The sequence below is a fragment of the Nicotiana sylvestris genome, chromosome 4, assembly GCF_000393655.2.
Source record: "Nicotiana sylvestris chromosome 4, ASM39365v2, whole genome shotgun sequence".
Classification (NCBI taxonomy): domain Eukaryota; kingdom Viridiplantae; phylum Streptophyta; class Magnoliopsida; order Solanales; family Solanaceae; genus Nicotiana; species Nicotiana sylvestris.
In genome coordinates this window covers 159,747,962-159,820,050 of record NC_091060.1, presented here as the reverse complement: position 1 = coordinate 159,820,050, position 72,089 = coordinate 159,747,962, and the positions used below count along the sequence as shown (strand labels likewise).

The following is a 72,089-nucleotide window of genomic DNA, read 5'->3' as shown; positions in this document are numbered from 1 at the left end:
CTTTCCGGGAACCAAAAGGCCAGCCGGCTTAGAAACTTTCCGAGCCTCTTTTATTTAGGGTATGACACTAACAGAATAGGGAGTCTCAACCAGTAAGCACATCCCCGGAGGTAAGAAGAGAAAGGTTTCGGCACAGTTTATATACAGTTCAAATAATATCAAAGCGGTAAAAGCATCATTTGGCACATTAGGCTCAAACATGTAAAAATCAGATAAAACCAAATATAACAACTTATCTAAGCTCGAATTTCTAACCCTGAACTAGTGGTTCTGGGTCATCTTCCCCAGCAGAGTCGCCAGAGCTGTCACACCTCCTTTTTACGCACCCGCGAGGGCGCAGGGGAGTTTTTCCAATTTAAGGACAATCAAAACGGGATTTGTTTATTTATTTCAGAGTCGCCACTTGGGAGATTTAGGGTGTCCCAAGTCACCTATTTTAATCCCGAATCGAGGAAAAGAATGACTCTATATTACAGTCTGCGTACCAGAAATCCGGATAAGGAATTCTGTTAACCCGGGAGAAGGTGTTAGGCATTCCCGAGTTCAGTGGTTCTAGCACGGTCGCTCAACTGTTATATTTGGCTTGATTATCTGATTTTGTACATGTTAAACCTATGTGCAAGTTTTAAACTCTTGACCGTTTTTATTATTATTTTTTACGAGAATTGCAACGTCGTGAAAATATATCTCGAACCACGTTACATCAATGCACCCGTGGTTATTGACATATCTCGACTCCGTTGAGATTTAGATTTGGGTCACATAAATGTGCACCCGAATTAAGAAAAATAAATTATTAAGACGCGCCTAAAGCAACTAACGCATTGTTATTTTGGGAAAGGCCGTAAAATTTGCTAAACGGCATGTCCCGGATTCTAAGTATTTTTAATATATATACATTTAGAGGGCCCCGCAGCTTCTACATTTTTGTTTGTCGAGGCTCGTCTCATTTATTATTAAAAGGAATTTACAACGTCATGGAAATGCATCTCGGGCCACGCCATAATCAATATACCCGTGATTAGAGACACATTTCGATTCCGTTGAGATTTAGATTTGGGTCACATAAATGTGCACCCGAGTTTAGGAAAATTAAATTATTAAAGGCGCGCCTGAAGCAACTAGCGCATTATTATTTTGGGGTAGGGCCGTGAAATTCGCTGAACGGCCCGACCCGGAATCTAAGTATTTAATGCATATATTTTTGTGAGGGCTCCGCAATCTGTACATTTTTTATGTGGCGAGGCTCGTCTCATTTTTATTTATTTATTTATTTTTTCTTTTTTTTCTTTTAGAAATAGGACAAGGCTAAAATAACTATGTTTTGTGCTACTTCGCGAGATCATAGGTTATAAATTGAACTTATTTGATGAAGCGAGTATTTTCCCGCGGAATTAAAATTGCTACTATAATTTCAACATTACTACCACATGTATAAACAATTATTAAGACAAACTAAATAATTAACACCTTTCAGAATATGTGCAAACCCCTATTATGACAAATATTTGGATAACAACAGTTTAACACGAAGAAACAAAATGGCAAATAGCTACTTAAAATAACGAAACAACGGAAAAGAACTAGGATACCATACGGAGTTAATTATCAAAAATAGCAATTCGCAATCATCATGTATATATGTCTCGCGCAATTTCGCGTACTATCCGCATGAACTAGGATTGTATTTCAACAAAACACATGTACATATTACTAAACAACAAATATGAAGGACACGGACAGAGATGACCTACTTGATATTATCGTCCGATGCGTTGGACCTGCGACGAAATCTCGGACAACAAACTTGACGTACCGGACCTCGACGAACCAAAGGCGATAACCTGGGCTGGTTGGTTGTCGCGTTTGGACAGTACAGCTGGAGCAGTGGTGTTTGGACGGTGTTAAGTGGTCGTTTGATCCACTGCTGGGCGTGAGGAAACGACGGGGAGACTGGTGGTGGCGTGAAGTCGAGCTGGAGGTTTGGTGGTGTACACCGGTGGTCGACGAGGCTGGGTAGCAGGTGGTCGTGGGCTGCTGTTTGACGGATGTGCTGAAAACGAACAGCAGCAACAATGGCTGCTGCTCGACCGACGCAGCAATGGGGTCGACGATGAACCTAGGAGGATGAGGAATGGTCGTGAGCTGGTGGTTTTTGACAGTAGGGTCGAGGGTTATGGAGGAGGCAGAAGCTGCGGTGGTGGTGTTTGGGTGGTAGGTTGACGATGGCGGAACTGGGGAGTTGCGACGAGGGGGTGGTGGTGGTTGCGGATGGTGTTTGGACGTGGGGTTTGGGTAGGGTTTTCTCTGGTTTTGCCAAGGAGAGGAAGAAGACGACGCACAGTGTCCTCTTTCAATTTTTCAAAATCCTCCCCTGTTCAAAATGTTTTTGTCCGTGTTTTGTAATGGGTTTGCCCAAAAAAATGAGCCCCACGCGTGGTGAGGTTCGAGACTTATGTTCCCCACGCGTGGTGGGGTTCCCCATGTGTCATGGACTCGGTTTATTATGGGTTAGACCCGAAAATTAGGCTTAAAACCGGGTAGTTTGAACCCGAATATTATTCTTTTACCCGGATCCGAGAATAAGAACACGACGTTGCTTACTAATCCTATGTAAGCAAAATAACTACAAAAATAAGACTAATATTTAAAACAAAACTATATCTTTTTTTTTAATATCTTTCAAGATTTAAAATAGCTACAAAATATTAATAATACTATTTTTTGTAATTTTCGTTTTTTTTAATAAAGACAAAATGTAAAGTAATATCTTTGTATTTTTTCCAAAATTAAAATGACTACAAAACATTAATAGAATTATATTTTTTTGTAATTTTCGAATTTATATAAAATACCAAAATAAAGTACAATTTTTGTATTTTTTTCAAATTTATGATAAATACATAAACTAAAATTTATATATGTATTTTTGTGATTTTTTTTTTGCAACGAAATAAAGTAAAAATAGTTAAAATGGCTATATTAGACCCAATTACATATTTATGCTAAAAAAGTGTGAAAATCCTTGGGGAGGGTCAAAAATCACGTGCTTACAATCATAATCGATCTCTTGTATAATTAAGTCGAGGTCAGATTGATTTATTAGACTAGGTCGAAGATCCGTTGTGCATGCCATGTCATTAGAACCAGTAAAAAGAGAACTGTTCAGAAAGAGAAAAGAACAAAACAAAATTAAAATGAGACAAGAAAAGAGAATTTTATTAAAAATGCGGGATAACAGGGTTCACACTTTACAAAATAAAATGAGATTTGGATTACACCCTGGAATAATCCGAAAAACAAGAAAGAAAAATCAAAGCCTACTACCAGGACTCCCCCGGGTAGGAAGAGGAGTAACCGTCCAATTGTTGGTATTGGCCTTAGGCCCCACAAACTGTATGTCTGCTCTGCTGGAACCCTCTCCAACTTCTATTACATGGACATCAGCGAATAGCCTTTCGAAGCTCTAATTCAAATCCCCGTCCATCCCAATCAATGGTCCGAGAATTTTCGGGACAGGTGATCCCTTGGCACTTGCTCTAACAAAGGACCTGGAGAGACGCGGAATTGGTTTGGGAAGAACCCAAACTCTCTTCTTCATTTTCCGCGCTCGTTTTACATCTGCCGCAGTAGGTTTGAACCTCAATCCAAAGGTCTCTGAATTCTTGGGCAAGGAGACAGGTTGAACAATCCCCTGAAGCTCAGGCCCCCGGCCTTTTCCTGGCACAAACCCATTACCCAGCATTTCTGAAACCATCATGACGTTTGCGGAAGCTACCCTGGGGTGTGGAATGCTTTCCCCCTCGGGAATCTTGTTTGCAGACACTGCATCGAGAATCTGGTAAACCCAGGGACCTTTGTCATCATTGGTTTCTATGAAGGGCACAATGGCGCCTCCCATGGTGCACGCAGTGTCTTCCCCATGCAGCACGACATCTTGTCTGTCCCATTCGAACTTGACCATTTGATGCAAGGTGGATGGCACCGCTTTGGCCGCGTGGATCCACGGTCGTCCCAACAAAAGGTTATAAGATACCGCTGCATCCAATACCTGGAACTCCATGGTAAACTAGACCGGGCCGATGGTCAACTCAAGTATAATATCCCCCACGATGGCCGTTCCACTTCCGTCAAATCCTCGGACGCAAATGTTGTTCTTGCGGATTCTACCATGGTCAATCTTCAACTGGTTCAGGGTGGATAATGGACAAATATTGGCACTGGAGCCGTTATCCACCAATGCTCGAGTAACTGCCGAATCTTCACATTTAACAGTCAAGTAGAGAGCTTTATTATGTTCTGTGCCCTCCACTGGCAGATCATCATCAGAGAACGTTACCATGTTTATCTCAAAATTTTTGTTGGCAATCGTTTCAAGGTGGTTTACTGAAATTTCATTGGGCACATGAACTTCATTCAGTATCTTCATCAGGGCCCGGCGATGTTCATCCGAATGGATCAGTAGTGATAACAACGAGATTTGGGCCGGTGTTTTCTTCAATTGTTCGACTACGGAGTAATCCTGCACTTTTATCTTTTTCAAGAACTCCTCCGGCGCTTCTTCTGACACGGGTTTCTTTGTTACTGCTAGGTTGGACCTTCTCAACTCCAGGGGAGCGAAACACCGTCCCGACCGAGTTAGTCCCTGCGCCTCACAACTATCCTCCTCCACTTGCTTTCCTTTGTACATTACCACTGCCTTTTCGTACTTCCAAGGCACGGCTTTGCTATCAATCACTAGCAAATGGACTACCGGCTTTATGGTGACCAATTCCCTGCAGACCCCTTTCACAACAACTACGGGTGTGGATGATGTCCCCAATACTACCAATTTGGCTGGCTCTGGTTTCTTTGTTGCGGTGGACGGATTCTTCCCTAATATCACCACTGGCTTGACATCTTCCCCCTTCAACTGTACCCCTGGTCTCCCACCGATTGATTCTTCTTTCGAAGCGGCATGGATCATCATCACCGTCGATGAGGGTTTCCTCGGCTCTCCTCCCTTGTACACCAGCTCGATCATGTGAGCTTCGTGGTGCACTGGCAATGGGTTCTGGTTGATGTTGGGTGCATCCGGCGTCTGGACCTCGATCTTGTTGGCATCAATAAGATCTTGTATTGCATGCCTTAACCTCCAACATTTTTCGGTATCATGCCCAAGCATTCCTGAGCAGTACTCGCAGCTTATCGATCGGTCCAAATTTTGGGGTGGGGGGTTTGTCCCTCTAGGCTCGACAGGACTCACCAAACCTAGCTGCCTCAATTTGTGGAACACGGCGGTATAGGTCTCTCCCAACTCAGTAAAAGCTCTATGTCTCTGTAGCCTGTCATTTCTAGCAGCTTGACTTCCTCGAAATCCTGCCCCAAGAGGGTTCCTGTATGCCCTTGGTGGAGGGTAGGCGTTTTGGGGTGGAAGGTATGTGCTCTGTGGAGGTGGATATGCATTTTGGGGAGCCGGCGCACGCCATTGTGGGCGAACCAGAGGCTGAGTGTATGTTTGGGCTTGGTGCACGGAGAAGTGTGGTTCTTGAGGGGGATAGTAGTGTTGTGGCGGGCTGTATGGATAATTTGGCCTGTGGGGTCTGGGTTGGTTGTAGTAGGGTTTGCCGGACCTGGACCAACCGCCTGTCTCAACCGTGGCGACTTCTTCTTTCTTCTTCCTTCCCATCGTACCTCCCGTACCGCTCTGAATAGCCTGGGTCGTTGCCTTGAGCGCTGAGTAATTCAGGATTTTATCGGACCACTATCTTTACCACTTCATTGAAGGATTTTCCAACCGTCGTCACCAAGTGACCAAAGTAAGTTGGATCCAGCGTTTGCAAGAAGTAGTCCACCATTTCTCCCTCTCTCATGGGAGGATCAACCCTGGCTGACTGTTCTCTCCAGCGGAAACCAAACTCGCGAAATCTTTCCCCAGGCTTCTTTCCGGTCCTCAGTAATGTGAGACGGTCAGGGACTATCTCGAGGTTGTATTGAAAGTGACCTGCGAAAGCCTGCGCTAGATCATCCCAAGTGTACCATCTGCTGGGATCTTGCCTGGTATACCATTCCAATGCCGATCCACTCAAGCTTTGACCAAAATAAGCTATCAGTAGCTCATCTTTGCCGCCTGCTACTCTCATTTTGCTACAAAAGCCCCGCAAATGTGCCATAGGATCACTGTGCCCTTCATATAAGTCAAACTTAGGCATCTTGAATCCTGCCGGGAGTTGGACGTCCGGGAAAGGGCATAGATCCTTGTAGGCCACGCTGACCTGGTTGCCCAATCCATGCATGCTCCTGAAGGATTGCTCCAGGCTTTTGAACTTCCTCATTACCTCATCTTGCTCTGGGACCTTAACCGGCTTTTCTATCTCCGTCGGGACCTCCAAGTGTGGATTATAGGTATGGGGTTCTGGTGCATTGAATGTGGGTTCAGGGGGATAGTACTGCGCATCGTGAGCCTGAAACAACGGCTCACTGGTTGATCTTTGCAGTGTGGCTGGTGTGGGTCCCATAAAAGTTGGAACATGTGGTGTTGGGAGATATTGATGGGATGATGGAGCTTGGGAATCATAGGGGCTTCTCTCCTGATAATAACGGTGATTCGGGAGGCTTGTTGAAGGGCCAGAGTGAGGGTATTCCGGCATATGCCCTAGTGGCTCAGGGCTCTTTTGTACTTTAGCCAGTGCTAACTGCATCGCATTCATCTCCAATCCCATCCTCTCTATCTTCTCCATTGACTCTTTCAGCAACTGGCTTACTGGCCTTTCTTCCTCGGCACTGTTTTCTGAAGTAGTCATGATTATTGGTACAGGTCCCTTGGATCTGGTTTGATAAGGATGTGTTGCCAGAACGTTTTAACAACTAACTGTCTGATATTTGGGAAAACAACAAACTTGTTAGCATTAGAGTTTAACAGATTTGGTAATAGCACGTTGGGGATGCAATGCTCCTAAGCAGTTAGCCATTTCTAACATGTTTTTGCTTCAACCGCATGCGTCATCCCGACTTGCTTTATTTGTGCATTTAAAGTGTTTTTGGAACCCCCCGTTTTCTCTCTATTATTTTTTCTTTTTTCTTCTCTCTTTTTCCCTTTTTCTTTCTTTCTCTTCTTTTTTTTCTTTCCTTTTAGTGGCGGTCGAATCTTATGTGGATTGCCTACGTATCACGTCCCCACATGAATCAGACCGGGCGTAGTTCTGCCACAAAGTAAAGACACAAAATTCTTTTGGAATCATTTCAATCATCACCAAAATTTGCTATTACAAACAACTTATTTTAAACAAAGAACAGCAATAGTACAGATTCCAAAATTCTTAACCTGACTCGATAAAAAGAAAAAAACAACATATGGGAAGATAACGGACCCATAAAATCAACAAACAAGACTCGAACTAGGGATACATTAAGGATTTCAACTTAGGTGCTTGCGAGGCATCGTTCGGCCTTTCCGCGGGCTTTGGTGTGAGACCTCTTTGTAAGATTTTCAACTCATTCATGATCCGGTGAACATAGCCCATGACGGAGGCGAGTAGGGCATCACGAGGCATCTGCTCGCATTCCAAGCATCTCATGTAAATGTAGTGCCCAATCTCGTCAATCCTACCTCGGATGTTGTCCCTTTCCCTGAATAATTTCTCTATTCACCGGTTTTTCAGCCCCAGTGCTTGAGCATTGTCGGCGAGTCGATCCTGGAATCTCTCCATTTGTTTTTCCATTCTGGCCATCATGCCATAACAACATCTTCTGTCAGTTTAGGCATCTCGGGCTTGTTTAAAGATCCGCTCCTGAAGAGTGGAGTTCGTTTCTCTTAATAGTCCGATGCTTATTTCAGAATCCCTTATGACTTGTTGCAGATGCTTTCTCCGGGCCATTGTACCTTTTGCCCATCTGACCCGCATTCTCGCTATGCAAGCTTCAGATCTTTCCAAGTCCTCTCGGCTTTTGCTAATCTGGCTCCTCAGCTCTGCTATCAATCTCTCATTAGACCGATTTTTCTGTTGGTCACCGGCATTCTTTCTGTCTTGGCGGATTCGGGCTCTCAGGGCCTTGTTTTCTTGGGCCAACTTGTTCTTTTTCCCTTTGTCGGCAGCAACTTGCACATCATTTTCAAATTCCAGGTCCCTAATCTGTTGCTTCAGCTTGCCTATTTCTGCCCTGCAGTTTTCTTCTTTTGCAAGCCAGCCCCATTGTTCTTGCGATGACTCAACAAAATCTTGGAGGTGAGGTCTTTTGGTTGGCCGTTCTGGTTCGTCTCTCGCAGTGCTCTTCTTTTTATGCCAAGCAAGATAAGCAGGTGAGACTTCACCTCTGGATAGGTCACACACTCGGGTATTCGCCGGCAAATACTGGCATTCGCTCCATATATAATGAACTGTCTTTTCATGAAATTGGCCGTCATTGCTGACCTCGACTGCATAAATACTGAGATCTTCGTCTGGGTGTACCACCTGACATCTTCCCAATTGTCTCATCACCCGGTAAGGTGCATAAGGCTGAACACCTCTGAGTCCCATTAAGAGGAAGTAAGGACCAGTGGCGGGCATATACACAATTTCTTCAACAGGAAGTCAACCCAATGTCCAATCTATTTGTACTGCGGTGATGGCACGGAGATAGGATACCCAGTCTTCAAACCCTTCCGGTAATCTGAGCCCTGAAACCCTCAGGTTATATCCTTCGATACAGCCTTCGCTCGTAGATATATAACGCATGTACTGAGGATGATGACATAAGTGCTCGATCATCCACATCTGCAATAACAAATTGCATCCTTCGAAGAAATCTGCCCCGGCTTTACAGGCTGTGAGAGCTCGGTATATCTCGGACACTATCATAGGAGCAAGCGTGCTTTTGTCGTTGGTAATCAGGACCTTGATGATTCCAGCCACCTTCAAATCAATATTTCTATCTTTCCAAGGAAACACCACAATGCCCAAGAATGCTACCATGAAGGCGAACCGCCTATGTTCATCCCACTTTGTTCGATTCCCTCCGCTGCAAACACCGCTTTCCGGATCATCGAACCCACCTATATGCCCATACCTCTGGTATGTGAATTGCAGAGTAGAAAAACCCCTATCCAATTCAGAGTAAGGGACTCCCTTGCTTATCTTCACTAGATCCATGAACTTGTGCGAATTTACGGCTCTCGGAGCGATCAGATATTTGTGCCTTAACCCCTCAGTAACGTCCATGTAGCCTGCTACCTCTTCTAAGGTTGGGGTGAGTTCAAAATCCGAGAAGTGGAATACATTGTGGGCCGGGTCCCAAAATGTAACCAAAGCCTTTATGATGTCACATCTGGGCTTGACATTCAACAAACTGGTCAGACCTCCCAGATGCAGTTTGATCTTGTCTTGCTCTGACTTTTCCAAATCCTCCCACCATAAGCGCAACTCCAAAGGGATCTTGGTCCTAACTGTTACAGGCAAACTTGGACTTGTGCTCATTCTGCATGTTGGTTTGGGGTGATTAGGACTCGTGGGACTCAAAAGAAAAAATAAACCAAAATTGACGCACATTTAAATAAAACTTGGGACTTGTCAATATGGCCTTTCAGCACCTCGAAGCAGATTTAAAGGTTGTGTTTTACCAACCGGACGAAACCCTTGAGAAAAATGAGCAAGAACGGTGTTCTTGCAAAAACAGCCTTCCGCCGTCTTTCTAGGGACATTCGGCCATTTTTCAAGAATGGAGTCGCCTGACTTCTTTATGACGAAAAATTGAGGTTTTGACATTTTTTGGACTATTTTTTGCAAAAGGGAAAGTTGGACCCGATGGGGGTTGCCTACGTATCTCACACCCTGCGAGAATCAAACTGGCGTAGTTCGGGCAGAGACTATTTTTTTTTTTGTAACAAACAAGGACCAACCTATTTTCCAAACCAAAAATAAAAGACTTTTTTTCTATTTATTTTTTTTGCTTTTTTTTTTTAGTGAGACAAACTATATAAAAAGAATATTTTCTTTTATATTATTTTTTTTCAAAAATTTCGACAGAATTTCGACAGTATTTGGGCATTGATTTTTCTAAAATAGGCAATTAACTCTCTACATTGTTACTTCACTCTTTTTTTCACAATTTTCCAATATTCCAGATTTTCGAAACCGGTCGCCATGCAAGTCTGAAGCAAATAAATGCATAAAGCAAACAGGATGTAGCAGGATGGTCTTTTCATTTCAGGTTGCTAGTCCTAGACGGACTCAACCCCTGTGTTGAGTCCCCTAAGTCAAATGCACATGATGCAAATAAGCGTTCCTACTAGGGATCCGGCATGAGGCTTCGTTATACTAAGTTTAAAAACCTAGGTGTTTGTTCTAGACCTGGCTTACCCGAGCGGACAACTCGAGCCAAGGATGGGAGCTGTGTACCGGTAACCAAAGGGCCATCCGGTTTTGCAACTCCTCTGAATCCTCGTTCTATTTTTGGTATATGACACTAACAGAAAGAAGTCACGACCAGCATGCACTCCTCAAGAGAGAGAATATAGGTGTTTCGGCACAGCTTATATATACAGTCCAAGTAATATCAAAGCGGTAAGAGCAACATTTTGCACATTTAGGCTAAAACATGTAATAAAATCAGATAATAAATAAAGCCAAATAATAACAATTATTCTAAGCTCGAATTCTTAACCCTGAACCAGTGTTTCCAATTAAAGGACAATCGAAACGGGATTTGTTTGTTTATTTCAGAGTCGCCACTTGGGAGATTTAGGGTGTCCCAAGTCACCAATTTAATCCCGAATCGAGGAAAAGAATGACTCTGTATTACAGTCCGCGAACCAGAAATCCGGATAAGGAATTCTGTTAACCCGGGAGAAGGTGTTAGGCATTCCCGAGTTCCGTGGTTCTAGCACGGTCGCTCAACTGTCATATTCGGCTTGTTTATCTGATTTTATACAATTATGAGCTCATGTGCAAATTTTAACTCTTTACCGCTTTCATTATTATTATTATTATTTTACAGGGAATTACAACGTTGTGAAAATGTATCTCGAACCGCGTCACAATCAAGGTACCCGTGGTCGTCGACACACTTTGACTCCGTTGAGATTTGGATTTGGGTCACATAAATGTGCACCCGAGTTTAAGAAAATTAAATTATTAAAGGCGCGCCTAAAGCGACTAGCGTATCATCTACTTTGGGTGGGGCCGTGAAATTTTGCTAAACGGTCCATCCCGAAGTCTAAGCAATTTTAAAGCAAATATTTACTGAGGGCCCCGCGATTTTGTATTTTTATTCGGCGAGGCTCATCTCATTCTTATATTTTTTTTTTTAAAAGGAATTTGCAACGTCATGGACACGCATCTCAAACCACGTCACAATCAACGTACCCGTGATTAAAGACACATTTCGACTCCGTTGAGATTTGGATTTGGGTCACATAAATGTGCACCCGAGTTTAAAAAGGTAAGATTTATTAAAATGCGCACCTAAAGCGATTAGCGTATTATTATTTTGGGTAAAGTCGTGGAGTTCGCTAAACGACTTACCCCGAGTTCTAAGGAATCAACACATACATTTTGTGAGGGCCCCGCAATCTATGCGTTTTATTTGGCGAGGCTCGTCTCATTTTTATTTAGAAGTTCGTCCTATAGTGGCTATGTTTTCTATTGAGTTTGTCTCTAATAATGAAAGAAGAAGAACGATTCAACTTTATTTACATGCTTACAAGTTAGTTATAGTCGGGTTCCGAATATGATTTGCAAAATCCGAACATGAACGCGTATATGGGCAGTCGTTTAGATATTACGGGCCCAGGCCCAATGTGCATAACGTGAAACTCGGCCTGGGCCACCCTCATGCCAATTGGGCCTATTCAACTTATTCTATATATGTTTGACATTTATAAAAAGGGGGGGCTGAAATGCAATGTACTGCTTGTCTTAATCAAGCCATATTCCTACCAACTTAAAATAGGCCATTTGTTTAAGGAAGTAACTATTAGGTACCTAACATGCTTCTTGACAAAACAATAATGAACTAATAGAACATGTCTACTACAACATTAATCCCTTTTAATTATAAGCAACACATGGAGTTTTCCAACTAAATGATATGTATATTAAGGTTCAGTTACATCACAGTTAACTACATAGTTCTATTAGAGAAAGTAAATTATCATGCAGATAACCAATTTTCAGTACATTTCTAAAGCTAATTCGAAATAACTTCAACTCTTCCAATTTTCTTTGTATTCATGCTTCAAATTTCAGCTTACATTGACAGTGTATCAGTCGTGTACCTGGTATAGGAAAGCAAAAGAAGAAGACGAATGATCAGTGGAAGCAGTAGCATACACAACAACAGCAGCAACAGAAAAACAGCAACATAACCCCAGCAGTCAGATTTTTGTTACTAACAGCAGGCCCAGCAAAGCAAAATCCAATAATACCCAGTAGGAGAAACCAACAGCAGATTTAAACCAAACAGAAGTCCGGTGAACTTCCAGAAAACCCCAAAACACTCAACTGAAACAGTGTTGAACCAGCAGAGAAACAAGGAAAAACTAAGCTGAAACCCAGCAGTGTCCCAACAAATACAGGCTAAACAGAGAAGGAAACATATGCAGAAAACAATAGCCTCTGAAAAAAATCCAGCACACTCTTAACTCTCTATTACTCTAAATTTAGGCTGACCTATTCAAGGTTTGAAAGTCCAGCCTTGTTTTTGCTTTTTTTCTTTTTATCTCTCAACACTCAAAACTGTCCAGCCCTCAACTTAACTGTCCAACCCTTAACTCTAAAAATCAGCCTATTTATAAGCCAGAAATGGCAAGCCCCCAGGCTGCCTTGATCCCTTCAGCCTTTTTCTGCCCATACCCTTTAATTCCCCATGCCTAAATGTCTTTTCTTGATCCCCACTATATTGTTCCCCATGCTTGTCCTATTTGTTTTAATCAAGAGTCATGGGTGTATTATAATATTCACTTAATTCCATGCTTGTTGTTTTGTTCCCTCTTGTCATTAAAATAAGTTTAACAAATGACCCCTAGGCAGTCCCCAGCTTTACAGCCTGTTAACATGTTACTAAACTCCCAAAATTACCCCTTAACCCTTTGCATATTACTGTGTTACCCTAACCCTTAATAGTCAGTATATAAACCCCTCTAAATTCAATTAATCACTGACTACTAGCTAATCAGCTTAAGCCTAACACTGATTCCTGTTAGGTTTCTACAGCTATATCCAATTCCTAAACTAAGTTCAACTCAAAAATCAGATCACAAACAGGGGTGCTAATCAAATGGTATGAGTTGGTCATATTGGGAGCCAATCCTGACAAACTCAGAGCCAACAAATGCAAAAGACAACAGCCAACAGGCTAAGCTCGAAGCAGTGATGAATAATGAACAGGCTTCTATGAAAATCATGATGTTACTGAATGAATGAGTAGTCTAATTCACAGACAAAACTGAACATATTCCAAAGGTTCATTATAAGTTAGCATATAGATTTTGATGAATTACTGTCCTGGAAAACATACATGGAGGGTATTAATGAGCTACTGTCTTGTTTTCCTCTAATTTCAAACAAATTAATTGACGACACTTATTTAAACGACTATACAAGCTATAATATATAGCAGGCAATCAATAAAACACCAAAACAAACTAAACACTTTCTCAGGGTTCACAGAATTGACAGAAAATCAGAAACAAACCAAACTAAACATGAAAAACAGATAGAATTTATAGGAGAACAAAAGAAAGGACAAAAAATTACCTCAGGGATTTGAAATAAAAACTGACCCAAGCTCGAACTCAGACTCGGCCATATTTGGGGTCGAATAGACTTTAATCGAAGTGTTCTCAACTGAGAACACCTCGGTTAAAGTCTATTAGACCCCGATCCTTTTGTTGATTTGGACAGACCCCCTAGATTTGAGTTCTAGGGTTCTAGGGGCTCGAATTAAGGGTTCGAGCCTTTCTGGTTAGATTCGAATGGAACCAAGGTCATTCAGGGTGTGAGGAAGGTCAGGAGGTGTTGTGGTATGAGTTTGGGGTCGGTGGGTGTAGATCTGGTTTTTGCTCGAATCTTCGATTGAAGATTCGAGAAGCTGCAGGGTGATTCGAGGTAAATGGTTAACGGATTCGTGTTCAGGGTGGTTGGGTGCATCAGGGGTGTTATTTTGGTAGTCATCAGAGCCGTGGTTGCCAGGTTTACGGTGGGGGAATCCTAAGGCGGCTAGGGTTCGAGAGGGGGGGGTTCTGGGACGAAGGTGAACAGTGGGCGGGGGGTTTGGTTTGGGGCGTGGGGTGATGGATTGGGCCTTATATACGGTGTGTGTGGTTTAATCCTGGCCGCTGGATCACTCAAGATCGATGGCCAGGATTAGGGGAGTTAAACGATACGGCGTCGTTTGGTTAAGTAGGGGGGTCGGCTCGAACCAGGCAACGGGTCGGGTTCAGGGAATGGGTAAGGAAGATGAGACCCTGGCCGTTGGATTGATTTAATCCAACGGCTCCGATAAAAAGGAACCAAAATGACGCCGTTTGAGGCGTCAGGAAGCTTGACCAAATTAGACCGGGTGTGGGGTTGCTTTGGGCCCGGATTTGGGTCCACCTAGGGTGGCCCAATCCCGATTTCCTTCATTTTTCACCCATTTTCCTTCTTTTCTTTTAATTATCAAAATTAAACAAAAAATCCTAAATAAATTATAAAATCAAAAATAAAATTACACATATATTATTTAACACCTATAATGATTAACACACAATATTAAAAAAAATCACACAATGACAAGAAATACACATGCATATTTTTTGTGATTTTCTTTTAACCAAATTATGGGTAATTAATTCGTAAATGCACCACTAATTCCTAAATCCATGCAACGTGTATTTTTGTATTTTTAATTATAGCAAGACGAGCATTTACGGACAGAATAATTATTAAAACGTCACGCAAATTCTCAAAATTATACCCGAAGGTAACTTGTTTTATTTCTTTTTCGATTTCTTTTGGAGTAGTTTCCGTGAAGCAAAAATCACGTGCTCACACTCACAAATATGCCCAGATCCCAAATTGGGGCAGAAAAATTTCTTTTGTTTTGTCTGTTTTGTTGCAATATCAAGCGCCCACCTGGATAACGAGGGAATACAATTCAAGTTTTAGTAATCAGGCGCCCACCTGGATAACGAGGGAATACAATTAAAGTTTCTGGTAATCAGGCACCCACCTGGATAACGAGGGAATACAGTTTCGAGTTTTGGTAATCAGGCGCCCACCTGGATAACGAGGGAATATAGTTCAAGTTGTTGGTAATCAGGCTCCCACCTGGAGAACAAGGGAATTCATTTCAGACTTACTTCAATTCGCAAATTTAAGAAGCATCAGGAGCCCGCCTGAAGAACAGGGTCCACTTTTCAGTCTCATGTTGAAGATCAAATAGAGATTCAAGGAAGATTCAATACAAGAAGTAGATAGGATCTTGTATTTTTCTTTCACTTTGCTGTAATTTTTCCTTTTATATTTTATGTAATTGCAGGAACCGCGGACCAGAACCTCGACGGCACTTCACTCGACTCTCTACCTCGGTACTCCATCATCCTTCTCACTTTTGAACTACACGTAGCCTGATTCCTTTATAGCCAAGGATATGTAGGCAACTCAGATACCAGGGCTCGATCACAATCTTTTTAGCCACCTTTATTTTCTTTTGAATAATCGTCGGGTCATAAATCAATTACGTTGCTTATTGTTCTTTGCTCCAAAAACTCTTCGTGTTTCCAAGCAAAGAGGGGTAGCTGTAAGCACGTAATTTTTGACCCACACAAATTTTAAGTTAGTTTTAGTATTTTAATATTTTTAAAATATTTACTTGACTTTATTTTAATATAATTTTAATCTTTTTACTTTTAGTCCTAAGACATAAAAAAAACATAAAATAGTTTTATTTATCGTGTTTATCGCTTTTCTATATTTTTATCTTTCGTTTAAGATCAATTAGTATATTTTTATTCATGGTATCTTAATTTTATCATGACTTTAGCCTATTATTTTTTATTTTTTCTTTATTGTTATAACATTTAAAAATACAAAAAAGTAGTTTCTTTTTTAAATTTTGTTTATTTACTTAACTAAGTTTAATTAATATTTTGGTAGGATTTTTGAGTTTGTCTTTGTCCAACAAGAAAATTTGTAGGCCCAAAGGTGTGAGTCCATTTCTTTTAACTTAAACCCAATTATTCTTAGCCCATTCTTCCCAACCCATTAGCCCATTTATGTGCAAGATTTAATCCTAGCCATCTATTTCCTTCTAATCCAATGTCCATCATCCCTTCCCACCTTCATATAAAATACCCAATTACAGAAACCCTAACCCAAGTTTTCAATTCCTAGTCTTGAACTAAAAAATGATCCAGCGGCTCCTTTTGTACCACACATAGCCGTCGGAACTCCGCCAAGAACCTTTGAAACTCGTCGTCAATCAGCCCCAAATGACCCCCCCAATCTCCATTGTCGCCGCCGGCTCTCATAGCAGCAACCAAATAACCCCTTTTGCTTCGTCATCTCTAGGCTTCAGCCGTGTACCCCCAACGCCACCATTATCGACGCCACCAACTCAGAACCAAAGACCCCTGCTTCTGTCAACCAAGGACCAAAACCTGCCGGAAAATCGTCACACCAACCACCCATCACCTAAACTCGCGAAAACCAGCAACGGCGACTCACACCCATTCACGGAATAGCAACAGTAGCGAGAAGGAGAAATTAGTGATGAAATAATCTGAGTTTTTGAGAGATTTTCCTTCTCTGTTTTCTTGAAGGTTTCAGAAAAATACATGTAATAAATAGTATCTCTGATCCGATCTATTAGTTTGTAATTACGTTTCAAAACAAAAAGAGACCAGAAGATCTATATAAAAATGTGTTTCCTCTTCTTCTTTGAATTTGATTTCATCTAATGGAATATGTTTGAGTCGCTTGGTCGGATTCGGATTCACCGCTGCTGCCGTTTGCTACTGTTAGATCCGTGTTTATGGGATATATATTGGATATCGTTATTCGCTTGGCTGGATGGAGAATGTCATTTCCAATGACCTCCATTGGTGCTAACTACAGTTCTGACGATCTTGTATTTTTCGAGATTTCGAGTTGGGTCCAAGAGGTCTTGTTCGTCCGATGAGTTTTGGCGATTCAAGCCTTAAGGTCCATTTCTCATCTTACCCCTAATTCATTTCGATTATTATTGCATGTTGAAATTTTAAATGTGAATCTCGCTTGATCTTTGAGTTTGCGTGCTTATATCACTGTTATCAATAATTAGTATGTTAAAAATGGAGACTTTGGTGTAAATATTGGAATTGCACAAGATGGGACGTGGGTTTGGTTTGAATAGAATCAGTTGAATTTGAGCATGAGTTGAATTTTCATCTTATCTAGTTCTCTTTTGTTTATTTATATATTATCTATTAATTTTATTATTACATCACTCGCTAGGAGCATGTTTTAGGCCGATCACACTTGGGTAGGCAAGCCTTAGGATTTTTGTTAGTTTTAAGGCAACAGGTCGTTCCTGTAGTTAAGTTTATCCGGGGAATGCCCCGAGGGATTTGTATATATTTTATTTCAGGGGTATGCCCCAAAGTGAATGTAATTGGAGGCCGTGGTGAACATAGTAGAAGAAGTAGCATAGGATAATTTAGGACTTTAATTTTTCTTCTTTTAAGTTTCTTTTATTTAGGTGGCGACTCTGAGTTGTTTCCTTTTAAACACAATTTTGTTACTTTCTAACTAGAAAACCCTTTTCAAGCTTTACTAAATCCTTTTATTTATTTAAGAGAGTTAGTAGAAGGTGGTTAAAAAAGGGGGTGTGACAGATATGTCTCTAGTATGGCTCTCAGAAAACCGTTTCCTGTTAAACTAGCAAGTATTACTAACACTTAAAATAAATGCAGTGTATGCCCATGTGCTAAGCAAACCAGCTTACCATTCCCTACTAGTTGTATTAAGAGCACTGGTGTATTTGATCTAATTCATGTAGTTGTTTGGGGTTCTTACAAATATGTAACTTCTGATGGTAAAAGTATTTTTTGACAATTGTTGATGACTTCACCAGAATGACTTGGTTATTTCTTCTGAAACTAAAGTATGATGTATGTATTGTACTTGCACAGTTTATTATGTTTGTTCAAACTCAGTTTCACAAAACCATGAAGGCAGTTAGATCTGACAATGAATCTGAGTTTGTTAATTCTTTATGCAACACCTTGTTCTAGAAATATGGCATTATCCATCCGAAGACCTGTGTTTATACTCCTCAGTAAAATGGAGTTGCTGAGAGGAAACACAGGCATATACTGGAGGTAACTAGAGCCTTAGGATTTCAGGCTAACATCCATATTAAGTACCGGGGTCATTGTGTTCTTGCAGCTGTATATATTATCAATAAGATGTCGTCTGCTTATGATGAAGAACACAACTCACCTCATTCTCTTGCCTCCACTCCTATCAACTCTAGTTATGCAGCTAGTAACTCAAGGCAGGACTCATCTCTACAGGACCATCTAGCATCAGAAGTGTTGCAATCTTCTTTGCTTTCTCAGGATTTCACTGGTTTGAGAAGATCCTTAAAGACCAAACAGGCTGCTATTTGGATGAAAGAATTTGTCTCTATGCCTGGAACAAGTCTTTGCCTTGCTCTATAGCCAATTATGTATCATATGTTGGGCTCTCTCCTAGGTATCAAGTTTATCTAGCTGCCTTCTCCACTATAGTGGAACCTACTTCTTTTGGAGAAGCTATTAAAGATTCTCGGTGGGTGGATGCTATGCAGGCTGAGATTGCTGCCGTAGAATCTAATCATACTTGGGATGTGGTCTCCTCACCTGATGGAAAAGTTCCTATTGGCTGCAAGTGAATCTACAAAGTAAAATACAAAGCCTCAGGAGAGGCAGAAAGGTCCAAGGCTAGACTTGTGGCCAAGGGGCATAGTCAGCAAGAGGGCATTGATTATTAGGAGATATTTCGTCCAATGGTTAAAATGGTTACAGTCAGAACAATTCTTGTTGTTCCTGCATCTGAGTATTGGCACATTTATCATATGGATGTGTACAGTGGTTTTCTCTAAAAGGACTTGCATGATGAGATATATATGAATCTACCACAAGGCTTTCATAGTCAGGGGGAGAGCAGACCAACATGCAGACTCTTGAAATCCTTGTATGGTCTTAAATAAGCACCAAGACAGTTGAATGCTAAGCTATCTGAAGCACCGGTGCACTTAGGCTTCATGCATAGTCAACATGATCATTCTTTATTTGTAAGAGGGACATGCAAGTAGAATGTAATCATTTTTGTCTATATGGATGACATGCTTCTCACTGGACCTAACTTGACACTAATAGGTGAAATCAAAGCCAAGCTCCAACTGTCTTTTAAGATGAATGACTTATGAGAGTTGAAATATTTACTTGGCATTGAGTTTGCCAGATCACAACAAGGCATCCTAATGCATCAAAGGAAATACACACTAGAGCTCGTTTCTGAACTTGGACTGAGAGCTGCAAACATGCAGTTACACCTATTGAAGCCAATGCCAAGCTGACTACTAAGGAATATGATGAACACACTAGCATCCTCAATGGCACAGAAGATGAAATCTTGGTAGACCCCAGAAATTACCAAAGGCTACTAGGAAAGCTACTCTACTTGACTGTCACAAGACCATATATTGCCTTTAATGTTAAGACACTAAGTTAATTTATGCAGAAACCAAAAAGAGGTCTCACATGGAAGTTGTACAAAGAGTAGTCAGAATTGTGAAGGGGCAGCTTGGACAAGGCATACTACTGTCTAGTAAGAAGAGGAACACTATCACAACATATTGTGATGTTGACTGTGCAGCCTGCCCTCTCACTAGGAAATCAGTAACTAACTTCTTTATCAAGTATGGTGACTCCTTAGTGTCCTGGAAGTCAAAGAAGTAAAGTACTATCTCCAAGAGCTTTGCAGAATCAGAGTACATGAACATTGCATCAATTGTGGTAGAGTTGATTTGGATATTTGTCTTGTTCAAGTATATTGGGGTAGCAGTTGATCTCCCTATGAATATTCACACAGACAGTAAAGTAGCAATTCAAATAGTTGCCAACCAGTGTTTCATGAACGCACCAAACACATTAAGATCAATTGTCATTTCATAAGAGAGAAGATACAGAATGGGCTAGTGAAAACAGAATATGTAGCAACTAACGAACAACTAGCAGATATTCTAACCAAGGGCTTAACCAGAGTACAGCATGATTATTTAATGTCCAAGCTAGGGGTATTTGATGTCTTCATACCACCTAGCTTGAGGGGGGAGTGTTGAGGAGAAAGGAGTGACTTGAGTATGAGGGTAGTTTAGTCTATTTATGTATGGTTGATTAGTTAGGTAGTTAGTTGTTAATGAGATGCTTGCTTAGTTAGTTTGTTATATTAGTTGTTAAGTCACGTGTGTGTGTATGTGTGTTTGTGTGTATATAATGTAAGAGATGTGCAATCAGAATGTGACTACGATTTTACTGTTCCATTCATTTTCTTCTCTCTCAGACAACTTCCCTCTTCTTCCCTTCTTCCTTCCTTCACTTCTCCCTCGTAGCTAGGGTTCCTGCTGGTGCTTAATCACCAAACTTAAGCACATATAAAAAACAGAATTGAGTGTAGAAATGTATGCTATTTACCACTCTTTCATAACTATGAAGTTCTCATCCGGACTTACTATATATAAGCTTATGTGAATGTTGGAGCGATTTGCGACATAATGGCAAATTGTAGATCTTATATCAAATTGTATTGGATAATTAGAATTCGCTAATATACATTATATTTAAATGATTTCGTGCATATATGTAAATTAATATAAATATATTAAATGTGCGAATAAAGTTCTATACATTAAAAGTTTATGTGAAAAAGAAGTTACATGTAAGATGTGTTGATATTCTTGACCGTGTGGGGGGCATATCCAATTCAAAAATACTTTAACACATGATATGATATTTTTATTTTTTTACCTAGTCTGCACGGTTTTCCCAAAAATTCCTCAGGCAATTTAGAGTATCACCGCACCATATACGTATCTCTTATTTTCTTAAGAACTTCTAACGTAGGATTTATTTTGCTCACGCAATATTCTCTAACAAACTAGTTAAATACCACATGAACATCCAAGATTTATGAATTTTATGGAGATTTACTTTGTACATCTCACATCATCTGAGTATTTATGATCACTAAAGCCCAGACTTCTTCTGATGTGTGCTTCTCCTCCAAACGACGGGTGAAGACAATAAACCCTGCCCGTTCCATGCCATCACTATTCTCTTCATGCGCCGCAGTATGAGAATTACTCCGTCGATCTACATATTCATTGCGTTTAGTGTGGCATAGCTAAGGCCAATCTACAAAAATTCTTAACATGATGTGATCTATCTTGAACCAAGTTTACACGATTTTTTACCAAAAAAATATAATCTCATACCATTATGAACATTGTATATCTTGCATGTAACTAGTAACTACTCCGTACTTTGCTGGCACACCCAATAAAATCGACCTGGTAATAATAACTAGTCTTCTTTTAACCAAACAAGACATAAAATTTCGTTCAACACTTTTCTCTACCCAAACAAGAAAACATAAAATGCGGGCAAGAAAGACAGGAAACAAAGTTCCACGAAAACAATCATGAAAGAAAAGAATGATTTTTTTTAGTACGTGTCGTCCAATGCAATGTTCAAGAAACAAATTTTGTCATGTCGAACTGTTTGGAGTTTCCAAATATGATCGGATTATTAGGCAGAAGATCTCCTTTGAGGAAGCTTTGTTTTTCACTATTGATTTGGGAAAGAGAGGTATGTGTCGATATTTTATTTGCTCATGTGTACTTGACTATACTCATATTTCGACAGCAAAGAATTGTACCCTCACGTACTCTCATCTGTATTAATGCTGCTCTTTGATTCCTCAGATGAAAAGTAATGCTAGTATTCCTTATTCAAGTAACTATTGATGCTTAAATGGTGGGGTTTCATTTGCTTTTATTCCCCCGTTAGTACATTTTTTTATGTAAATGTTGAATAATTCCTGCAGAGGACAGATGTAAGGTTTCCGCGTCTGTACAATTTCTTCTGTTCTAATTTATGCTAAGGAATTCGGGTGCATGAAAAAATAAGTTATATATTCGAAAATTACTTAAAATTGCTATACGTCAAAATAGTTAATAATTTAAAATATTTAAAAAGAATTTGAGACAATTATAATCAAATTAAGAAAAACTCTGAGATTTTCCAAAATAGAAATACATTCATATAAAATGGGAAGGAGAGGGTAATTTTATAGCTCTTTGAGGTGACACAATTGGAGATTTAACATGTTATAGTGAATTATCTAATTTATTTTTCAGGTATTTAGTTTCACTTATTACTAAAAATTTATTTAGTTTTGCTTATGAATGATTATTGATAATTATCTTTAAATTTTAATAATATAAATTTTTTTTACACGTCCTGTATATAAAAATTAAACTCGTTAGATACATCTATTGTGTACAATACAGTGAGTTCATGCAGACAATGAAACTGGATAAAATATAAGACTCATTGTGAACTACTTTTAAATTGCTTTCAATACTATATATTTGATTGGTACATACAGTATATAAGTAATTTATACTGGAGATAGTAGGAAATGGGGCATAAATTTTATGTTTTAGTGACAATTTTGACTATTAATTAAAAAGGCAATAATATATCTGTGAAATTATTTTTGCGTACACCCTTTAATTTAATGACATTAGTGATATACCTACCAAAAACCATAAAAAGGGTTTTTTTGGGGGGTGGGGGTGGGGGTGGGGGGATGGGGGTCCTTGCTTGCAGAATCCTAAGTTGACAATTGGAAAGGCTATTATAGATCTTTCACTCCATGTGTATCTTCTGTAGATATGCATGCTCAATCAGGAAGTTGAGTCATGTAGAAAATTGGAAAGGCTAGTAGGTCTAGTATTCGTTGTGTCTTCTATAGGATACAATATATTGGAAAGGTGTTACTTATTGTACTTTCAAAATACGAATGATATGGTTTTTGGAAAGTTTTCTTTCTTTAGAGAAAAGAAATGAGTACCTTTTATACCATTCAATCTTTTTAAAGAACGAGATTAATAGATTAATTTTATAATATATATATATATAAAATACTTAGTTTGACAGAAATATCATGAGTTTACGTACATCACAAGAAGAGCCTAAATCTGCCCTGTTAACATGTACAGACAAGCCATAGCTGATAGCTCTATTTCCTTGATGTGTAATCAATTTTTTGACTGACTTATATACGTCATTTGTGATTACAAGAAATGAGGGAAATTAAAGAGGTTACTCGTATATTGTGCGTTGATATGAGTTTATTGTATTGATGACATAGTTTTGCTAATTGTAAGGACAAATATAAAATTTTAATTAAAGTTAGTGAGTTTGATTGAACTTGTAATGGACGTTAAAGAGAACTATATAGTATATATATACAACTGGCCTTTAACCTTTCTTGATAAGCACAATTAGCACTCCTCGAGATATATAGGCACAAGCCCATACCGCAACTTGCATATTACTACTATATGATAAAATAATTTGAACTTTCATGTCAAAAAATTTATAACCACAAATATTTATAAATCATTACAAGTTTTTTTTTAACGTGCCTAGTTAAAATACATCATCTAAAATGAAGCGAAGAAATAGAGCAATCAAATTTTCAACTTTTCTATTCCTTCGGGGTAGGGGTAAAGTTTATGTACACACTACCCTCTGCACAAAGCCATCTCAATAAAATTGGGGGCCTAAAGTCAAATATTAGAGAGAGGCCCTAAGTAAGAATATCAACGTCAAATTTTCAATGAAAAAGTATAAAATAAAGGTAAAATAACAAAATTGGTTCAAGAATTTGACAAATTGATATACAATAACAACATACCAAGTGAAAATCCACAAAGAGGGGTCTGAGAAGGTAGAGTGTACGCAGACCTTACCTCCACCTTGAAAGATTGAGAGGTTATTTCCGAAAGACTCTCAGATCAAGAAAAAGCATGACAAAAAAAAGGTCAGATAAGGACAATCAATTCAATGTAGTATGTAAATGAAAGTAACGAAAGCGAATAAGTCATGATAAAGTAGTCTAAAAAGGAGCAATAGCTATCACAGATAAATAAGATAATCGAAGTACAAGAGCCAATAGATAGTAGCAGAAATCACATGGTAAGAAACTATTGAGCAAGATAAGCTGATATATAAATTGTCGATTGAGAGACTTTTCAATATTGAGATAAGACTAGTAAAAGAGAGAATGAAAAGATAAATATATAAATAATAATGTGGGTCTGTATTAGTTGTTAGGACATAAATGAGGCAAAAAGAATAGCTACCCTAACCATGTAATTAGGAAATAATTTATTAAAAATTATTTCATTCTCTAGTTATTACAAAGATCCTCACATTAAAGTTATTGCACTTTCGCTCTAAAAATACTTTTTAAATTTAAATATACACACATTTTTTTAAATAATACATATATTGTTATCCCGCTATATTCGAAACCAAAAAACTAGAAAAACGTTAGTTTAAGAAAACAAAACAGAAAAATTCTGAGCCCACAAGTTTCTTGTGTATCCTTAAGGAATTTTAACCCCCTCAAAGTTGCCCAAAGTTTTAGATTAATTCCTCCCAAGATAAAACAAAATCATATTCTGTTATAGCAGCACTTCAAATTACAGAACTTCGGAGAACTCAAATGGCGGAGCAAATCACACAAAATGCTTACGTTTTAGCTTTGGAAAAACAATGCAGAATGCAGAAAATAGAGGGGAGAGATTTTCAAATTTCGGTGGTGAAAAATGAGGCTGAGACTCTCTATTTATAGCCAACAGAGTTGAGTCTCAACAAATGCAAAGGTGACTATTCGATTGAAGAGGTATCTATTCGACAGAATATCTGTTAAACGAAATAGCTAGTCGCAAATTTAACCACTGAAAATAATGTCGCGATTTTAATATTTTTCCGCACAAAAATATTAGGAAAGAAAATATTAAATGACAGAAATAGAAAATAAATTTGGTCCAAAAAATTATAAATCAATCATATCAATTGTCCAAATCCAAATCCAAATCCGAATCTGAAGCCGAGCCGAGCAAGCGACGACGATGACAACGCGAGGCTTGCTCTCTTTTCAACTCTTTAAGAGCTATAAGAAGTGCTTCTATATATAAGTACAAAAATTTTTCTCTTCCTATCCAATGAGGGACAAAGTTCCTTTGTAAAAGGGACTAATTCAAAATTTTATTTACCTCCATTTTGTTTTTCCAACATTTTTCATTTACACCCCTTTTGTTTTAATTAACAAAATCCAACAATCTCCCACATGAATGGGGAATGACTATCCGAAAAAAATATGCATGAAAAAACTGTGTGATTCGCAAGTAAGGATTAATTGCATTTGGATAAGTAGGTTTTCCTTTGAACTTTCCATAGTGAACATATGTCGGATATACTCGATCAATCGGTAGATTTGATATCTTTGAACGGTCGAACTTTGGTGTATACCTAGACAACCATATGTCACACAATCAACCCTTAACCATCTTTGGTTCTTATTGTTGTGTTCGTGTCAGCTATGAACACCGCCTGGTTTCAAAAGTGCGTAGAGAACTGGCCTTCCAAAATTCTCCTTGAAGCGTCTTACACTTCACACTTACATAGGTGATTCCTAAACGTGTTATCTCGTAAACACATTATTTGATATACCCCGTATCAAACTTAGAAACCATTAAAAACCTTAACGATTTATCCTTGGTACTGAACATTGTCTTCATCATGAGAATGAACCAAATATTTATGTTGAATCATCACTAATAACTTTGTTTGATCTCATTGAATCTAGATTTTGGGATCTCCAATATTCTAGGTAGAGTTACCGCCACAGTGACTTGTCCTCAGCCATAGTCTCATTCCCTTTGATGACTTCTCAACCGCTTCTCTAGTTAGGCCTTTTGTAAGCGGATCAGATACATTATCTTTTGATTTTACATAGTCAACTGTGATAATTCCACAAGAGATTAGTTGTCTAATGGTATTATATCTTCGTCGTATGTGACGGGATTTCCCGTTATATATGATGCTCCCTGCCCTTCCTATTGTCGCTTGACTATCGCAATGTATGCATATAGATGCCAAAGGTTTGGGCCAAAATGGAATATCTTTCAAAAAATTCCGGAGCCATTAAGCTTCTTCACCGGCCTTGTCTAAAGCTATAAATTCATACTCCATTGTAGAGAGGGCAATGCATGTCTGTTTGGACGACTTCCAAGACACTGCTCCTCCACCAATGGTAAAAACATATCCACTTGTGAATTTTGATTTTGCTGATTTGGTGATCCAATTTGCGTCACTATATCCCTCAATAACTGCGGGATAATTATTGTAATGCAATATAATTCAAATATCTCAAAACTCGTTTTATTGCTAACCGATGAGCTTGGTTGGGATTACTTGTGTATCGACTAAGCTTATTTATCGCACAAGCTATAGTAGGTCGTGTACAATTCATAATGTACATCAAACTTCCCAACCCTCAAGCATATTCTAATTGAGACTTGCTTTGACCTTTATTCTTTACAAGAGTATGGTTTAAATCAATTGGCGTTCTTGCAACTTTAAAGTCCAAATATTTAAACTTTTCAAGTACCATTTAATAAATGAGATTGAGACAAAGCTAGACCTTGAGGAATCTGAAGGATCTTAATTCCCAAAATTAAATCGGCAACTCCTAAGTCTTTCATATCAAACTTACTAGTAAGCATGCGCTTAGTAGCATTTATGTTAGCAATATCGTTACTCATTATCAATATATCATCCACATATAAACAAACAATGACTATTTAATTTGGAGTACTCTTAATGTAAACACATTTGTCTCACTCATTGATCTTGAAATCATTTGACAATATTGTTTGGTCAAATTTCGCATGACATTTTTTTGGTGCTTGTTTTAGTCCGTAAAGTAACTAAACAAGTCGACACACATTCTTTTCTTTTCCCGAAACTAAAAATACTTCAGGTTGTTCCATATAAATTTCTTCCTCCAAATCTCCATTTAAGAAGGCTATCTTCACATCCATATGATGGATTTGAAGGCCATACACGGCGGTTAACGCTATTAATACCCGGATAGATGTAATCGTTGTTACCGGCGAGTATGTGTCAAAGTAATCAAGACCTTCTTGTTGTCTAAACCCTTTAACTAATCTTTCCTTATATTTGTTAATAGTACCATCAGCTTTCATTTTCCTTTTGAAAATCCACTTAGAACCCAAAAGTTTGTTTCCTGGAGGAAGATCAACCAATTCCCAAGTATGATTACTTAATATAGATTCTATCTCACTATTGACTGCCTCTTTCCAATATTGTGCTTTCGAGGAAGACATTGCTTCTTTGAACGCTTGAGGCTCATTTTCCAATAAGAATGCCAGAAAATCTGGTCCAAAGGAAGTAGCTTTCCCTTGACGTTTACTACGTCTTGGATTTTCCTCATCAAAAGTACTTTCCTTTGCTTTTTTCAGAAGTCACTTAGATTTTTCACTAGACAACTCACATTATTCTCAAAGAATTCAGCATTCTCTAATTCAATTACCATATTAATATGAATGTCGGGATTTTTTGATTTATGAACCAAAAAACGATATGCCTTACTATTTGTTACATATCCTATGAAAACGCAATCAACGGTTTTTGATCCAATCTTTACCCTTTTGGATTTAGAGACTTGTACTTTAGCCAAACACCCCTATACTTTAAAATACTTTAAGTTGGGTTTCCTTCCTTTCCATTTTTATATGAAATGAATTGCATTTTGCTATGGGGAACTCGATTGAGTATTCGGTTAGCTATAAGAATAGCTTACCCCGACAAGTTCTGAGGTAAACCAGAACTTACTAATAAGGCATTCATCATCTCCTTTAATGTTCTATTTTTTTTTATAATTCTATTAGATTGTGGTGAGTAAGGGGCGGTTGTTTCGTGAATAATGCCATATTCCAAACATATTTCTTCAAAAGGAGATTCATATTCGCCGCCCCTATCACTTCTTATCATTTTGATCTTTTTGTTTAGTTGCGTTTCAACTTCATTTTTGTATTGCTTGAATGCATCAATTGCTTCATCTTCCCTATTAAGTAAGTAAATATAGCAATATCTAGTAGTGTCGTTAATAAAAGTTATGAAATACATTTTCCCACTGCGAGATGGTATTAACTTCATGTCGCAAACATATGTGTAAACTAAATCTAAAGGATTTGATTTTCTTTCACCTGACTTATAAGGATGTTTAACATTCTTTGATTTCACACATATTTGACATTTCAAGTTATTGCATTCAAACTTAGGCAATACATCCAAATTAATCATTTTTCGCAAAGTTTTATAGTTGGCGTGACCTAGACGTTCATGCCATAAATTATTTAGCTCAAGCAAGTAAGAAGAAGCTGAAATTTTATGCATATCAATGGCAATTATATTGAGTTTAAAAAGTCCCTCAGTAAGGTAGCATTTTCCTACATACATTTCATTCTTACTAACTATAACCTTGTCGGAAACAAAAACATACTTAAATCTGTTCTTGACTAGAAATGATGTCGAGACTAAATTCTTCCACATTTCAGGAACATGAAGGACATCGTTTAGAGTCACAATCTTGCCAGAAGTCATCTTCAAAGCTATTTTGCCCGTTCCTTCAATTTTTATAGTAGCGGAGTTTGCCATAAAAACTATTTCGTCGGGTCCAACATGAGCATAAGAAGTAAACAACTCCTTGTTAGCATAAATATGACGGGTTACCCCCGAATCAATTCACATTCTGTAGAATTTCCGACTAGGTTACATTCAGAAAGCATGACACACAGATCGTATATTTCATCATTCTTCTCAATCATGTTTGTTTGGATTTTCTTTTTGTCCTTTTTTGGTGCACGACATTCAACAGCCGTGTGTCCAACCTTTCCACAATTGTGGAAATTACCTTTGAATTTTTTTTTGCTCGGGTAATTCTTTTGTCCATACGGCTTCTTTCTCTTTTTGCTCATCGAAGCTTCCTCAACAATATTTGCACTCATTATTGTTGAATTTCAACGAGACTTCTTTTCTGCAGCTTTGTTATCCTCTTCAATCCTTAGGCGCACAATAATGTCTTCCAATTTCATTTCCTTGTGCTTATATTTCAAGTAATTTTTAAAGTCCTCCCACATTGGAGGCAACTTTTCAATAAATGCCACAACTTGAAATGTTTCATTTATGACCATACCTACAATCATAGATTTAGGATTAATAATATAATCAATATCTTTAATAAAAATATTGATTCGATTTATACCTTCGACAAGGAGGTCATGAACGATGACTTGCAGTTCTTGAACTTGAGTTATGACTAACTTACTGTCACGGCCCTAAACCCAGACCCGGTCGTGATGGCGCCTCTCGTGAAGACAAGGCCAGCCGAAACACTCCCAATTTATTTTAAGCAATTAAAATAATATAAATTAAGTTTTTAACATAATAATAATCCCAAAATAAGGTGAAACGGAACAATTTGCGGAACAGACATAGCCCGGCATCGAGGTGTCACCAGTCATGAGCATCTACTATCCAATTAAAGACAGTAAAAGTCTACATGGTCTATTACAGAACTAAAACAGAGAAAATAAAATAGGGGGAGAAGCACTGGGATGCGAATGCGGAGCTACTACCTAGTGAATCTCCAAATAAGCCTGAGCTGGAAGAAATCAACACTCGCAAGCGGGACCCGAAGCACCTGAATCTGCACACAGGAGTGCAAGGAGTAAAGTGAGTATTCTAACTCAGTGAGTAATAATAATAAATGAAGACTGAGCGATAAGAAATCACGTAAAAGTACATCAATATGCTATAAAGAAGTAGTATAAACCAGTAAAGACATTGAAATAGTGAAAACATATAAAGACACCTTAGTTCAGAATAAGCTTCTTTAAAACACCTTTTTAACATTTAAACACTTAAATGAAAAGCATCTAGAACATATAAACACATAAAATTCGCCCTTCGGGCACAATGTCAACAGAATTCGCCCCTCAGGCAATATCATGGAACAACACCAACCCCTCAAAACATGATGATAGCAAACAATTTTCAGTCAAATATGCGGTAAAATAGTCATTCAGGATGGATTAAGTCACAATCCCCAACGGTGCACGACCCCGCGCTCGTCAGCTAACGTGTGTGTCACCTCAATATAGCACAACGGTGTGTAATCCGGGTTTTCATACCCTCAGGATAACATTTACAATCGTTACTCACCTTTATCCGGTCCAATCTCTAGCCCGTGATGCCTTTGCCTCTCGAATCGACCTCCGGATGCTCCAAATCTAACCAAAATCAGTGCAAAACCATCAAAATATGCTAAGGGAACAAATCCCATTCGAAAGAAATCAAATTACAACACAAATCCCGTAATTGGCCAAACCCGACCCCTGGGCCCACGTCTCGGATTCCGATAAACATTACATCAATAGACTCATTATCACTCCCCGAGTTCATTCATATCAAAAGCATCAACATCTGACCACAAACGACCCCTCAAATCCCAAATTCTAGGTCTTCAATTACAAACCCTAGTTCTTCAATATTATGCTTAAATTTCATGATTAATTAGGTATAATTCACTTTAGAATCGAGTATTAAGTCCATAAATCTTGCCTCCAAGTGTTCCCCCTTGAATCCCTCTTCAATCCTCTTCAAAAAGCTCTAAAATCGCTCAAAAATGGTGGAAGTTAGCCCCAAAATCGTAGACAATGGCTATTTAAATATTCTGCCCACGCATTCAAAACCTTCTTCGCGAACGCGGTCAAAGCCTCGCGTTCGTGAAGCACAAACTGACGTTGACCACAAATTCCTCTTATGCGAACGCGTAAGCTCCCTCGCGATTGCGAAGGCTAACTCTTCAGTCTCACCTGCTAAACTTCACACGAACACGAGGGCCTACTCGCGAACGCGAAGGCCAATTGTCTGCAACACCCAACAGCAGTTTTCTGCAACTTCCAATAACTTGAAATGGTCTGATTGACCACCCGAAACTCACCCGAGGCCCCCGGGAGCTCAACCAAATATGCCAACATATCCCATAACATCATTCAAACTTGTACCAATCTTCGAAACGCTCAAAAAATATCAAAACACCAAATTCGCATCGGATTCAAGCCTAAGAATTCCAAAATCTTCTAAATTACACTTTCAATCAAAAAATCTACCAAACCAAGTCCGAATCACCTAAAATTTTGCACACATATTCCAAATGACACAACAGAACTACTGCAACTCCCGGAATTCCATTCCAACCCATATATCAAAATCTCACTTATCAACCGAAAAATGCCAAAATTTCAGTTTTGCCAATTCAAGCCTAAATCTACTCCGGACCTCCAAAGCACATTCTGATCACGCTCCTAAGTCCCAAATCACCTCCTGAAGCTATACGAACCATCGGAACTCAAATCCGAGCCCTTCAATACATAAGTCAACATTCGGTTGACTTTTCCAACTTAAGCTTCATCAAAAGAGACTAAGTGTCTCAAACCTTACCAAAACCTCTTCGAACCCGAGCCAACCAACCCGATCACATATAGAACCGATAAACAAAGTAATAAGAAGCAGAAATGGAAAAAACAGAGTGGTAACTCATGAGACGACTGATTGGGTCGTTACACTTACTGTCAACCATTTTAAAGTCTAAGAACTTTGCGGTAACAAACTTCTTAAGTCCAGCATCTTCCGTCTTGTTCTTCTTTTCAAGAGCGTTCCACAACTCTTTTGAAGTTTTCATGAGACTGTAAATGAAGTACAAACCATCTTCCAAAAAACTCAATATATAATTTTTGCATAAGAAGTCAGAATACTTCTATGCCTCCGTGACCACAAACTGCTCATTAGCCGGAGTCTCTTCTCCCAAGACTAGAACGTCCTCGCTAATAAAGCACTGTAGTGGTCATGTAGAAGAATATTTTCTGTTGCCAGCGTTTGAAGTCCACGCCTGAAAAAATTCCAAGTTTTTCTGCCGATGTCATTGCCGGTGCAGGCATTGTGCGACTTGAAGACGTCATAGCCATTGTAGCAGTAGTCATTCCAACAGAACCATTTTGTTGTTTGTACTTGTTGTCATTTTTCTATAAAAGGAATTGACACAAACAGAATTAGTATCTCGGTGAAATTTTTATATCTTCAAACCGAATACAAAAAATCGAGTAAAAGAACACAAGAATTTTAATCTCGAATTGAGTAGAAAGTCACAAAGACTTTAATCTCAAGCTGGAGTAGAAAATTCAAAGATTTTAGTCTCCAAAATGGGAGTAGAAAATCACTACGATTTTAGTCTCCCAAGCCAGAAAGTAAGATGAATATAGAAATAAATATTAAATTCCCTAAGCTTGTTATCCCATTGTATTCAAAATCAGAAAACTAGAAAAACGTTAGTTTATGAAAACAAAACAGAAAAATTCAGAGCCCACAAGTTTCTTGTGTGTCCTTAAGGAATTTAATCTTCTCACAGTTGCCCAAGGTTTCGAATTAATTCCTCCCAGGATAGAACGGAATACTATTCTTTGAGAGCGGCACTTTAAATCACAGAACTTCGGCAAACTCAAATGGCGGAGCAAATCATACAAAATTCTTACGTTTTTGCTTTGGAAAAACAATGTAGATGCAGAAAATATATGGGAGAGATTTTTCAGATTTCGGTGGTGAACAATGAGGCTGAGCCTCTCTATTTATAGCCAACAGAATTGAGTCTCAACAGGTGCAAAGGTGCCTGCTTGATTGAAGAGGTATCTCTTCGACAGAATATCTGTTAAACGAAATGGCTGGTCGCGAATTTGACCGTTAGAAATAATGTCGCGCCGAAGCAGAAGTCGAGCGACGACGACGACACGAGGCTTGCTCTCTTCTCAACTCTTTAAGAGTTAGAAGAAGTGCTTCTATATATAAGCACAAGAATTTTCCTCTTCCTGTCCAATAAGGGACAAACTTCCTTTGTAAAAGGGACTAATTCAAAATTTCATTTCCCTCCATTTCTTTTCCTATTATTTTTCATTCACACCCTTTTGTTTTAATTAATAAAACCCGACATATATAATACATTTTTAAGGAAAAAATGCGGCCCCCAAAAAATCGGGCCCCAAACTATTGCTTTACTAGCCTTATAGTCGAGTCACTCATGTTCGTAAATCTTACTTGTGAGATTTTATTGAAGTTGTTGTTGTTATTATTATTGAATAGAGCAATCAAAGGTATATGGCCAAAAATGAGTGTCGGCATAGCTTTTGAGCACGAGGGGGAAATCAGAGTAGGTACGGAGATTGTACAAATGAGAGTGCATGTCACTGTTCCAAGTTCATGCATTGGACATGGTATATATTTGTTAACTCTAAGAAATAGAGCAGGGAAGTACTATATAGCTACAGAAAAAGCTACACGAATCCAGATTCTACCATATCAAACCAAGATTCTCACCTTCACTAACATTCAAGACGATATCCATATTCTTACTGGTTTATTATTCATTAGATACACTGGATATAAAGATTTCGTTTGTGTGAGTTTTACATAGTAATAGACTAAGTTGAGGTTGAAAAATAGCTTATTGATTAGGCAAAAAAATAAAGAAAAAATTACAAGAAAATACACATAACTTCACACCATAATAAAAAATGGCCCATATTTTTAAACTTTACCTCATCTAACTCACATTGTACATATTTTGTAAGCACTATCAAATTCAAAATTTGTGTTCTTACAATCATTGCTTCTAAAAGTTATGAAGTTAAATCTATGTTCTCACAACCATTGCTTTCACTCTCTCTTCTTCTCACATCTTCTACATATGCTTCAAGGGACCGTGTATTTTCTGTTTCTCCTCTTGTGTCACCTGCTTGCAGTGTAAGAAAATTAAAGAATAGAAGTCCAACATTAAAGACCATTCAAAGTTTTGATTTTGAAAATGTTTTTTTTTTTAATTTGTTAGTTATTTGGATTGGGTGTTGTTCCAATTGATTGAAAATATCAAGAGGAGTTCAAAATTTAAATTTGAAGTGATTTGGAGTAAATTTGAGCAAGATTTGAGTTAAATTTCAGAAAAGACGTAAGGAAGAAGACAAAGTCAGTTTTTGTATAATTATGTATAATCTTGTATATTAGTGTATATGAGTGTAGTAATACACCTTATACACTATTATACATTTTTATACACCTTTATACAAGTGTTTGAAGACGAACTTCATACACGATTTTCAGTTGCAATTCTTGATCAAAACCAGTACAAATCTCCATTAAATGACTTCAAATTTTATATACAACCTCCTTATACTATTTCTAACAAGTCTAAATAACACACACTCCAAATTTCTCACAAAATCAAATTCGAAATTTAAACCCACTTATTTAAGCTTGTTAAAAATCTAATTTTCACCACTCATATGAATTTGGTTTGTTGAATTAATATTTGAGTCACAATTACTGATTCGAAAATAAATTTAAAAGCTTGAGGAATCTTTTTTAAAAATTAAATAGTAATTTTGAGAGTCTATTGGAGTTGGATGTTGAATCCTAGTTTATTATTTTTGGGCTAGTTGGTTGTAAATTAAAATATGGGCTATAAAATTGAAAAGTATGAAGCCCAATTGTTCTAATGTGAAATTTTCCCAAAAACAAATAAGGTCAGGGGCGGATATATGGGAGGGGTGAGTTTACGTGTATCCATGCCCCCTCCCTAAATTATACTACTCCGTCCGTTTCAATTTAGATAAGGCAGTTTGACTCGGTACACAGTTTAAGAAAAAAAACTTTTGAAATTTGTGGTATTAAAAGTTTAAGGGATAAAAACTTTGTGGGGCCATAATATTTATGTGGTTATAAAAGTTTCTCATTAAGGGTAAAAAGAGGAGAGTTGAATTATTTCTAAATTTAGAAATATAATTTATTTTAGAACAAGCGAAAAGAAAAAAGTACATCCTCTAATTTTAAATGGTGAGAGTATAACACCTGTATTTTTGCTGTTATTGTTCTTAAATAAGTACGTGTGAACTCATGTCCAAGTATGCACTTTTGCTTAGCAGACAATGAGTGCACCTACGCCCTAAAGCTCAGGGTTTGATCCTTGCTTGCTCCATTAGGCCTTTTAATTAATTTTTTTTAATTTCTTTATTGTTTTTTTTTCTTTCTTGGTTACTCGACCTAAAATTATTCTTTAAAAAGAAAGCTTTCACTAAAATATTTCATAAAATATGATACTGTGATCCCATCTTTTTCTCAGCGTGGATATTATCAAGATTGTAAGTATTCGTTAAAAAAGAGAGAAATTCAAATTGAAAGGTTAATCTCTCAAAAAAAAAAAGTTTATATTTTGTCAACAAATGAAGTGCCAGCAAAAAGTTAACAAAATTAATCTTAAAATCCCATTATAATAAAAAACTAATAATGCAAATCACATATTCACAAAAAAAAAATGAAAGTATATAAAAAGATCAACGTAATAGGATGGATGAAGATTTTAATGATTTTTAGCTTGTTACATATAACGTAAGATATTTAAAATTTGTATCTACTGATGTTATTATTGATATTTTTCAAAGTATGAAAACTCGTCGAGGACATAAATAATGCTAATAATATTAATTAGAGTTTGCTCGTCAACTTAGGTCATCCTAAAAAAATTTATATTGTCAAATCATATATATTTATCTAAAGATAGTAATGCACTCATTGTATTGGTCAAAATTTGGATTAGACTTAATAGCTGAAAATGGACATGGTCGAGGATTAAACGGACCACCGTATAAGGGTGAAGAGTCATCTTAAGAGAGATTAGTGCCAAGGTCGAGCAACGGGCGTATAAAAGCAAAGGTAGGATAAGTTAGAATAGAAAGAAGGAATATTATATTGAATATTCTTTCAGTTGTACTTTTTTGGGGTTTTTTAGGGATATCCCTTATAAATAAGAAGAGATAAAGAACAAAAGGGGGATCTTCACCTTTTGATAAGAATACATTGTAAATGGTTGACTATAAAGAACATACCAAAGCTTGTCTTGATCACTGGCTACATTGTTCAACATACGTTGTTCACTCTTTATTTACAAGATCCAAAGATTCCTTATTCATCCTTACTTGTCATTATTCCACGTGCTGTCAGGAAGAAGAATCACCCAAGTCATCTAATATTTGGGTGATAAATTCCTCCTTGTTACATTTATTGTCATTACCTACATTTATTGCATGCTTCTATTACTATATTCACTAACAATTATTGAACTAATACTTGATATTTATTGCTCTCGAACATGGTCTCATCCTACTGATTCCCTACAATCATAGATCTAGAATTTATTATGTTTAACTAGAATTCACGATCTAATTCTTCATTAATTGGTTTAACAAAAAACTTGACACATTTTGGTCAAACACTCATGCTCTTAAAATCTTGGATACGCCTCTGAATAAGGTGAATCATATGCAGAACGCAATTCTTGCAAGAACAACACGTTCAAGATTAATTAAGAGATCATTTCCATATATCTGTTGTTAGAAACTCTGATTTTATAAGTGACTAAAAACAGAAAAATAGATGAATAAAAATTGGCAATATTATGTCGCGAGCCCACAAATTCCTTGTGTGTCCTTAAAGAATCTTATCCCCTCACTGTTGTCCAAGGTTAACGGATAAATTCTTTCCAGGATAGAACGGAACTTCCAACTTAGCGGTAACGGCACCTCAAACCACTAAGTTATCAGCGAACTCAAAATAATGGTGCAACTCACACGACCGACTTACTTTGTTTTGAAAATGATGATGCAGAAAGAAGAAGGAGATGAATCAGAAGATTTCAGGATAATTAATTCTGAAGGAATGACTGTCTATTTATAACCAATGGATTTATGGATTGAAAGGGTGTGAAAGTGGTTGTTCATACTGCAGGTGGCTATTCGTGAAATGCAGCCTCTCTGGTGGCTGTTTCTAGAACTTGCGGGAAAGTTCTAATGCGGGAGTATTTAAAATAAAATTAGAAACGGAAATTAATTTAATTTACCGTTACAAAAAACAGTCACTCAAAATATTAATATTTAATTAATTAATTTTATTTTGTTGGTCCAAAAAATAAAGTCAATCAATCATATCAATTGACCAAATCCAAAGCCGAAGCCGAGCAGAGCGAGCGACGACGACGACGCGAGGACCCTTCGTCTTAGCTCCTTTTAATAGCTTAAGGAAGTGCTTCTATATTTATACCCAACAAAATACTTGTCTTTAACCAATGAGGGACAAAGTGTAAAAGCGAAAGTTGTTTTTTCACCTTCTTCCCCCATTTTTCATTCACACTACCACACTTCAACCCCAACAATCCCCCACATGAATGGGGAATGATGAACATGCACGAAAATTTTATGTGATTCGCAACTAAGGACTAATTGCATCGGGATAAGTAGGTTTCCCTTTAAACTTTCTGTAGTGAGCATATATCGGATATACTCGGTCAATCGGTAGATTTGATATCTTTGAACTGTTGAGCTTTAGTGTATACCTAGACAACATATGTCACACAATTAATCCTTATCCAACTTTTGGTTCTCATTGTTGTGTTCGTTTTAGCCATGAACACCGCCTGATTTCATAAGTGCATAGAGAATTGGCCTTACATAATTCTCCTTGAACCGGTTTTCACTTCACACTTACATAAGTAATTTCTAAACGTGTAATCCCATAGATGTACATTGTTTGATAGTTTCACTATATCAAACTTAGATAATTATTAAAAAGCTACAATGCTTTATCCTTGGTACTGAACATTGTCTCATCATGAGAATGGACCAAAAATGTTTAATTTGACAATGTTGAACCATTACTCACAACTTTGTTTAATCTCCTTGAAACTAGATCTTGGGATCTCCAGTCTTCTAGGTATAGTTACCGCCATGAGTCACTTGTCCTCGGCCCCATAGTTCCATTCCCTTCGATGACCATTCAACTACCTCTCTAGTTAAGCCTTTTGTAAGCGGATCCGATACATTCTCTTTTGACTTTACATAGTCAATTGCCATAATTCCCCTAGAGATCAGTTGTCTAATGGTTTTATGTCTTCGTCGTATATGACGGTTTTTACCATTATACATGACATTCCTAGCCCTCCCTATAGCCGATTGATTATCGCAATGTATGCAGATTGGTGTCAATAGCTTTGGCCAAAATGGAATATCTTCCATGAAATTCTGAAGCCATTTAGCTTCTTCACCGGCTTTGTCTAAAGCTACAAATTCAGCTTCCATTGTAGAGCGGGCAAGTAAAGTTTGTTTGGACGACTTTCAAGGTACCGCTCCTCCACCAATTGTGAAAATGTATCCACTTGTGGACTTAGAATCAGTTGAACCAGTGATCCAATTTGCATCACAATATCCCTCAGTAACTGCAGGATACTTAGTATAATGCAAAGTAAAGTCTTAGGTATATTGCAAATATCCCAAAACTCGTTTGATTGCCATCCAACGAGTTTGATCTGGATTATACGTGTATCGACTCAATTTACTTATAGCACAAGCTATATCCGGTCGAGTACAATTCATGATATACATTAAACATCCTAACACACGTGCATAATCCAGTTGAGACGTACTTCGTCCTTTGTTCTTCTTAAGAGCAAGGTTTACGTCTATTGGGGTCTTGGAAACTTTGAAATCTAAATACTTGAACTTGTCAAGTACTGATTTGATGTAATGAGATTGAGGCAAAGCCAGACCTTCAGGAGTCTTTTGTATCTTAATACCCAAGATTACGTCAGCAACTCCTAAGTCTTTCATATCAAATTTACTAATCAACATACGCTTTGTAGCATTTATGTTGGCAATGTCATTACTCATAATCAACATATCATCTACATATAGGCAAACAATGACTATTTGTTTAGAGTGTTTTTAATGTAGACACATTTATCACACTCATTAATCACACTCATTAGTCCATATAGAGACTTAACAAGTCTACAACCTTCTTTTCCTTTCCAGGAACCACAAACCCTTCGGGTTGCTCCATGTAGATTTTTTCCTCTAACTCTCCATTTAGGAAAGCTGTTTTAACGTCCATCTGATGGATTTCAAGATCATACACAGTGGCTAAAGCGATTAACACCCGTATGGATGTAATCCTTGTTGCCGGTGAGTATGTGTCGAAATAGTCAAGACCTTCCTTTTGTCTATAGCCTTTGACAACTAGTCTTGCCTTGTACTTGTCAATAGTGCCATCAGCTTTCATTTTCCTTTTGAAAATCCACTTAGAACCTAACGGTTTATTTCCAGGAGGAAGATCAACCAATTCCCAAGTATGGTTGCCCAAAATAGATTCTATTTCACTATTGACTGCCTCTTTCCAATATGGTGATTCCGAAGACGACATGGCTTCTTTAAATGTACGAGGCTCATTTCCAATAGAAACGTCACAAACTCATCTCCAAACGAAGTAGATGTTCGTTGGCGCTTGCTGCGTCTTGGTTCTTCCTCATTTGTTGTACTTTTTTTAGTTCCTTCTCGGGGTAGTTTGGTTTTTTTCACAAATGATTCATGTTCCTTTTTATACGGATATATATTTTCAAAGAATTCAGAATTATCTGATTCCATCACTGTATTAACATGAATGTCAGGATTTCTAATTTACACACCAGAAAACGATATGCTCTACTATTTGTAGCATATCCTATGAAAACACAATCAACTGTTTTCGGTCCTATATTAACCTTTTTTGGTTTAGAAACCTGCACTTTTGCTAAACGCCCCCACAGTTTGAAATAATTTAAGTTGGGTTTCTTTTCTTTCCATTGTTCATATGGAATGGACAGTGTTTTGCTATGGGTTACTCTATTGAGTATTCGATTAGCTGTAAGAATAGCTTCCCCCTACAAGTTCTGGGGTAAACCTGAACTTATCAACAAATAATTCATCATCTCTTTTAAAGTTCTATTCTTTCTTTCCGCAATCCCATTGGATTGAGGCGAGTATGGGACAGTTGTTTGGTGAATAATGCCTTATTCCAAATATATTTCTTCAAAAGAAGATTCGTATTCACCGCCTCTATCACTTCTTATCATTTCGATCTTTTTGTTTAATTGCGTTTCAACTTTATTTTTGTATTGCTTGAATGCGTCTATTGGTTCATCTTTACTATTAGGTAAGTAAATATAGCAATATCTAGTACTGTCGTCAATGAAAGTTATGAAATACTTTTTCCCACCGCGAGATGGTATTGACTTCATGTCGTAAATATCCGTGTGATTAAGTCTAAAGGATTTGAATCCCTTTCAACTGACTTATAAGGATGCTTAACATACTTTGATTCCACACATATTTGACATTTCGAGTTATTGCATTCAAATATAGGCAATACTTCCAAATTAATTATTTTTCGCAAAGTTTTGAAGTTGACGTGGCCTAAATGTTTATGCTATAAATTATCTGACTCAAGCAAGTAAGAAGAAGCTGAAATTTTATTCATATCAATGGTAATTACATTGAGTTTAAAAAGGCCCTCAGTCATGTAACCTTTTCCTACATACATTTCATTCTTACTAACTACAACCTTGTCGGAAATAAAAACACACTTAAAGCCATTCTTGACTAGAAGTGATGTCGAGACTAAATTCTTCCGCATTTCAGGAACATGAAGAATATCTTTTAAAGTCACAATCTTTGCAGAAGTCATCTTCAAAGCTACCTTGCACGTTCCTTCAATTTTTGCAGTAGCGGAATTTGCCATAAACACTGTCACGTTGGGTCCAGCGAGAGCATAAGAAGTAAAAAAACTCCTTGTTAGCACAAACATGTCGAGTTGCTCCTGAATCAATCCACCATTCTCTAGGATGTTCGACTAGGTTGCATTCTGAAAGCATGGCACATAAGTCGTCTATTTCATCATTCTTCTCAATCATGTTTGCTTGACTTTTCTTCTTGTCCTTTGGTGCATGACATTCAGTAGCCTTGTGTCCAAACTTTCCACAGTTGTGGCAATTACCTTTGAACCTCTTCTTGCTTGGATAATTCTTTGGTCCAGACGACTTCTTTCTCTTTTTACTCGTTGAAGCTTCCTCAACAATATTTGCACCCATTATTGTTGAATTTCCACGAGATTTCTTTCAGCAGCCTTGTTGTCATCTTCAATCCGTAGACGAACAATAAGGTCTTCAAGAGTCATCTCCTTGCGCTTATGTTTCAAGTAATTCTTAAAGTCCTTCCACAGCGGAGGCAGCTTTTCAATAAATGCCGCAACTTGAAACGCTTCATTTATGACCTTCAAAGAAAAGTTTGTTAATAACAGTGTAATTAATACTCTTAACATAAGTATTAATTAGGATCATACCTTCAGCAAGGAGATCATGGATAATGACTTGAAGTTCTTGAACTTGGGATACCACAGATTTGTTATCCACCATCTTATAATCTAGAAATTTGGCAGCCACAAATTTCTTAAGTCCATCATCTTCAGTCTTATATTTCTTTTCCAATGCATTCCACAGTTCCTTTGATGTTGCAATGTTACTATAAACGTTGTACAAGTCATCTTCCAGCCCAATTAAAATTTAATTCTTACACAGGAAATCAGAGTGCTTCCAAGCCTCAGTAACAAGGAAGCGCTCGTTGTCAGGGTTCCTTCAGGCACGACTGGAACATCCTCTTTAATAAACCTTTGAAGACTTAGAGTGGTCAGATAAAAGAACATCTTTTGCTGCCATCTCTTAAAGTTAACACCAGAAAATTTTCCCGGCTTTTCCGCTGGTGGCATAGCCGTTGCAGGTGCAGTAGGACGGCTAGGACCTGGCATCCCCGATATTGTGGTAGTAGTAACAGTCACAACCGGATCAATCTGTTCCTCTCAGTTAGTCATTTTTGTCAATATGACACAAACAAATTGAGTAAGTGACGAAGTATTTAATTCTTCAACCCAAGACAACACAGTGAAGAGATTATTCTTCAAACTGATTTTAACACAGTGAAGAGATTATTCTTCAAACTGATTAGAAGTAGAAAAATCCCACAAATTTTTAATCTCTAAAAACAGTAACATTAGGAGTAGAAAACCACGAAGGTTTTAGTTTCCTCAGTCACTTTGAAAATCAGAACAACAAGGATATATATATAAATAAGATTCATTAAGCTTGTTAGAAACTCTGATTTTATAAGTGACCAAAAACAGAAAAATAGATGAACAGAAATTGGCAGTATTATGTCCCGAGCACACAAATTTCTTGTGTGTCCTTAAAGAATCTTATCCCCTCACTGTTGCCCAAGGTTAACGGATAAATTCTTCCCAGGATAGAACGGAACTTCCAACTTAGCGGTAGCGGCACCTCAAATCACTAAGTTATCAGCGAACTCAAAATTATGGTGCAAGTCACACGACCGACTTACTTTGTTTTGAAAGTAATGATGCAGAAAGAAGAATGAGATGAATCAGAAGATTTCAGGATAACTAATTCTAAAGAAATGGCTACCTATTTATAGCCAACGGATTTCTAGATTGAAAGGGTGTGAAAGTGGATGTTCACACTACAAGTGGCTATTCGTGAAATGCAGCCTCTCTGGTGGCTGTTTCTAGAACTTGCAGGAAGTTCTAACGCGGGAATATTTAAAATAAAATTAAAGACGGAAATTAATTTAATTTACCGTTACAAATAATGGTCACTCAAAATATTAATATAAAATATTTATATTTAATTAATTAATTTTATTTTGTTGGTCCAAAAAATTAAGTCAATCAATCATCTGAAGTCGAAACCGAGCGACAACAACAGCCAAGGCCCCTTCCTCTTATCTCCTTTTAAGAGCTTAAGGAAGTGTTTCTATATTTATACCCAACAAAATACTTATCTTTAACCAATGAGGGAAAAAGTGCAAAAGCCAAAGTTGTCTTTTCACCTTCTTTCCTCATTTTCCATTCACACTACCACACTTCAACCCCAACATCTGCTTCAGTTATTCGTAGTTTTCTTCTTCACATGTATCATTAAAATCTTGAAGATATTAATCGGATCCCTTTATGATGCTAAATATATATACTAGAAGCTCTATATATGTTGTCGTTTATAGGTACATAATCATGATTTATTTTATCTGCTTTTGTTTCCACCAAAGAGACAATCAAATTCTTACTCATTAGGAAACCATAGACTGATTGATCTATCATAGTAATTTTTAAGTGTCATGAGCTTTTTCCATTCAAGAATGAAAAATTGAGGGAAAAAATCAATTCATTGTGCTGGCTGGGAAAAGCATTAAACTGGGAAAAAAAATTTAAATCTTGAGATATCAATGTGGATAAAATTGTACGTATAAAACCCTACTTTCTTGAGCCGAGGATATGTAGAAAACAAGTTTTCTACTTTGTTGTTGATATGTCGAAATCTACTCTAGAACAAAAAGAATATTAAGAGACTAAAGTAGGGGTCCCATGAAATTTAATAATTACAAAAACATTCACCACAAGAATTTTAAAAAGTTTCCCAATTTGGCTAATTTGGGATTTTATCATTTACATGGCTAATTTAGGATTCCACTTCCTATTGAAACTGAAATGCAATATCTCCTTCGATATTAAAACAAGTATTACAATTTGTTAAGGGCAGTTCACTGTGCACCAAAAGGTAGACGAGAAAAACGAAATACATGTAATACTGCATGGAGTTGCATGAATAAGATCTTTTAATTTTTTAACTAAAATTGTTAAATATGGTATATAGAATTCAAAATCTACGTCATTTTCATGACCAAGAATAATATAATTTTGAACAAGATGAATATATAAATCATGTCGAGACAAAAATGATATGTGTTAATTCTCAAGCCGCAAACCTTTATCAACCCCTTTTTTCCCCTTGAAATTGCTATAAAAGAAAAATGATATGGAGAAAACGTCATTTTATATACTATCACCTCGTCATATTCCAAAGATAAAGCATGACTTTGGTATCTTTTTTTCTTTTGCCTAAATTTTCCAGGCTCATATGCATGCCGCAGCCAGATAAAGACAAAGGGGGACTACCAAAGAACATATAAAAGGTAAAAGATAGAAATAATGTGCACTCATTGAATGCTTTAATGTGCTTATTGTATGGTAGAAAATATTGGATATATTGATCATGATTTTGATTGATCGAATAAAAAGTTGAAGTGAAAAAAAGAAAAAAGAAAAGGATAATAAAATGATGTTATCATAAGGGTAAAATTAAAAAAAATGGGGAGTATTCTGTGGTTGAAAGTGAAAATCTAATTTGATATGAGGATCCCATGAAGTCCACTTTGATCAATGAGATTGCAAAATTTAGGGCCACAGCACATACTTTTTTTTTTTGCAATCAATTTTCAACTGGAGGGATCTCCGAAAGTGAATGAATTATTGGAATGGATAGTGTTCTTGGTAAAATGGGATATTATGGGAATCAGTATATTTTAATTTTGAAATTCTTTTTTCCTAGCTTGTAAGAAAATCAATAATAATAATTGGGCTCCAAAAGTTATTTTAGATTTTGACAGATCCTTCATTCCAACTGACCTCAGTTATGTGAATGAAACTTTGACTGATCTTGAATTGGCATGTGTCTTTGTTTTCACTTATTATTACTTTGTGGATTATATGGACCCTTATTCTGCATAATTGTTGGAAAATGAAAGTGAAAGAACAGATTCTCAAACTCATTGCCAAGATATTTCAATACATCACATTTCCTCTTCAAATCCAGCTTTACCTTTTTGTCATATATATATATATATATATATATATATATATATATATATATATATATATATATATATATATATATACACCCCGATTGACACCTCAGAATCAGAAGAAGACGATCTAATAAATGAAGTGGGATTAGAAAGACTAAATCTATAAGAAAATAATCTTGCAAATATATCAGAAGAATGTGCCCATAATTTCAATAGAAATAAAAGGTTAGATAGTAACCAATGTTTTATATGTAAATGGTACCCTAGTAGAAATAAAAGAGCTAAATGTAAGCTATGCTATTTAGAAGGATGTATAACTTGTATAGAAAAGGATTTTGAAACAAAAATAAATAAAGAAGAAAAATATCAAGAGACAAGTAATCCTACAATAAACTTGAGAATAATGACATTAGAAGCCAGAATAAATGAATTAGAAAAAAGAATACAGAAAATGGAAAAGGGAAAAGAAATATTAGAAGATATAAAAGAAAGTATAACAACAGTAGAAGAAGAACTAATGAGTATAGAAAATTATGATGCACTCATATGTAATGAAGATAAAAGGTTAAGTACAATAAAAATCCTAACAAGAATTAAAATAGAAGATTATGAAATAGAAACCTTAGCTCTAGTAGATTCTCGATGCACAAGATGCATAATAAATAAAAGAATAGTTCCCCCAAATCTGATAAAAACTTTAGATAAACCAGTTACAGCCATGCAAATGGATGGAACTCATAATATATATAAGCATTATATAGATAAATCACAGATTAGTTTTATAAATTCATGCTTAGATTTTTATAAACCAAGCTATAAAGTAGATAAAATTTGGGTAAGAGATTTAAATATAAACGTAGATTTTGTATTAGGATTAAGTTTTATATTACATAATAATGGTAGTTGTCTAATAAGTAGGGACGGAGTAATATTCTTTAAAAATCTTACACAAACACCAGTACAAACAATAGAAACTGCAACTAGAATAAGAACAAGACTAAATGCAAGCCAGAACAACTTAGAAAACCAAGAAGAATGCTGGAAAGATTGCAAAGATAAAAATACTTGTTGTAAAGACTTAAAAGAATCTAAAACCCTAATATTAGAAGAAGATGAAAATAGAGATATATTAGAAAAAGATTATACCTTAATAGACATAGAAACAGAACTATACAATTTTAAAACAGGATTACAAAAAATAGGAATAATAAAAAACGAAAAGGATTTAGATAATATAATAAAGATATTAGATGAAATAGAGATAATAGGAGAAAAACCTTTAAAACATTGGGAAAATAATAAAGTAATGTGTAAATTAGATATAATTAATCCAGAATATATAATAAAAACAGCATCAATAGAAGCTACAAACCAAGATTTAGAAGATTTTAAAATCCAGATTAAAGAACTTATGAATTTGGGAGTAATAAGAAGATCTACCTCTAAGCATAGGTCGGCAGCTTTTATGGTCAGAAATCATAGCGAAATAATAAGAGGAAAAGCAAGAATGGTAATAAATTACAAAAGACTTAATGATAACACTAGAACGGATGGATATAAGCTACCAGATAAGACAGAATTAATAAATAGAATATAAGGAAAAAAGATATTTAGTAAATTTGACTGTAAATCGAGATATTGGCAAGTAAAAATGCACAAAGTAAGCATTGAATGGACAACATTTACTTGCCCAGAAGGACATTTTGAATGGTTGGTAATGCCATTTGGATTAAAGATAGCTCCACCAATTTTCCAACGAAAAATGGATAATATATTTGGAGAATATAAGAGATTTGTCTTGGTATATGTAGATGATATATTAGTATTTAGTAAAGATATTAAAGAACATTTAGGACATCTACAGACTGTATTTAGATTATTTGTAGACAATGGAATAATAATTAGTAAAAAGAAAATGGAATTATGCAAAAATTATATAAACTTTCTAGGAGTAATTTTAGGGGATGGAAAAATAAAATTACAACCTCATATTGCTAAAGAGGCCCTAGAAATGCCAGATAAACTAGATAACACCAAAGAATTATAAAAATTCTTAGGTATAGTGAAATATGCGAGAAATTTTATAAAAGATTTAGGAAAAATAGCGGGACCATTATATGCTAAGACAGGCTCTACAGAACAAAAACACTGTAACACATAAGACATTAAACTAGTACAAAAAGTTAAAGAAAAGATAAGGAATATCCCCGACTTAAACATGCCATTAGAAACGGACTATTTAATTATAGAAATAGACGGTAGTTTTGAAGGATGAGGAGCAGTTTTAAAAGCAAAACCAAATAAATATAGTGACAAAAATACAGAAAAAATATGTGCTTATCAAAGTGAAAAATATAAAGAAAAGGGAAATATGAGTAGCATAGATGCAGAGATATTAGCAGTAATCTATGGATTGAATAGTTTTAAATTATACATATTAAACAAAAAAGAAGTAACAATTAGAACTGATTGTGAAGCAATAGTAAAGTTTCATCAAAAAATAGCAGTAGAAGAAGATGGTTAAATTTTATAGATACTATATCAATATATAACTTAGTTTTTGAACATATTAAAGAAAAAGATAATAATTTAGCAGATCAATTAAGTAGACTTAAAATTATGATCAATTAACAAAACATATTTTGTATGTACAACATGAGACCAGCAGTTTCAAAGACTACAGACAAAGGGAAGGGCATTCAAGCCTCACCCTTAGACAAATATTTACAAACAGTTTTAGGTAATCTCCATTTTAAGCCACAATCTTTCTTAGAACAGACTAATCTAGAAAGAATAAATTTTGGGAAATATAGTCTTATATTTTTTCCACCATCTAATATGTCTTTTAGAATTTTACCAAAATGTGTCATAGACAGACCCCAAAGGTGCTTAATTGATAACTTATGGATATCATATAATAAGAAAGACACTAAATATTTTATAGCAGCACTTAACACTTTGGGCCAATATTTTACAGACAAAATTCAAGACAAAAGGTTTAAGTATTATGTAGTTATACATGGAAAAACAAAAGGTATTTTTCAGACATGGTTAGAAGTATTAGATTCCATTAAAGACATAGAAAAACCTCTTTTTAAGGGATTTAATGATTTTACTGAAGCATTAGATTATGCAAGAGGAGTATTAGGACCAAATTACTATATTACCCCAGCTCTAAGACAAAATCCAGAAAAAACCCCTCAATACAACATCCGAAAAGACCATGGTAAAATAATATTTTGCGATCACTGCTCGTCAATGACAGAAGCTTTTAAACGGTTAAACCAAAAGAATGACATCTTGACGCAAGAAAAGACGAAGCTCATCGAGCAAGTAAAGGTATTAGAACACAGGATACAAGCATTGAAGTTCGAGTTAACACAATCACAGACAACCTCGCAGACTCAGATTATACCACAACCAGATTCAGAAATGAACAGTCCTAAGAGTTCTCCATCTCAAACAAAAATGGATGAGACGGGTGTGCATTCCCCAATGAATGCAGTAAGATCCACTGTATCGGATAGTGATACAGCTAGTCCGGTTCAAACGGTAACCGGTAAAGACAAATCAAATCCGTTGATGGCTGTCACTTTGCCAAAAAGTGAAGATGAAGGTTCATCAAGAAGAAGATTACCAAAGACCTTAACGCAAGGAGAAATGCTAAAGAAAAAGGGAGTGATATCAAAAAGGGAAAAAAATGAGAAAATAAAAAAAATAATTAAACAGACATTAGAGAATTTTTTCTAAGAAAAAGAAGAACAAGACAAGCATATAGTTAAAAATCCAAGTCTCAGTCCAAGAAGTCCAAGTCCAAGTCCTATAACGGAACCAAGTCCAAGTCCAAGTCCGAGATTAAATTCAGGAAGGGAACAAAGTTCTGAAGAAACTAATGACTATCTAAATTATCAAGATGCCCCAGACCCGAATGATTATGATTCTGGTATGAGTTTCGACTCAGAAGCCATCCATAATCTAGATACATAAAACCATCAGAACAGGGCAAAGAACAAGACCAACAATACAAAAAGAAGACCATACCAATAATGAAAACGTGGAAAGAAAGACAAGACGAAGAAAAGACTTGTACCAGAAAAGAAGACAGTTGTGCTAAAAGACGGAGATAAAAAGATGACATAAGATGTGACAAGACAATGACACTAAAAGACAAGCCAAAAAAGTTGAGTGGACTAAAATAGTGCATAAAAAAAGGAATCTTCGACAAAGCAACGTGCAGATGGGGCCCAAAGTTGTACCCTGCGAAGCTTGATAGACGGATTCCTAAAACATTTTGAAATCCAATTTTCAAGTCCGACTCAAACTCTCTATCCATAAAAGGAGAAGAAGGAAGAGAAAAGGAATTATTCGAAAAACAAGAACCATTCGAAAAAACCCATCCTCTCATCAAAAACTATCCAAAAACTCTCAACCATCTTTGTAAAATACCTCTATGTATAATATAGTAATTTTCCCTTCTCCTCTAAGCTTGTAAGAAAAATAAGTTCATCAGCTTGTACGAAGTAATTTTCAAAGTTTTCAGTAAGGTTTTCGGGTTTCCCGAAAGGGAAATCTCTCTCCTATAAGCATGTAAGTTATTCATCTTTATCTAAATTATGTTTCTGATAAACATTACCCCAGTTTGTATTTTACTAAATTTATGATTGTTAATTAGTTTGTATTTTACTGTTCTTATAATTATTAGTTAGTTAACACTATGTTTGTACATTAAATTATTATATAACACTCTTAGTATATGGTTAACTTCCCAATTTCTTAACAAATATGATGGATTAACCTGTAAATTTCTAGGAAAAACTGGTTAAAACCCAATTGATAAAGAAGGGTATAAGTGTTTAACTATGGCCGGGTGAGGTTAAAGAAATAGAAGTTAAGAAAAGAGTAAAATCTTTAAACGATTGGGAAGAAGAGATGAACAGAGTAAAAAAAAAAGTTACGGGATAATATCAGTTCATAATTTAGCTAATATGTTAACTTTACAAGTCTATAGAATAAAAGAGAGAGAGTACCGAGTAGGATTTTCACAAATATAAGATTTAACTGCAAAGAATTTTTACTATTAATGTCCAATAACCGCAACAACTACCCTCATCCAGAAAGTTTTGCTAGAAGCCTTACTCAAAATTTAGAAGAATTTATAATAGACATAGATAGTGGATTCTATTCTATAATAGATCTAGCAGTACATTTTATCTACCTAGAACAAAATAACAGAATCTGTTTAGATAAATATAGAAAACAACTATACCTAATATCGGAAATATTCAGATATCATCAGTCAATCTACTCCCACTATCAGAGAAGAAGGTTTCAAAGAAGGAGAAGAATATACTACTAGACAATATTTATTTTACCTGAAAAAACTCCCCCTTTATATTTTATTGTTTTTTAATCCCCCTTTATTCTGGTATCAGAGCAAGAAGTTTCTTGGACCAAACAGTGTATGAAACAATTATTGTTCTCCAAATATATAAGTTACCGTCACCATATGATATATATTAGCTATAAGACCATTAGAAATTATAAAAAATATATAAGAATATTAGAATTAGAATTAGATATTTTTAATACCGAGGATTTTCAAAATTTCCTTTTTGCATGAAATAGAAAGAACAAGTATTGAAATACAAGAGGAGAAAAATTATATTCAAACAACTAGAAATAAGATAAAATATATTCCACTAGGGTAAAACCATATGTTAAGACAACATCCTATAGCCAAAGAAATAGCCTTTAACTATTGGCTTTTAAGAAGAGATATAGTCAGAAAAGAAGAGCTAAAGAAAATACTAAAAGGAACTAAAACACTACTATCATCAACTCTAGAACTAGCTAAACAAATAGAAGTATCATATTCCAAAATAAATAGAGAACAAAGTTATATAATTAAAAGAAGTATTAGCTTAGAAACTATATCAGCTTTAGAGTGGGAAATACAAAGTATAGAAGGAGAAATATATTCACAAAATCAAAGAATAAAGTTCTTTAAGAAAAGACAAATTTGGATACCCTTAGGATATACAATATTGCTACCTTAAAAAACCTAGAATATTTAGATTTAAAAATATATCCAGAAAAGAAGTATAGAATAGTAAAAGATAATACGGTAATTAAGTGTAATTTTAGCAGTGGAGAACATATATTACATAGCGAAGACAAACAATATAATACAATAGTAGATTTGATAATAAATTTTGGAGAAAAAACATAAGAAAATAATAAAAATTTAATAAGAATACTAGAACTAGTAGAAGCATTACAAATTAAACAGAAAAAGACTCTAGAGAAACTAGAACAAAATTTAGACTTCATAAAATCACAAGAACTAGAAATAGACAGAAAAATACAATATTTAAATAATAAGTTTAATCTAGAAAAAATACCTACGAAAAACGAAATAGAAAAATTAATTAAAGCTATTACGGAAAAACCTCAAGAATTAGAAATACAAACGACCAGGCTAATAGAAAGAATAACAGATCAAGTAGAAGTACTAAAAAGTGAGATAAATGTTTTAAAAGAAGAAATAGACAAAATAAAGGAAATCGCTCTTTCATGAGTGATATAGAATTAGATCCAATATATGAAGAAGCATTAAAACTTACAGAAAGAATTCAACCCAACCCAGAAGGACTAACTAGTTATATCCCTCAAGGAAAGGCAGATCAAATAATAATAAAACAAAATAATACTTTAATAATATTACTTCTAGAAATTAATAAAAACTAGATAAAATTATTAAAGAAAAAGAGATAAAAACAGAAATTCAAAAGGTTGACGATCTAATAGAACAATTAAAAAGAGTTGAAATAACACCACAAAAAGATAGAATTAAAATAAGAAAACCACAAAAATGGACTTTCTTCCAGGTGGGAGAAACGAAGAAAGATCAAGAGTAAGTTTTTCAGATAATAGAATAGGTAATAATATTTTAGCAAGAATCATAACTAGAAAAAAACAAGATGACAATCAGAAACTAGATAAAATAATAGATATAGACAAAGACATACAGATTTTTCAGCAGAATCAACTAAGGTTACTAAATCCAAAAATATTATATAATACAGGGTATTTTTCAAATAATTCTCAACTATATAGACATTACAGAGAAGAACAATTATCAGCTATAGGAAGTAAAGTTGCTACAATAAATTTAACAAACCCAGATTCAGTAAGACAAATAAAGAACTATAAAAGGAATTTAATGCATATGAGATTAATAGTAATCGGATTAAAAGGATTAACTAGAAAAAACTTAGGAACTAAGGTATTAGTAGTAGTATATGATGACAGATGGTCAGATTAAAAGAAATCCATACTAGGTTTAACAGAAGTAGACATGACAAATAATGGAGGAATATTTTATATCAGCCCAGATTTTATGATAAATTTAGCAGAATTTGGAAAAAATATTAAAATAGGAATACAGACTAAAGGATATGAAGAAATGAACAATGAAAATAATTTATTAATATGTGTAGGTTTCATAGGAAAAATGGCAACAAGTAGTAATACAAGATTCAAAATTAAAGTAGACGATGTAGTCGAGGTAATGGGAAATAAAGGAATAAAACTAATAAAGCCTATTAAAATAAATCCAGAAGAATATGCTGGACTAGAATGGAATTTAGAAGACTTTGCAAAACCAAAAAATTTAAGCCAGAATCGCATTTAATGTATACAAACTCAAAAGGAGAAACCTCAATTAGATTTAATAATTATAATTATTCTACCCAAAAGGAAATAGACGATACAACGGAAAGCACAGTAGAAGTAATACCAGACGAATTTGAAGTAGATATAGCACTAGAAAGAGAAAAGAAACTAGTTAAGAAAAATAAAACTCAGACTGGCGTCGACAGCAGGAAAGTGAAAGAACAGAGTCTCAAACTCATTGCCAAGATATTTCAATACATCACATTTCCTCTTCAAATCCAGCTTTACCTTTTTGTCATATATATATATATATATATATATATATATATATATATATATATTCAATTATTACTTGTGCATCAAAATTCAGGATGTAACAGGAACAAGTGTAGTAACTAACTCCACTCAGAATTTCATGTTCTTAACATTTATTATTGGATGAATCAACTGCAAAGATTAAAACTCACTATCAACAAGATCTTAAGGACCAGAAGTTATCTAATCCCACTTTAAAAGCATGCAATGAACATAGGCTAACCATTCTTATTTCTAAGTTAATGCACCTTACACTAAGTTTTCAAGATATTATAACTACTAACTAGAGTCTCTCAACAATAGAGATGTTGTTATTGCATCATCTAGTGATTTTATCATATACTAAATACAAAGGGGCATCCATCCCTCGGGAAACTAAAAGTGTGAAACTCATATCTTGAATGTTTTCATGAAACTGTCAATTGCTGTAACATTGAGTTTGAATATATGCTCCCAAGTCCACAAACTAACTCCAATTCACAGTTAATAGAAAGAGCAACTTAGTGACTGAGAAATACTATATAAAATTAACATGGAATTTCTGCAACCATAAGTTTGTTGCAACCTTGAGTTGAGATATACGATCCAAAATCCGTAAAACTAAATCAAGTTCTCATTTCACATTTATTATAAAAAGGGACAAACAACATTTGTCATGGCTTCATAAGTCAAAAAGTATCCAACTTCCTTCATCCACAAAACCCTTGTTCTCTAGAAACACATACATCCCAACTGGGGGTAAGTACAAGAGAGCTCACTCCACTGGAAAAGAACCGATTGCTGTTGAGCTAGGCCCAGTAATTCTTATTCTTTTTTTATCGTAAAAATGGTGTGTAGTAGCCATTAATTAAGGGGGTCTTTAATTTTTATCACTAATTATAATGCTCAGCAAAAAAAGCCACTACTAATAGGAAAAAGTCAGTTTTACCCTTTCTTCAATTCTTATATTCCCAAACCCTTGTTTTATTCATTCAGAAGAGGAAAAATTTGAGAGCGAATATTTCAGGGCAAGTTTCGTGTGTTCTCAGCATCTGTATCATCCTCGCATGCAAACGAGCTGCAGTTAATCTTTCTCCTTCTTCATCTTCTCTGTCATCTTCTCTGCATCGAACGATCGAACTGGTAATTTTTTTTCTTTTATTCCTTTTTTTTTGTATATGTATAATCGCGATCAATGATGTGTCAAGTATGTGTGAAATTTCAAAAATGATCATTATAAGTTGATTCAGTGTCGGAGAAGTAGCGTATTTTTGTGATGCTGTTATTCAGAACTTTTTGGTATTGAAATGTGAAATGTGTTTGTGGTTCAATCAATATATTTGATTATGTAAGGACATTTCATAAATATAGTCGTAGGAATTCATAAGCTAACTGTGTTTTTGAATTTTTAGTTAACTATGTTCATAAATGATAAGAACCAAACGACATTAACTTTTGAACTTGGAACTCAAAGTTAAGGACTGAGTGTCCTTAACTTTTGAACTTGAAACTTGAAGTTAAGGACCAAGTGTCCTTAACTTTGGAACTTGAAAGTGAAGTTCAGGACCAAGTGTCCTTAACTTTTTAACTTGAAACTTGAAGTTAAGGACCAAGTGTCCTTAACTTTGGAACTTGAAAGTTGAAGTTCAGGACCAAGTGTCCTTAATTTTTCAACTTGAAACTATAAGTTAAGGACTGCCTATCTTATCTTTTTAACTTGTAACTCTAAGTTAAGGACCAAGTATCCTTAACTTTTAAACTTAAAACTATAAGTTAAGGATTGCCTATTCTTATCTCTTTAACTTGTAACTCTAAGTTAAGGACCAAGTATCCTTAACTTTTGAACTTGTAATTAAAAGTTCAGGACTAAGTGTCCTTAACTTTTGAACTTGGAATTCAAAGTTAAGGACCATGTGTCCTTTAGTTTTGAACTTGAAACTTGAAGTTCAGGACCAAGTGTCCTTAACTTTTCAACATGAAACTATAAGTTAAGGATTGTCTGTCCTTAACTTTTCAACATGAAACTATAAGTTAAGGACTGTCTATCCTTAACTTTTTAACTTGAAACTTGAAGTTAAGGACCAAGTGTCCTTAACTTTTGAACTCCGAATTTGAAGTTCAGGACCTATTGTCCTTAACTTTTCAACTTGAAACTTTAAGTTAAGGACTGTTTGTCCTTAACATTTTTACTTGAAACTTGAAGTTAAGGACCAAGTCCCTCCAATTAACTGTAAGTCCTAATCTTTATTTTCTTTTTCCTTCTTTGTCGTGTGATAATGGAAGGAGATCGTATGTTCGATTTTGATGTTTGGCGTAATTTTATGATCTATTGGAAAGGAGATTTACAGTATAAGAAAACAATCAAAAGTTTTTTGTCAAACAGACAGTGGAAGAAGTTGAGGGATGGTATTTTCGGAAACTTTTTACGATTAGAAAGTGTGAAGTTATGTGGTAAACTTATTCACTGTGTATTGCTTTCAGAAATTGTAAATAATGGCCCTGATTCGATGACATTCAAGGTTTTTGACCGTGAAATTAAGTTTACACGTGACGCATTTCATATAATTACTGGTTTAAAGTGTTATTCCTCACCAGACATAAAAGGTTTACATGAAAAAGAGAATAGGCTTTCGAAAATTTATTTCCCCGGAAAGGATAGAGTTGAGTTGGGTGATTTGTTTAATTTTATTACCAGTCACCCACATGGTACAACTGCATAATTTGTAGGCAGCGATGATGATGCTGTGAATTTGGCAATAATTTATTTTGTTGAATCTGTTTTGATGGGCAAGAGGAAGAATAGGAATGTGTCCGAGCAGATAATGAAAATTGTAGACGATGATGAACTCTGGTCTTTTTTCAACCGGTGCTCTCTTTCTTATGAAACTTTACTAAAATCATTGAAGAGTTGTTTGAAGCCGAATGAGAATGAGAATGAGAAAGAGAAAGACAAATATAAAGACAAGGATAGCTACACTATACTTGGCTTTCCTTTTGCCTTTTGTGTTTGGATTATGGAAGTAATTCCTATTTTCAAGGAAAAATAATTTGTGAACTTCCAAGAATTTGGTTATCCTTGGATGTAATGTTATTCGGAAATGAAATCTCCACAGTATGATTCTCTATGTAAAAAATACTTCCATAATGAAAATGTAAGTTAATCTAATTACTAGCTATTTTTTTATTTATTTGTTATAGTTCTGAAAAGTTATGTTTATTTTTTGTTATATTATAGTTGTATAAGTTGATCGAGGTGTCACCATTTATTCATGTTCAAGAAGATACAGAGCCTATTAGTGTGGAAGAGCCAATTTCTGAAGATCAAAGCTCAATGCCTTCTTCCACACAATTTGATGAAGCCATGCTTAAGGAAATTGTTAAAGTAAGTTTTCTGCCTTTGAATAGCATTAGTTTTTTATTTGATTATTTTTTGCTTGCAAGACTTTTTTGTTTTTATGTTTTTTGATTTAGAGATTATCAGAGAGTTTTAAGAAGGATCTGCAAGCTGAAGTTACTAGAATAAATCAGAAAATAGCTGTATCAGAATTTGAGAATGAAATCATGGTAATATCATTAATTTCAGTTAGTCTAAGTTCAGGACTTTGTGTCCTTAACTTTTTAACTTAAAACTATAAGTTAAGGACTGCTTGTCCTTAACTTTTGAACTTAATACTTGAAGTTTAGGACCAAGTGTCCTTAACTTTTGAACTTAAAACTATAAGTTAAGGACTGCCTCTCCTTAACTTATGAACTTAAAACTTGAAGTTTAGGACCAAGTGTCCTTAAATTTTGAACTTACAACTTGAAGTTTAGGACCAAGTGGTCCTGAACTTTTGAACTTGAAACTTGAAGTGCAGGATCAAGTGTCCTTAACTTTTCAATTTGAAAGTTGAAGTTCAGGACCAAGTGTTCTTAACTTTTTAACTTGGAATTCAATGTTAAGGACTGATGTCATGTCCTTAACTTTTGAACTTGTTACTCTAAGTTAAGGATTGTATGTCCTTAACTTCTTTACTTGTAACTTGAAGTTTAGGACTACCTGTCCTTAACTATCTAACTTACTTTCTTTCTCAGGATTTAAAGAAAAGTCTAGGAACAAAGCTTGATACTTTGTTGAAGATTTATGTGAAACCTGATGAAAGGAACATAGAAAGAGAATCTAGTGTTCCAATTACTAAAGATGGAGTTGATGATCATTGTCGTAGTACATAGCCTACTGTTACAATCAATAAAGATGCAGGTGGTGATGAACGTGATGATATGGATATGCATGCAGAAGTTCAGTATGAAAGCGATTTTAGAGATGCATATCTAGATGATGAAACTGAGAACGTCACTGATATTGGGAAAGGTTAGATATAGATTTTGAATTTTTTTTCATTGAAATTTATATTCAATAGCGTAATACATAGAAACTTTTTTGTGATTACAAATATTTGTAGAATCTATTGATGGAGTGGAAGTTGAAGATGTAGGAGAATGTCAAGACCAGAAAAATCCAAATGAGACAGGAGTAACAGAAAAAATTTGTAAATGTGGATTGCAATCTCAGGAGGATTTAGAAAGTCCATTGGGAACAAGTGTCAGTGAGATTGTATGCAAATGCTTAGAAGGAACATATGATTTGTCTACACCTCTGTCATATAAAGAGAAATTTGGAGTTCAAACTTGTGCCAATCAAGGTTAGATAAAATTTTCATTATATATTGAATATTTGTTTTAGTGAATTATTAGAATGGGTATTAATTGCAAATGTTACAGAATCTTTTGAAGCTGCAAGGGAAGAAGCTGGAGTGGAGTATCAAGAGAAAAGTGGAGTACAATCTCAAGACGTAGAAAATACCGAAGGAACAAGCAGAAGTGAGATTATTTCCAAATGCATAGATGGAACATGTGATCTCTCTACACCTCCCTCTCTTACCGACAATATTTGAACCCAAGAAAATGTTAGTGAAGATAATGATTTAATTGGGATGATCTTGACTATTGCAAACGGTTAGACAGTATTTTTTTAAATTTTATACATGTTTGTTTTAATCAAAGATTAGTAACAAGTACTAATTGTGTTAGCTCTTGTAAATATTCTGCAGAATCTTGTGAACTTGCAACTGAAGAACATGGAGAACAATTGCAAGATAAAGAAAATGTGCAGTTGGAAGATAAAGAAAATGATGCAAGCAATATGTTAGCTGAATTGTCTGTTGAAAAAACACAAGAAGGCAGTGTGAAGAAGACAGGTATTGATTGTGTCCTAAATATTATATTCATAATTGAAATTTTGTCTCTTCATTTGACGACTCGAGGTATATATATATATATATATATATAGTGTTTCTTGTAGAGGAAAACAATTATGAAGCTCTTAACCAATATACGAGGAAAAGAAAGAGAGATAGTATTGGTTATGATGGTCCGTCTTTTTTTATTCTTACTCCTACTCCTCCAAGTACACAAATGAGCATTGATGGGGGTTTATCTATGGAGTTGAAGGAAATGTTGAATAAGAGCTTGGTCGAGGTAAAAGGAACAAGAAGCTTAGTTGGCAGTTGAAATCTCTTTTTGATCAGGAAAGAAAAACAGGAACATCGATGGAAGACAATCAAAATACTCCCAAGAGTTCAGGATGGATAAAATCAACATATACTCATAGGTGTATTTTTCATTATGCCACAGATGATGCAAAATTATTGAAGAAATTCATTGTGCGGTTGGGCAAGAAGAAAAGGAGAGGTCGCAAAACAGAGTAAGTACCTTAATGTATTTCAGTATTGATATTGAAATTGCTAAATTAACTTCTGTGATTGTATGTCTAAGTTTAGGACCAAGTGTCCTTAACTTTTGAATTTTAAAATCAAAGTTAAGGAGCAAGTGTCCTTAACTTTTCAACTTGGAAATCAAAGTTCAGGACTAAGTGTCCTGATCATTTGAAATTGTAAGTCAAAGTTCAGGACCATGTGTCCTTAACTTTCGAACCTGTAATTCAAAGTTAAGGACTGCATGTTCTTAACTTTTGAACCTGCAAGTCAAACTTAAGGACTCTTGTCTTTAATTTTGAACTTGATACTCAAAGTTAAGGACAGATAGTCATTAAGTTTTGAACTTTGAACTCAAAGTTAAGGACAAAGTGTCCTAAACTTTTAAACTTGTAAGTCTAATTTCAACTTGAAACTCAAACTTCAGGACCAAGTGTCCTTAGCTTTTGAACCTGTAATTCAAAACTAAGGACTGCCTGTCCTTAATTTTTCAACTTGAAAGGCTAAGTTCAGGACTAACTTCTAACTCTGATATTTTTAAAATTTTCAGGGGACAAACTAATATATATGCTGATAATAATGGTGTGAGAAAGAATCCATACAAATTGTATCATCAAAAAATCAGTAGCAAAATGTTCTTCCTTGAGCTTTCAGATAGTAGCTTTGTACTTGATGATAAGGTTAGATAATTCGCAAGGCATTTATTTTCTTTATTCTTAATTTATCACTTTATAATTATTTTATGACTGATGGATTCATTTTATTTTTTGCCTTTTTATGAAGCATATTGACATTGCCCTATATTATCTGAGAAAGAAGGAGTGATACCACCCTCGCGACCATCCTTTTCGTTGCACAACTACTGATATTCTTTTTGATAACTATATGGTGTTTGTGTATAAGGATTTCAGTGAAGATGCTACTGATGACTTTTGGTGTGCTGGTGATAATTAGTTGTTTCTGACACCATATGTATGAGGGGACAGTCGTAGATGTGGAATTGCTTGTTCAGAGGTTGACAAAATCTTTTTTCCATGTCGGCTTCCTTCAGAAGATGATAATGTTGTGACACACTTTCTTTTGAGGGTATTGGACTTGAATCAGAAAAAGATTGATGTATACGATTCCATATATAATGAGCCATATGAGGCAGGAATGAATCACATGGAAATATATGAACACATGATCCCCCACTTGCTAAAGTTCTCACAGTTTGACAAACATCACAAGTCTTTTGGAAATGCCTTCAACAAATTTGATATTCAGTGGCAAAGATCACCACACTACTCTGGATCGTACGTGTTGTTATTTGTTATATTATTTATATGTACTTTAGATTTATTGTTATTCACTGCATATCTTACATTTTTCTTAGGACTGATTGTGGTGTATTCCTGATCAAATATGTGGAGTTGTTGATGATTGGAAAGGATGTGGAGAAATTCCAACCTGAAGACATAAAAGACTTTAGAAAAGAACTTGCCGCAAATCTTTGGGCACATGGTGAGTGGAAAAGAAATTCTGGTTATGATACACCACCAGAAAATGTTGGCGATGATTATGAGAGTGAAAATGAAACTTGATGTCCAAAGGGGTTGTAGTTTAGTTGTAAAGAAAGTTAGTTGTGGCTGATCTTTTGTATAAAATTGCTGTAAAGAATCTATATGAATTCTGCAAGTTTAGAAAACTTCTGAAATATTCTGTAAATTCCTCAAAAGTCACTTATATTTTGTTTGCTTAGCATAATTTTTTGTCACAGCTATGCAAAATTACAATTTCAAAAGTAATATCAAGGCATCATGTTATTAATTTCTTTGTTTCTCTCAAGTGTTGATTTGTCCATTGAGTTTGTTAGTATTAGTTCATGACTAAGTGTAATTGAACTTCAAATTCAAAGTTAAGGACCAATTGTCCTTAACTTTTGAACTTTAAACACAAAGTTAAGGACTGTATGTCCTAAATTTTTGAACCTGCATGTCAAACTTAAGGACTCCTATCCTTAAATTTTGTAAAGTTAAGGACAAACAATCCTTAACCTTTGAACTTTAAACTCAAAGTTAAGGACTGCATGTCCTTAACTTTTGAACGTGTAATTCAAACTTAAGGATTGTCTGTCCATAACTTTTTAACCTGCAAGTCAAATTTAAGGACTCATGTCCTTAACTTTTGAATTTGAAACTCAAAGTTAAGGACAGACGGTCCTTAAGTTTTGGACTTTGAACTATAAGTTAAGGACTGTCTGTCCTTAACTTTTGAACTTGAAACTCAAAGTTTAGGACAGACAGTCCTTAAGTTTTGAACTTTGAACTATAAGTTAAGGACTGTCTGTCCTTAACTTTTGAACTTTGAACACAAATTTAAGGACTGTCTGTCCTGGACTTTTGAACGTGTAATTCAAACTTAAGGACTGCCTGTCCTTAACTTTTCAACATGCATGTCAAACTTAATGTCACAACCCGGATTTTCCACCCTCGGGAGTCGTGATGGAGCCTACTAATGAGAGCTAAACAAGCCAACTCTTAACTACTTTTATCTTTTATAAATTATTTCTTTTATCAAATATTAGTAATAGCATAAAAAAAGACTGAATTAAATAAATATGCGGAAGACTTAATTTAAAGTGACTGAATGTAAATGTGGAATCCAACATAAATCTCTACCCAAGAACTGGTGTCACATTACTCACGAACTTCTAAGAATACTGAATACAATCGTTTGAAAGAAAATAATAAACTGTTTGTCTCGAATACAATGAGATAACAGACTAAAATAATAGATAGAGGAGACGCCGAGCCTGTGGACGCCTGCAAGGCTACCTCGGTGTCTCACTAATCTAACTGCTCACACTCGCGCTACTGTTGCTGCTGTCCGAATCCTGTATCCGTGCAAAAGAGCATAGAGTGTAGTATCAACACAACCGACCCCATGTGCTGGTAAGTGCCTAGCCTAACCCCGGCGAAGTAGTGACGAGGCTAGGACCAGACAATCAAATAAACCTGTGCAGTTCAAGTATATATATATAGACAACAAAGGAAGTACTGGAAGTAACCAATCAATGTGGGATGGGAAACATGATGTGGGGAGGTAACCGTTTCAAATAGAAATATTTAATAAAAGAAGGAGACAACAAAGTAATAATATCAACAAGTATCAAAAGGAATCAACAATTTGCACGGCATCACCCTTCGTGCTTTTACTCTCTTCCTCACCCAAGCAATATATAAAATAAAATTGTACATGGCATCACCCTTTGTGCTTTTACTCATTTTCCTCACAATATAATCAATAGATATCAGTACGGAATGGCACATCGTACGGCATGGCATCACCCTTCATGCTTTACACTCTTTCCTCACCATATCAAGCAATATACGACATCACCCTTCGTGTTTTTACTCTCTTTCCTCACAATATAATCAATAGATATCAGTACGGAATGGCACATCATACGGCACGACATCACCCTTCGTGCATTACACTCTTTCCTTACCATATCAAACAGTACACGACATCACCCTTCGTGCTTTATCACTCTTCCTCACCCAAACAATAATCACAGATAAGGGGCAAGGAAGTAAACTGGATAATAATCGGGATATAAGGACTTACGGTCATGCTAGACACCAATGTATAGATACTCGTCACCATGCCTATACGTCGTACTCGACAAATAGCAAGTAGCAATTAAGACTCAGCTCCTATTCCCTCAAGCTAAGGTTAGACCAAACACTTACCTCGCTTTGCAACCAATTCAAAATTCCAACAAGCCTTTGCCTCGCGAATTCGTGCCCGAAATTCTCAAATCTAGTCATAAACAATTCAATTAAGTCAATAAAAATTATAGGAATTAATTCCATATGAAATGCTACATTTTCCATTTAAAATCCGAAATTGCACTAAAAATTCGCCCGTGGGGCCCACGTCTCGGAACCTGACACAAATTACGGAGTATGAAACCTCATCCAACCACGAGCCCAACCATACCAATTTTAGCAAAATCCGACATCAACTCGACCCTCAAATCTTCAAATTAAACCAAGAGAATTTTCAAGATTTTCCCAACTAAAATCACCAATTAAATGCCAAAACTAGTAATAGATTCGGGTAATCTAACCAAAATTAAGTTAAGAATACTTACCCTGTTGTTTTCTATGAAAATATCCCGAAAATCGCCTCTCCCCGAGCTCCAATTTGCTAAAAATGGAAAATGGGACATTTTGCCCAGAATGTTTTCGGGGTTATTGTTCACGCGTTTCTACTGTTCACGGGGTGTTATTCATAGGTACTATTCACGGGGTACTATTTATGGGTACTGTTCACGGGTACTATTTCTGCAATTTTCAGCAATTTTCTGCAATTTTCCTAAGTCTGAAATCACTCCGAGACACTTCCGAAACACTCCCGAGCCCTCGGGGCTCCTAACCAAACACATACACTAACTCAACAATATCCTACAAACTTAACTGTGCGATCAAATCGCCAAAATAACGTCATATACCACGAATTAAACTTTAAAATCCAAGAATTCTTTCAAATTTCATAAAATATCAAATTTTCAGTTTTGAGTCCGAAACACGTCAAACGACGTCTGTTTTCAACCAAACTTTACAAAAAGTGCTTAAACCATATATAAGACATGTACCGGGCGCCAGAACCAAAATACGGGCCCGATACCATCACTTTCTAATCAAATTTCATTTCCATTTTCCTTAAATTTTTTCAGAAAATAATTTTACTCAAAAATTTATTTCTCGGGCCTGGGACCTCGGAATTTGATTCCGAGCATACGCCCAAGTCCCATATTTTCCTACGGACCTCCCGGGACCGTCAAATCACTGGTCCGGATACATTTACCTAAAATATTGACCGAAGTCAAATTTATTTATTTTAATATCAAAACTTAGCAAATTTTCACAGAATTTCATATTTGAGCTTCCGGCTACGCGCCCGGACTGTGCACGCAAATCGAGACGACTGTAAATGAGGTTGTTAAGGCCTTGGAAGCTCGGAATGGATAAGAAAACAGGTGATGACCCTTTGGGTCGTCACATTCTCCACCTCTAAAACAACCGTTCGTCCTCGAACGGACAGAAGAAGGAAGTACCTGAGTCGGGGAATAGATGAGGATAACCGCTCCACATGTCGGACTCGGACTCCCAGGTCGAAGCCTCAGGAGGCTGACCTCTCCACTGAACATGAATAGAGGGGAAACTCTTGGATCTTAACTAACGGACCTGCCGGTCTAGAATAGCCACTGGCTCTTCCTCATAAGACAAGTCCTTGTCCAACTGGACAGTGCTGAAATCTAACACGTGGGATGGATCGCTGTGATACTTCTGAAGCATAGACACATGAAACACTAGGTGCAAGGATGATAAACTCGGCGGCAATGCAAGTCTATAAGCCACCTCTCCCACTCGATCAAGAATCGCAAATAGACCAATCAACCTAGGGCTAAGCTTGCCCTTCTTCACAAATCTCATCACGCCCTTCATAGGCGACACTCGGAGCAATACCCGCTCACCAACCATGAAAACCACATCTCAAACCTTACGATCTGCATAGTTCTTTTTCCTGGACTGAGCTGTACGAAGCCTATCCTGAATGATCCTGACCTTGTCTAAGGCCTCCTGAACCAAATCTGTACCCAACAACCGAGCCTCTCCCGGCTCAAACCATCCAACCGGAGATCGACACCGCCTACCATATAAAGCCTCATAAGGAGCCATCTGGATACTCGACTGGTAGTTGTTATTGTAGGCAAACTCTGCTAAAGGCAAGAATTGATCCCATGAACCTCCAAAGTCAGTAACACAAGCTCAGAGCATGTCCTCCAATATCTGAATAGTCCACTCGGACTGTCCGTCCGTCTGAGGATAAAATGTTGTGCTCAACTGCACCTGGGTGCCTAACTCTCGCTGAACTTCTCTCCAGAAACGCGAGGTAAACTGCGTGCCTCGATCCGAAATGATAGATACCGGCACATCATGAAGCCGAACAATCTCCCGGATATAAATCTCAGCTAACTCTCGGATGAATAGGAGACTGCCACAGGAATGAAATGCGCTGACTTGGTTAGCCTATCAATAATGACCCAAACTGCATCAAGCTTCTTCCGAGTCAACGGAAGTCCAGTAACGAAGTCCATAGTGATTCGCTCTCACTTCCACTCGGGAAGCTCAATCCTCTGAAACAAACCACCAGGTCTCTAATGCTTATACTTAACCTGCTGACAATTCAAACACCGAGCCACGCATGCAATAATATCCTTCTTCATTCTACGCCACCAATAATGCTGCCGCAAATCATGATACATCTTCGCGGCGCCCGGATGAATAGAGTACCGGGAGCTATGAGCCTCCTCTAAAATCAACTCCCGAAGCCCATCCACATTAGGCACACAAACTCGCCCCTGCAATCTCGAAACTCCATCATCATCTAAGGTCACCTGCTTGGCACCTCCACGCTGCACCGTGTCTCTAAGGACACACAAATGGGGATCATCAAGCTATCGATCACGGATACGCCTCAATAATGAAGAACGAGCAACCGTGCAAGCTAATACCCGACTAGGCTCAGAAATATCCAACCTCATGAATCGATTGGCCAAGGCCTGAACATCCAAAGCAAGCGGCCTCTGACCGACCGGAATATAAGCAAGACTGCCCATACTGACCGACTTCCTGCTCAAAGCATCGGCCACCACATTAGCCTTTCCCGGATGATATAAGATAGTGATATCATAATCTTTCAACAGCTCCAACCACCTCCTCTGTCTCAAATTCAACTCCTTTTGCTTGAACAAATACTGAAGACTCTTGTGATCCGTGAATACCTCACATGCCACACCGTACAGGTAATGACTCCAAATCTTCAATGCGTGAACAATGGCTGTCAACTCTAGATCATGAACCGAATAGTTCTTCTCATGAATCTTCAACTATCGCGAGGCATAGGCAATGACCTTGCCACCCTGCATCAACACTGCACTAAGCCCAATACGAGAAGCATCACAATAAACTATATAAGGCCCTAAACCTGTGAGCAAAACCAATACCGGTCTCGTAGTCAGAGCTGTCTTGAGCTTCTGAAAGCTTGCCTCACACGCGTCTGACCATTTGAACTGGGCACCCTTCTGGGTCAACCTGGTCATCGGGGCTGCAATGGATGAAAACCCCTCCACGAACCGACGATAGTAGCCTGTCAATCCCAAGAAACTCTGAATCTCTGTAGCTGATGCTGGTCTAGGCCAGTTCTTGACTGCCTCAATCTTCTTCGGATCAACCTGAATACCCTTTGTTGATACAACATGACCTAGGAATGCAATTGAACTCAGCCAGAACTCACAGTTCGAGAACTTAGCATATAGCTGACTATCCCTCAGAGTCTGAAGAACCACTCTAAGGTATTGCTCGTGCTCCTCCTGGCTATGGGAATATATCAGAATATCATCAATAAAGACTATCACGAACAAGTCCAAATAAGGTCTGAACACTCGGTTCATCAGATCCATGAAAGTTGCTGGGGCATTTGTCAGCCCAAATAACATAACCAAGAACTCATAATGTCCGTACTGAGTGCGGAAAGTTGTCTTAGGGACATCGGATGCCCTAATCCTCAACTGATGGTAGCCAAATCTCAAGTCTATCTTGGAAAACACCTTGGCACCCTGAAGCTGATCGAACAAATCATCAATCCTAGGTAGTGGATACGTATTATTGATTGTAACCTTGTTCAATTGCCGGTAATCAATGCACATTCTTATCGAACCATCCTTTTTCTTTACAAACAACATCGACGCACCCCACGGTGAAACACTGGGTCTAATGAAACCCTTCTCAAGTAGGTCTTGCAACTGCTCCTTCAACTCTTTCAACTCTGGCGGGGCCATACGATATGGCGGAATGGAAATGGGTTGAGTGCCCGGAGCCAAATCAATGCAGAAATCAATATCCCTATCGGGTGGCATATCCGGAAGGTCTGAAGGGAATACCTCAGGACACTCGCGAACCACGAGCACAGAATCAATGGAGGGGACCTCAACATTGGAATAAGAAAGATTTAGTGCTTTTCACCTTTCCGCCAAACCAGAATGAGAGCCAATCGGGTCGATCAGAATGTCCTTATTTCACAGCGCTATAACATTCTCAAGTTAGAGTCTGACTATCTCTATTCTAAGTAGCACCCAAGAAAGCACACGCTAAGCAGATCTTTACCAAAGCCATATCTCCATAAGCATCCAAAGCACGAACATAAGCCAAATAAGCCAAACACCCCTTCTCGACCATACGTCGAGCCTTCACATACGAAATAACACTGCGAGTAGAATGACCAGGAGTCCCTCTCCACTCTAAACGGGGCAGTTCCGGTAAGGCTAAGGTCACAGTCTTGGCATGACAGTCCAAGATAGCGTGGTAAGGTGATAACTAGTCCATCCCCAATATAACATCGAAGTCGACCATATCTAAAAGCAACAAATCAACACGGGTCTCAAGACCCCCAATCACCACAATACAGGAATGATGAACTCGATCGACTACAATAGACTCATCCACCGGTGTAGACACATAAACAGGAATACTCAGTGGATCACTAGGCACAACTAAGTACAGTGCAAAATAAGAGGACACATACGAATACGTAAACCCTGGATCAAATACCACTGAAGCCTCTCTATCACAAACCAGAATAGTACATGTAATGACTGCATCTGAAGACTCAGCCTCTGGCCTGGTTGGAAGAGCATAGCATCAGGGCTGGGCCTCACCACCCTGAACCATATCTCTGGGACGGCCTGCTGCTGGCTGGCCTCCATCTCTAGCGGTCTGAGCTCCACCTCTACTCCCACCTCTAGCTGGCTGGGCGGGCTGTGGAACACCTGGTGCCAGTACCATGGCACGAGAATTCTGATGCTGAGAACTACCCGGTGCTCGAGGGCAAAATCTGGCAATGTGACCTGGTTTACCACAAGTGTAACAAGCTCTCGGCTGCTGACCCTGTCGACCTGAATGACCACCTCGGAAACTCTGAAGCGGCGGTGCATCGATAGGAGCTGGTGGTGCACTGTAAGGCTATTGATCAGAATAGTGTGTGTGAGAACCACGACCACCTGAAGTACCATGGGAAACCTGGAGAGCTGACTGGAAGTACCTGAGAGGATGTCCTCTGCCATACGAATCTCTACCTCCAGACGAGGTACCACTAAATTTGTCTGAGTAACGGGGCCTCTTATCTGACCCATGACAACCTCCCTGTGACAGAACCATCTTGACTTGGCGGGCTACATTGGCCGCCTCCTGAAATGTGATCTCACTCCCGGCCTCCTTGGCCATCTAAAGACAAATCGGCTGAATAAGACCATCAATAAACCTCATCGCCCTCTCTCTCTCTCTCTCTCTCTCTCGGTGAGGAGTATGACAAGAGCATGGAGGGCTAGATCAATAAACCTGGTCTCATACTGAGTGACCGTCATGGAACCCTACTGGAGGCGCTCAAACTGCCTCCGATAGGCCTCTCTCTAAGTAACGGGGAGAAACTTCTCCAGAAACAACGCTGAAAACTGCTCCCATGACAAAGATAACGACCCGGCTGGCCTGGCTAATCAATAATCCCTCCACCAAGTCTTGGCGGATCCAGATAGGCGAAATGCAGCAAAATCAACCCCATTGGTCTCAACAATGCCCCTGTTCCTAAGAACCTCATGACAGCTGTCTAGATAATCCTGGGGATCCTCAGAAGATGCACCGCTAAAAGTGGTAGTGAAGAGCTTAGTAAACCTATCCAATATCCACAAGGCATCGGCGGACATAGCCGCTCCATCGCCGAGCTGAGCCACTACACCCGGCTGAACCGCCATAGCTGGCTGAACCAATGGAACCTGAACCTGGGGAGCTACTGGCTCCGGAGTGCGCATAGCAGGAGTCTGGGGCCCTCCTCCAGCCTGAGAAGTGGTTGGTGCTACTGGAAGCAAACCCGCTCGGGTGACACTCTCCATGAGGCCCACCAATCGGACCAGAGCGTCCTGAAGAACTGGGGTGGCAATGAACCTCTTTGAGACCTAAGCTGGGCCCACCGAAATTCCCTGGGCTGGAACCTCATCATCAAAGTCAACCTGAGGCTCCACCGCTGGTGCTGCTGCTCTGGGCTGAGCTCTGCCCCTACCTCAGCCTCTAGTACGGCCTCGCCCTCTGCCCCTCGTGGGAGATGCTGTTGGGGGCTCGGGCTGCTGAGTGGTAGATGAGGAAGTGCATGTTCTCGCCATCTGCGAACGAACAGAGTAGAAATTCAATTAGCATTGAGAAACAAAACAGCACGACAAGAAAGAACAATGTGAAGTTTTTCCTAACTCTGTAGCCCCTGGGGGATAAATACAGATGTCTCTGTACCAATCCCTCAAACTCTACTAAGCTTGTCCGTGAGTTGTAAGACCTATGTAACCTAGAGCTCTGATACCAACTTGTCACGACCTGAATTTTCCACCCTCGGGAGTCGTGATGGCGCCTACTAATGAGAGCTAGGCAAGCTAACTCTTAACTAATTTTATCTTTTATAAATTATTTCTTTTATCAAATATTAGTAATAACATAAAAAAAGACTGAATTAAATAAATATGCAGAAGACTTAATTTAAAGTGACTGAATGTAAATGCGGAATCCAACATAAATCTCTACCCAAGAACTGGTGTCACATTACTCACGAACTTCTAAGAATATTGAATACAATCATCTGAAAGAAAATAATAAATTGTTTGTCTCGAATACAATGAGATAACAAACTAAAATAATAAATAGAGGAGACGCGGGGCCTGCGGACGCCTGCAAGGCTACCTCGGTGTCTCACTAGTCTGACTGCTCACATCTGCGCTACTGCTGCTGTCTGAATCCTGTATCTGTGCAAAAGAGCACAGAGTGTAGTATCAGCACAACCGACCCCATGTGCTGGTAAGTGCCTAGCCTAAACCCGGCGAAGTAGTGACGAGGCTAGGACCAGACAATCAAATAAACCTGTACAGTTCAAGTATATATATATATATATATATACAACAAAGGAAGTACTGGAAGCAACCAATCAATGTGGGAGGGGAAACATGTTGTGGGGAGGTAACAGTTTCAAATAGAAATATTCAATAAAAGAAGGAGACAACAAAGTCATAATATCAACAAGTATCAAAAGGAATCAACAATTTGCACGGCATCACCCTTCGTGCTTTTACTCTCTTCCTCACCCAAGCAATATATAAAATAAAACTATACACGACATCACCCTTCGTGCATTTACTCTCTTTCCTCATAATATAATAAATAGATATCAGTACGGAATGGCACATCGTTCGGCATAGCATCACCCTTCGTGCTTTACACTCTTTCCTCACCATATCAAACAATACACGACATCACCCTTCGTGCTTTTACTCTCTTTCCTCACAATATAATCAATAGATATCAGTACGGATGGCACATCGTACGGCACGACATCACCCTTCGTGTTTCACACTCTTTCTTCACCATATCAAACAATACACGGCATCACCCTTCGTGCTTTATCACTCTTCCTCACCCAAACAACAATCACAGATAAGGGGCAAGGAAGTAAACTGGATAATAATCGGGATTCCAATAAGGGCACAACAATTAACAATAAAATTCCCGGCAAGGAATATATCAACAATTCCACAATTATCTCGGCAAGGGAATAATTCAATAATTATTTCTCTTTCTTTCATTTCTTACTTAGTAATTCATTTTATAACTTGAGCCAACGCTCCTCAAATATTAAATATCACTATTTCTTTCACATGCACTTCACAACATATAGAAGCCATCATTTAATAATGGAAGATATAACCAAATTCGAACATTCGTCATATAAGGACCTACGGTCATGCTAGACACCAATGTATAGATACTCGTCACCATGCCTATACGTCGTACTCGACAAATAGCAAGTAGCAATTAAGACTCAGCTCCTATTCCCTCAAGCTAAGGTTAGACCAAATACTTACCTCGCTTTGCAACCAATTCAAAATTCCAACAAGCCTTTGCCTCGCGAATTCGTGCCCGAAATTCTCAAATCTAGTCATAAATAATTCGATTAAGTCAATAAAAATTATAGGAATTAATTCCATATGAAATGCTACATTTTCCATTTAAAATCCGAAATTGCACTAAAAATTCGCCCGTGGGGCCCACGTCTCGGAACCCGACACAAATTACGGAGTATGAAACCTCATCCAACCACGAGTCCAACCATACCAATTTTACCAAAATCCGACATTAACTCGACCCTCAAATCTTCAAATTAAACCAAGAGAGTTTTCAATATTTTCCCAACTAAAATCATCAATTAAATGTCAAAACTAGTAATAGATTCGGGTAATCTAACCAAAATTAAGTTAAGAACACTTACCCCGTTGTTTTTCTGAAAATATCCCAAAAATCGCCTCTCCCCGAGCTCCAATTTGCTAAAAATGGAAAATGGGACATTCAGCCAAGAATGTTTTTCGGGGTTACTGTTCACGCATTTTTACTGTTCATGGGCTACTGTTCACGGGGTACTATTCATGGTACTGTTCACGGGGGTACTATTCATGGGTACTGTTCACGGGTACTATTTCTGCAATTTTCTGCAATTTTCCTAAGTCCGAAATCACTCCGAGACACCTCCGAAACACTCCCGAGCCCTCGGGGCTCCTAACCAAACACATACATTAACTCAACAACATCCAACGAACTTAACCGTGCAATCAAATCGCCAAAATAACGTCATATAGCACGAATTAAGCTTTAAAATCCAACAATTCTTTCAAATTCATAAAATATCAAATTTTCCATTTCGAGTCCGAAACACGTCAAACGACGTCTGTTTTCAACCAAACTTTACAGAAAGTGCTTAAACCATATATAAGACCTGTACCGGGCGCCAGAACCAAAATACGGGCCTGATACTATCACTTTCTAATCAAATTTCATTTCCATTTTCCTTAAATTTTTTCAGAAAATAATTTTACTCAAAAATTCATTTCTCGGGCCTGGGACCTCGGAATTCGATTTCGGGCATATGCTCAAGTCCCATATTTTCCTACGGACCTCCCGGGACCGTCAAATCACTAGTCCGGATACGTTTACCCAAAATATTGACCGAAGTCAAATTTATTCATTTTAATATCAAAACTTAGCAAATTTTCACAGAATTTCATATTTGAGCTTCCGGCTACGCTCCCGGACTGCGCACGCAAATCGAGACGACTGCAAATGAGGTTTTCAAGGCCTCGGAAGCTCGGAATGGATAAAAAAACAGGTGATGACCCTTTGGGTCATCAAACTTAAGGACTCATATCCTTAACTTTGACAGACAGTCCTTACCCTTTGAACTTTGAACTCAAAGTTAAGGACTGTCTGTCCTTAAGTTTTGAATGTGTAATTCAAACTTAAGGGTTGTGAACTTGAAACTCAAAGTTAAGGACAGACAGTCCTTAAGTTTTGAACTTTGAACTATAAGTTAAGGACTGTCTGTCTTTAACTTTTGAACTTGAAACTCAAAGTTAAGGACAGACAGTCCTTATGTTTTGAA

The 72,089-nt window shown here is 37.0% G+C and overlaps 2 protein-coding genes across 8 annotated transcripts; one reads left to right on the top strand and one right to left on the bottom strand.

Moving 5' to 3' along the window:
* Positions 1-40,802: 40,802 nt before the first annotated feature.
* On the bottom strand, positions 40,803-41,180 carry LOC138890419 (uncharacterized). The gene has a single exon (XM_070173803.1). It carries the CDS (start codon positions 41,178-41,180, stop codon positions 40,803-40,805), a length of 378 nt encoding a protein of 125 aa, XP_070029904.1.
* Positions 41,181-49,182: 8,002 nt separating this feature from the next.
* On the top strand, positions 49,183-60,308 carry LOC104234163 (uncharacterized). 7 transcript variants are annotated; one of them, XM_009787684.2, is made up of 12 exons: positions 49,183-49,386; positions 53,795-53,910; positions 56,003-56,149; positions 56,241-56,331; positions 56,842-57,118; positions 57,210-57,449; positions 57,529-57,627; positions 57,858-58,004; positions 58,441-58,510; positions 59,071-59,200; positions 59,304-59,815; positions 59,896-60,308. In XM_009787684.2, the coding sequence occupies exons 5-11, from the start codon at positions 57,028-57,030 to the stop codon at positions 59,343-59,345; spliced, it is 819 nt and encodes a 272-aa protein (XP_009785986.2). In that variant the 5' UTR covers positions 49,183-49,386; positions 53,795-53,910; positions 56,003-56,149; positions 56,241-56,331; positions 56,842-57,027; the 3' UTR covers positions 59,346-59,815; positions 59,896-60,308. The 7 variants fall into 7 exon arrangements, with proteins under 7 accessions (XP_009785986.2, XP_009785987.2, XP_009785985.2 ...); XM_009787685.2 differs by having other exon boundaries at positions 53,817-53,910; positions 56,003-56,331; XM_009787683.2 differs by lacking the exon at positions 56,241-56,331.
* Positions 60,309-72,089: the final 11,781 nt, after the last annotated feature.

Excerpts from the sequence above, each read along its gene's own strand:
- LOC138890419 (XM_070173803.1), bottom strand. The coding sequence starts at position 41,180 with ATGGGTGCAAATATTGTTGAGGAAGCTTCAACGAGTAAAAAGAGAAAG.
- LOC104234163 (XM_009787687.2), top strand. The coding sequence starts at position 57,028 with ATGGATATGCATGCAGAAGTTCAGTATGAAAGCGATTTTAGAGATGCA. Across the intron at positions 57,119-57,209 it reads CGTCACTGATATTGGGAAAG|AATCTATTGATGGAGTGGAA; the intron begins GTTAGATATAGA and ends AAATATTTGTAG. Across the intron at positions 58,005-58,440 it reads AGGCAGTGTGAAGAAGACAG|ATGATGCAAAATTATTGAAG; the intron begins GTATTGATTGTG and ends ATTATGCCACAG.